The 70,387-nt window shown below is 51.3% G+C and overlaps 2 protein-coding genes across 3 annotated transcripts; one reads left to right on the top strand and one right to left on the bottom strand.

Moving 5' to 3' along the window:
- The first annotated feature begins 23,339 nt into the window (after positions 1–23,339).
- LOC140912304 (uncharacterized) lies at positions 23,340–41,431 on the top strand. Of its 2 annotated transcripts, XM_073346522.1 has the most exons (18): positions 23,340–23,492; positions 24,127–24,393; positions 27,499–27,714; positions 28,128–28,265; positions 28,586–28,690; positions 28,996–29,046; positions 30,117–30,173; positions 30,272–30,358; positions 31,219–31,348; positions 31,503–31,633; positions 31,838–31,891; positions 33,531–33,605; positions 33,901–34,173; positions 34,469–34,741; positions 35,037–35,309; positions 35,605–35,877; positions 36,173–36,445; positions 36,741–37,008. In XM_073346522.1, exons 2-18 carry the CDS (start codon positions 24,145–24,147, stop codon positions 36,930–36,932), a joined length of 2,850 nt encoding a protein of 949 aa, XP_073202623.1. In that variant the 5' UTR covers positions 23,340–23,492; positions 24,127–24,144; the 3' UTR covers positions 36,933–37,008. The 2 variants fall into 2 exon arrangements, with proteins under 2 accessions (XP_073202623.1, XP_073202624.1); XM_073346523.1 differs by lacking the exons at positions 36,173–36,445; positions 36,741–37,008 and adding an exon at positions 38,827–41,431.
- Positions 41,432–62,292: 20,861 nt separating this feature from the next.
- On the bottom strand, positions 62,293–64,084 carry LOC140912227 (uncharacterized). The gene is made up of 4 exons (XM_073346357.1): positions 64,010–64,084; positions 63,429–63,704; positions 62,864–63,139; positions 62,293–62,577 (listed from the first exon to the last, which is right to left on the bottom strand). Exons 1-4 carry the CDS (start codon positions 64,082–64,084, stop codon positions 62,293–62,295), a joined length of 912 nt encoding a protein of 303 aa, XP_073202458.1.
- Positions 64,085–70,387: the final 6,303 nt, after the last annotated feature.

Below are 70,387 nucleotides of genomic sequence, written 5' to 3'. Positions count from 1 at the left end.
TGGGGCTTTAATAGCCGAGGGTTCAACTGCAAGGGCCATAATCCATGCATTTTCAGGGGGTAAGGTAAGGGTTATTTCATCTTGAGTAAAATGCAGGGTGGCACCTAGGCGACACAGCAGGTCCCGTCCCAGCAGCGGTGCTGGGCATTCAGGGAGATAAACCAGCTTGTGGGATATGGTTCTGTTTCCCAAAGCACATTCTGCTGGGGCATACACTAGGCACTTGGTATCTTTGCCTGTGGCTCCTATCACAGTGAGGGAGTCTGCTACTGGCAACTGAAGGGGTTGATTTACAGCAGTTCGCGCTGCTCCAGAGTCCACTAAAAAATCTATTTCTTCATTTCCCACCCGCATTTTTACTCGGGGTTCCAGGGGTAGGATGATCTGTCTCCCCTGACACCCCTATTCCTGTTCTTCTATCGCCATCATACAGATACCCCCCCTTTCCTTCTTGTTTGGGCACTCATTCTTCCAGTGTCCCTCTTGCCGACACAGGGCACACTGACTGCGCCCCAGTCTTCTCTCCCACGGGCCTGGACGTCCACGTCCACGGCCCTTTCCTTCTCGCTTCGTGCCTGCCTGCACCGCCGCTACCATCAATCTCACTTGCTTCTTCTCCTTCTCCACTTCTCTTAAACTATACACTCAATTTGCTGCTTCTCAAATCTGTGCCATGGTCATACCCATCAAATCCTCCTTTTTCTGTAGCTTTCTCTTAATGTCGGGGGCTGCCCTGCTTGTAAATACTCCTTTAATAATTGCCTCAGTTTGCGGATCATTAGGATCTGCATTGGTATACTGTCGGATCATGTCTCGAATGCGCGGTAAAAAGGCTCTAGGGCTTTCCTTTGGGTCCTGCGCTACCTCATATTGTTCAGTCCAATTATTCTGTCTGACAGCTGCATGACGGAGTCCATACAGTAGCAGCTCCTTATAGGAGGTGAGGTGGGTCATAGCCTGATTGTCATTTGGGTCCCACCTAGGATCCTTTATAGGAACCTGATCATCTGGGGTCGGGACATTGTTACAGTCCTGGTCATATCGCCTCTTTGCTTCCTCCCTTGCTTTAGCTATGACCTGTTCTCGTTCAACCTCAGTCAATAATGTTCGCAGAAGGACATTACAATCATCCCAGTCTGGCTTGTAGCTACTAAGACATCCCTCAAAAACTGATCTAAACTTGCTTGGGTTGATAGAAAATTCTCCAGCCTGTGCTTTGAAAGCGGCCAGGTCCATAGGATTAAAAGGTGCATGAGTATAGACCTGCATGGTAAGAGCAGCTTGTTCTTTCTATTGTATTACGGGCGATGTTAGTTTCGGTAAGTAACGGGTATAGCCCAGCAGATGGAGTCCAAACCTCACTATGAGCTTCACTAGGAATCTTACTCTGAGCCTCGCTCTGTGTGGGTGTAGGGGCCGAAGGGGCCTCGCTCTGTGTGGGTGTAGGGGCCGAGGGAGACAATGGATCTGCCATTACATTTGGGGTGGGGGTCCAGGGACCGACATTAATTGCTACCGGGCCAATCGGGGTTAAATTACAGCATTGTAAAATATCAGTACGAGACCACAAGGTCATAAACAAGTAAGCATACAAATGCTCATTCCACTTCCCCATTCGCTGACAGAACAGGAGTAACTGGAGGATTGCATTATGATTAAATGATCCTCTGGGAGGCCACTGTTCCTCGTCCTCTAGTTAGTACTGAGGCCAGTCAACCATACAAAATCACTTCAATTTACCCTTAGTCATTGGGATCTGATCCAAATACCTTCCAATTTATTAAAATACACTCCAGGGGCGTGCACCATACCCTGCCTCCCGTGCTCTGTTCCTGTCCCATACCTACAGGGTAACTCTGGGCATCCCCAGGTTCCAACAGAGCATACAATCCGGATTTCAAAAGGTTCCTACCTTATCCAAGGGACCTGTTCCCCACCGTCGCCTGCAGCTGCTCCTCCACTATGTGAGTGCGTTGCACCGTTGTGCCCTCCGGGGTCGATCCAACTGCGTCTCCTCCGAGGCCCCCGATGAACTCACTGGTGCGCGCTGGGCATCGGTTGTTGCTGCAATCCTCGACCACCAGAAGGGATCCGGGCAAGGCTAGTGCCTCAGACTTTGCCTCAGACAGACTCTCGTGAAGAACGTTGGCTGGTCGCTATGGACACCTTCACAAACTGGCGCCTAAGAAATCCTGAGCCTGTGACAGTAGCCGGGGTCCCAGGGAATGAATCCGTCACCAGGTCTGGGCTCCCAGGTGGGTTACACAGAGATCATGGGTGAAGCTTTGACTCCAAAGTGTTTCAACAAGTTGCTGAGATTCTAGGGATCCACTGTTCACACCTCTCTAAGCAATCAGCTCAGGCTGTCTGCAGACTCAAGCAGCGTTGCTCTCAATCGCACTCAGGGCAGCTCTCCCTTCTCATTTCAATAGGGTCAGGCTCTCTGCAGACTCAGGCATTGCTGATAGGTCTCAGATCCTCTCCCAACTCCATCTCACACCGTCCACAGACAGTGGAGGGTTTCATTGCTGGGTGAACGGAGGAGGGAGAGATGAGACGGGGTGGGGTCACAGTGCCATCAGGAGAGTGGCAAAGAGAAGCATGTAGGTGCTGAAGGAGGGCCTGGCATAATTTATTCCAGAGGTGCTGTTTTCTGTGGTGGTGGCTTGGCCCCCGGAGACCACATGCCCCCATATCCATTCACCGTAGGCCACTGTCTGGACATAGACACTGAGACAATTGGGCTGGCCACAGCCCTCCCGCCAACTCACAACCCCCATCAGGAACCAGGTCCCATTGTGGTCACAGGCCAGTGGCCCTCCAGAGTCACCCTGGAGGAGCAGACAAATTGGGATTAGCGAGGGCTTTCCCTGCCCCTCTCCCCCACCCCCAGCCCTCCACCAGCCCTATCCCCAAGCATCCACAATCCAGCCCCTTGGGACTGCAGGCATATAGGCTATCCCATGGCCCCACCCACAAATTTTGTCCACACCAACATGAGAAGTGAAAGGAGTATGGTGTGCTTTTCCAGCTCACTTTTTCTGAAGGAGGCTTTGGTAGCGGAGGTGAGATTCCCCCAGTACATTCACAGGTGCTGCGGTGGCTGTGTTCTTCTTCTCCTGCCCTAGACAGAGACCACTAGCAGAGCTGCCCAGAGCAGTGGGGCTGGGAGTTGGCACCCTGAATATTGAGGCATGGGGTATTTTCCCATCTCACAGTGACTGGCTCAGGCTCTCTGCAGACTCAGGCAGGCCTCAGTTACCCTCTAGCCACATTCTTCTTCTTTTCTACCCAACCACAAAGATTCAACTATTATTTTAAGAAAATATAAAAGCTGGGGCTCTGCCCTAATCACAGGACTCCAGGAGCTGGGGCCTAGTCACAGGGCTCTGCCTTCACTTAGCTCTAAAAGCCAGAGATGCACCTGCCTGCTGGGAGGAAGCCAAGTCTGGAGCTTTGCAACTGCAGCAGCCGTTCTACCATCTACAGTCCCTAGATGGCGATGGGGAGCTGCGCTGGGGCTCACCTGCATCCAGCCGGCCCGCAGCCCTCTCTCACCTGGCAGGGGTCCCTCTGCCCTTCAGCGTAGCCAGCACAGGTCATGTTGGATTTGACGGGGTCCCTGCCGAGCTTCAGCATCTTTTGGGGTGGGAGAGAAACTGGGAAGAGGGAGAGAGCCGGGACGCCGGATCCATTGCCTCCCGCAACCGGGGCTGGATTAATGCAGGGGCTTTAGGGGTCGCAGCACAGGGCCCTGGGCTAAGGGGACCCCACAGAAAGCTCTCCTGATGCCAACCCCAACCTTCTGTCCTGATCCCGCTCCTGCACTCAAAACCCCTTGGCCCCAGCCTGGAGCCCCCCTCCTGCACCCCAAATGCCACATCAGGAGCCCCACCCCAGAGCCGGCACCCCCAGTTGGAGGTCTCACCCCCTCCTGCACCCAACCCCCTGCCTCAACCCACGGCCCCCTCCCACACTCTGAACCCTGCATTTTTGGCCGTATCCAGAGCTTAGGAGCCCCCACAAAATCTAATATCCTGGGGCCCCCAGAAGAGTTAATATGGCCCTGCCCACAACCCACCCCCATGCCTCACAATTCCCTGTCCCCCTCTACCTCCCCAAACTACTCTCTTGCCAAATAGTTTCAGATGAAAAAAAAAAGTTCAGAAAAGTGGTGCCGTTTCTTTGATATATTCCAGACAAACCATTTGCACATGTCACTTTGAAGCACCACTGTCTTTTGAAATGCAGTTAGATTTGTATTTAAAAAAAATAAGATGTTAATAAAAAGGGGATTGAGAAAGAAAGAAAGAAAGAAAGAAAGAAAGAAAGAAAGAAAGAAAGAAAGAAAGAAAGAAAGAAAGAAAGAAAGAAAGAAAGAAAGAAAGAAAGAAACTAAATGAAAACTGGACAATCACAGACCTGGTTTCAGTTGGGCTCTGTGTAGCACCTCGCACAACAATGATGGCCCTGATCGCACTCAGAGTCTATTCAGCTTTTGTCACGATGTCTCCCCCCCAACCCCAGTCTCAGTTGGTGTTACCCTGTCACAGCTCCTTTGATTAACGAAATCTCTCTTTATAAGTTGTGTCGCACCGTTCCTTTGACCGGTAACCGTTATCCATGAGTGCGGATACTGTAACACCCATGTAATATAGCCTATGCACCGCTCTGAAAAGAGGCCTTTTTCCATCAAAAATTTGGATTTCTCCTCATAAAACAAAAAGCAACGTTTTTGTCAGGAATTCAAAACTTCTTGAGCTTTTGAGTTTTCCAAACAACGAAATACAATGAAATAAAATTTGTCTCCCTGAACAGATGCCTTCTGTGGGGAAATATCTGTTGAGTCCAACACCCGGTTTTCCCATTTAAAAGACAAAAAAAAATAGCCAAGGGTGCTGATAAAAGCGCAGGGGTCTTTTTCCTATGGAAAATGCTGACTTCTCGTTGGAAAAACTAAATCCAAAAATATTGGGGCCGAAAATTGAATCCGCCCCCGTCTCCCCGCAGGAATCAGGTGCTTTTCAGGAAAATTTCCCTTCAACATTTTAATTCCCCATCAAACCCTAGCTCTACTCCAGAATCCCAGTTCCACCTTGAAATCTCAATTTCTCATCATCCTGATTCCAAGGTCTGCTCGGAATGTGGTCTGCTCCAGGAATGCCCTCTTGGGTCTTTGGCCTCCAACCGTCGCTGCTGTCTGGAGACGAACAACCCATGTCCCTCATGAATGACCATCCCCTTGCCTTTCACAGTATTTATCCCGGAAAACTTGACAGAGACCAACACCTTCTCTCCAGCAGATACAGCATAGGAACACCAGCAATTACTAGTATCCAAGCAGCTTTCCAAAGCAGAGGGTACTTATTTAAAGACAAAAGCAGGACAGAGAATATGTAACAAAGAATAGAAAGGGTCTCACACATGTAGAGAGTTTCCCGGTCCAGCTGTTCCTGCCCTTCCATTTCTACACTGCGCATGAAAGTTCGCATCTGTGGGACCCAGGCTTGTCACCTCTGCATTTCCAAGCTAGAGCTTGAGCATGCAGACTGCATTGCAAACCGGGGATTTGCAGTTGGTGGATCCGGGTCTACCAGCTGTGCTAATGCCTCCATACCCGTGTAACTCTCACTCCATCGGTGTACAAAGGAGGCTGCTATCACCCAGGCCATAACCTTCACTCAGTGCTGGGTCCTTCCCCTCCCCTTCCCCTCTCTAACAGCTGCAAGTCTGCCTCACCTTGTGGGAGAGTGTTCCCCCAACCAGTCACCCAGCAGGGCTTCCCAGCGGGCATACGGACAGAGGCGTCGAGCAGACACATGGGGCTGATGGCTGCCGTGAATGCAATTGGCTTCTCCAGCTCCACCAGGGCGATGTCAGCCTAGACTGTGACATTGTCGTAACTGGGATGGAGGACGACCTGCTTCACCACTGAGAACGTCTGGTTGTGGGTCTGATCGAAAATCTGCTTTTCACCCAGCTGCATCCGATACGCTGAATTGACCACAGGCCTGGACGTAAGAAAATCCCACTAGGGAACAGCCACAGATGGATGGCTCACACAACACTCAGTTGCAGCCAGCTCTGGGGCAGGGAAGCTGTGGAAAGGCCATGCAGGAAAGCCAGTGAAAAGGGAGAGAGAATCTATTCAGAGCAGCCACAGTCACTGTCTCTGCCCTGCCTGGGGTACTCACGGATCAAAGCAAAGAGCTGCTGACACCCCTCAGCTCTCGGAGATGAGCGAACCGCCACAGATGTGGGAGCCATATCTCTGCACGCTGACCTGCCAGGGCCAGGCCCTGTCCTGTGCAGCCTGATCACTGAAGATGCGCCCTGAGACCAATCACTTGCCACAGCCTGGGAAGAGAAGAGGGAAGCTGCATTATCCCCGGGCAAGGGAGCTAAAGGGGGAGAGTGTAAATAGTTATGTGTGTTACCTGATGACAGGAGAGCAACTCCCCAAGCCTGGGAAAGAACCCAGGAGGCCCGGCTCCCAGCTGCATTCTTTGCTCATGAATCCAGGGCAGGTAACACTGCCATTTTCTTGTGGGCATCTTACATGGGATTCCAACTCCCACAAACACTGTGACACTTTTCAGGGTGACCTGCCGTGTGTGGGTTGCACCAATGCCTCCTGCCCTGTCTGTGCCCACCAGAGAAACTCTCCCAGCCACCAGCTGCTGGTATCCCAGGCGGGCGGCGAGCCCCGCTCTATCCTTCTGCAGGCAGCAATTTACACACCCGACTCCGTTACACTCCAGTGCCCAGTTCCCTGCCTTCCGCACACCCGCCATGCACAGTGATCCGCTGCCTCCATGGAAACAGTTCTCCACAACTTGCTGTTTTCACCTCAGTTCAATCTTTTCCTTATTACCAGGCACTTAGACGTTGTGACAGAATATATGCCTGGATCCTCTATTGTAATAATCTCTGTACAAAGTTTGCCATGCGAGGTATCCTTTGCAAACACATAATTTGCAGGTCATTACTGTCTTGGTAAAATGTGTGTGGCCACATTGTATGTGAAGTTATCAGATTCCCCTGTATGATGATACTAAAGCATGTTCTATGCCTGGGGACTGGCCGAACCAGCTCCGCAGAGACAAAGGGCAAGCTGAAGCCTCAGCCAGGTGTCAGCAAGGCCAATGGGCCATTGCCTGCTAAATGGCCACTCTTTGGCAGGAAAAGGGGCAGGGGTGAAAAATCTACATCTTAGCAGAGAAACAGCCTGGACTTCCCATCTAAAAGGACTGCCTGTTGCCCTTCTCCCAGTGGGAACTGCTTCTGAAAATGGGGACAGGACTATAAAAAGAAAGGGTAGACACCCCAAGGCATCCCCTCCCCCTGCCTCTCTCTCTCTGTCCATTGATTCACTGCAGATGAAGGGACAAAGGAAGTAGCTGTTAAACAAAAGCAGGGGTCCTCACCTAAGAAAAACTTTCCTTTGAATTTAACATAATCTGTTGCATCCGATGAAGTGAGCTGTAGCTCATGAAAGCTTAGGCTCTAATACACTTGTTAGTCTCTAAGGTGCCACAAGTCCTCCTCTTCTTTTCTGTTCAATTAGGCATTGGTTGTGTTTTATCTTTATTTTTCTTGTAACCATTTCTGACTTTTATGTCTCTTTACTTGTACTCACTTAAAATCTATCCCTTTGTAGGTAATAAACTTGTTTTATCTTATCCAGTGTGTTCACACTGAAGTGTCTGGGTAACTCCATTTAGATAACAAGTTGTGTGCATATCTTTCCCTTAAAGGAATAACGAGACTCAGTGTATTTTCACCATCCAGGAGAGGGCTGGGCAGTACAGGACATACATTTCTGGGGGGAAATCTAGGACTGGGCATGTATGGGGGTCACCATATGGTAGTCGTTGAAGCTGGTAAGAGCCAGCGTCTGGCTGGCTGGCTGCAACACATACAGACATAGCTGGGAGTGACTCACAGGCTGAACGCTGTTTGTGAGCAGTCCAGACTGGAAGCTACAGTGACAAGGCATCGTAATGGGTACCCTAGAGAAGAGGGCAGGGGTGACACAGCTACGCATTGGTCTGGATTGTACCCTGGGTACATCACAGACGTGTCTTAAGTAAACCCAGACTGAAGTTGATTTAACAGAGGCTGAGGGAGAGATTCATAATAAAGGTGAGGAACAGGATGTGGAAACATGAGGTTACCGGAAGAAGAAAAACATAAAATACAGTCTACAGCCTGTACCTGTTAGCAAGGTACTGTGCTGTCTAATAAGGTGTTACATATCCGATGGTTAGCTCTTTCAACGCTTGTCTAGTCCATAAAGCTGGGATCCACTGTTCTTCAGACTCCCCCACCCCATAATGGATAACCACGGGGACCAATCTTTTGCACTCTCCAGGGGTTCATTTGTCTTTGTGAATCTCCAATATGCATCTTTTCCAGGCAGTAATCAGAGGCTGTTTCCACGGGTGCCCAGTTTTCAGACACCCCATCAGATTTGGAACAAAACATCCTATGTCACCTAGCTCTAAAATCATTCCCCACACAAAGCATAAACCGCAATCAGCTGGACCTCAGAGACCCCACACGCCCCTTTCATTGTACACGGTCAGGCACTGAGATAATACCCCACCAGCACATGGCTGGGTGAGTCTGGGCATGTCTACATCACAAGTGCTTAGAGAGTGAAGAAAGAATGGGCAGAGCTGGGATTATTATGGGGTTGAGGCTATCTTGGAAGTTAGCTTAAGGTTCTCATGAAATTAGGGATACAGTTATCATTGGGTTACGATTCAGGTTATCCTGGGGTTAAGGTCATCAGGGCTAATTCTGGGAGGCAGAATACAATGAGGCTGGAAACACCTGGCTTCCTTTGCAATTCATGGGCCCAGCGCAAGGGCACTTAAAGGTAAAAGAGTTATTTACATAGACCAATCAAATTAACACAAGCCGTCTTGTGGAAACTTTAACCCTAACTTCCAGGATAAATTTTGTTATAACCTCAATGATAATCTTCATCCAATAACCTTAACCCAATTATTACCTTAACCCCAAGATAACCTTAACCCTTATCCCTAACTCCAATTTTATCACTTTATCCCTCCCCCTGCCTCCTCTGACATACTAGATGCCACTCAATTCTCAGAGCAGGGAATCGGACCCAGGATTCTACCTTCATTCTCATTCCACATGCCATAGGCAGGTAAAGCTGGCATTTTGCAGTGGGTGTCTTACCTGCCTGATTCTGACTCCCCTGAGCACCTATGGAGTGAAGAAAGAGAAGACAAAGATATTAATAAGGGGGTGTGTCAAGGTTTCTTCCCCACTCTGAACTCTAGGGTACAGAGGTGGGGACCGGCATGAAAACCTCCTAAGCTTACTTTTACCAGCTTCGGTTAAAACTTCCCCAAGGTACAAACTATTTTACCTTTTGCCCTTGGACTTTTGCTGCCACCACCAAACGTCTCACCAGTATTATATTATTAGGAAAGAGTCCATTTGGAAACGTCTTTCCCCCAAAAAATCCTCCCAAACATTACACCCCTTTCCTGGGGAAGGTTTGATAAAAATCCTCACCAATTTGCATAGGTGACCACAGACCCAAACCCTTGGATCTTAAGAACAATGAAAAAGCATTCAGTTTCTTAAAAGAAGAATTTTAATAGAAGAAAAAGTAAAAAGAATCACCTCTGTAAAATCAGGATGGTAAATACCTTACAGGGTAATTAGATTCAAAACATAGAGAATCCCTCTAGGCAAAACCTTAAGTTACAAAAAGACATAAAAACAGGAATATCCATTCCATTCAGCACAGCTTATTTTCTCAGCCATTTAAAGAAATCAGAATCTAACGCATATCTAGTTAGATTACTTACTAAGTTATAAGACTCCATTCCTGTTCTGTCCCTGGCAAAAGCATCACACAGACAGAGAGAGAGGCTTTGTTTCTCTCTCCCCGCAGCTTTTGAAAGTATCTTGTCTCCTCATTGGTCATTTTGGTCAGTTGCCAGCGAGGTTATCTTAGCTTCCTAACCCTTTACAGGTGAAAGGGTTTTTCCTCTGGCCAGGAGGGATTTTAAAGGTGTTTACCCTTCCCTTTATATTTATGACAGGGTGTTCTACACAGTCATTTCCCGGTGTATCTGGGGGATTGGGTGCCAGTAGCTCCAACCACAATTCCCAGGCTCCACCCACTCTCCTGAAACTTCCCTGCTATCCTCAGCCACAGTTAAAAATCTTAGCACAGTTGCTATTCAACTCACCATTTACAGGTTCCAGAGTTAACATTCACCATTGACCTGAGTAGGATGGCTCAGGACTGAATGCAGAAATCAGGGCTAGGTGGGCAGGGGTATCTATGAAGGATGAAGGTTTTGGATCCCCTTGTTATTCACTAGCTCAATTCCCTCCCTCACAAGCCCATATCTCTCTCTCCCTCCCATGGCAGGTCGGGTCCCGTCTCCCATCGCCACTCCTCCCCAAACTCACCCTGCACCAGGCTCGCCGACAGCAGTGCTATGGGCCTCCTGGCCCTATCTTGGCCAAACCCAACTTCCTCCATCGCTCTGACCAAAGACCGGTTGGGGAATGAACACACTGAGGCAGGATTTTATAGACATGGCTCCTGCCTCCACCCTCCCCAGATCGACAGAGAACAGATGTGACTGATCCCACAATGAGACACTTAAGTGCTGTTTGTTTGGCCAGCAAACAGGGTGCCAGCATTCTCATTCTGCTCTGCCTGGAATTTCCCGCTATGGGTGTCCTGTGAAATCAAAAAAAAAAAAAATGAAGAAAAGGGGAGGCGCATGGTGATTTTCACTTCCCTGTTTTGTTAGCAGCTGAATGTGTAAAGGACGACTAGCCAAGGACATAGAGGTATGATGGGATTGAGATTATCAATGTGGTTCGGTGAACGTTATCATGGAGTGAATGTTATAATGAACGTTAGGATGAAGGTGGTTCGTTGATTCTAAGGTGAGAAGGCACCACTGTGATCATCTAGTCTTATCTCCTGTATAACACAGGCCAGAGACCTGCCCCCCAAATAAGTCCTAGAGTAGCACTTTCAGAAACACATCCAGTCTTGAATTAAAAATTGTCAGTGATGGAAAATCCAATCCTTGGTAAATTGTTCCAGTGGTTAGTTACTCTTGCTGTTACAAGGTTACACCTTAATTCCAGTCTGAATTTCTCTAGCTTTCAATTGCAGTGATTGGATCATGTTAGACCTTTCTGTCCTAGACAGAAGAATCCATTATTAAATATTTGTTCCTCATGTAGGAATTTATAGACTGTTATCAAGATACGCCTTAACCGTCTCTTTCTTAAGATACAGACATAGATTGAGCTCCTTGACTCTATCTCTCTAAGGCAGGTTAACTAATAATTTAATCGTTCCCTTAGCTCTTCTCTGACCCCCCTCCGATGTATCAACATCCTTCTTAAATTATTGGTGCCAGCACTGGACACGGGTTTCCAGCAGTGGACACAACATAACCTCTCTGCTCCTGTGATGGGTTCGGTCACAGAGATCCCCTTGGGACTATCACTTGATGTGCTGAAATTATCTTTGAGCCCATTTTCCCTGCCAGCCTGGTCCTCCAGAACCCTGCCTTCTTGAGCCAGACATGCTAGCCAGCTGCAACACAGACCCAGGATCTGGGCCACACCCCCAAAGCTGCAGACTTTAACTAAAACCTGTCTCCAGCACCCAGACACGGAGCTCCAAACCCCAAATCAATCCGTTTTACTCTGTATAAAGCTTATACAAGGTAAATTCAAAAATTGTCCACCCTCTAGATCACTGATAAAGAGATATGCACATCTGTTTGCCCCCACCCCCACCCCGCCAGGAATTAATCACGTACTCTCGGTTTATTAATAAACAAAAGTCATTTTATTAATTATAAAAAGTAGGATTTAAGTGGTTTCAAGTAATAACAGACAGAACAAAGTAAGTCACAAAGCAAAATGAAACAAAACACACAAGTCTAAGCCTAATGCATTAAAAAACTGATTACAGGTAATATCTCACCCTGAAAGATGTTCCAATAAGCTTCTTTCACAAACTAGACTCCTTCCTAGTCTGGGCCCAATCCTTTCCCCTGGTACAGTATTTGTTAGTTCCAGCAGACATCTCAGGTGGTAAGCAGGGGTTTTCTCATGACTGGTAGCCTCCTTTGTCCTGTTCCACCCCCTTTTATAGCTTGGGCACAAGGCGGTAGTCTTTTGTCTGTACTTGGCCCCCACCCCTGCCTCTCAATGGAAAATTACAAGGATTAAGATGAATTCCAGTATCATGTGACATGGTCACATGTCTCTGAGACCTCATTCCCCATTACCCATGGGCTGGCCCACACATAGGCTGAAAGGAAGGATTTCAGGTAAATAAGGCCATTTACAACCAATTGTCTGGGTCAATGGGAGCCATCAAGTTTCTAAACCAGCATTAATGTCCCACACTTTGCATAATTACAATAGGGCCTCAGAGTAATACTTCATATTTCTATCTTCAGATACAAGAATGATACATGAATACAAATAGGATGAATATATTCAGTAGGTTATAACCTTTGTAATGATACCTTACAAGAGACCTTCTGCATAAAGCATATTCTATTTACATTATATTCATATATTTCCATAAAGCATATGGGGTGCAACATCACAGCTCCTACTCAGGTTTCTCCTGCTTATGTATCCCAGGATCACATTAGCTGTTTTGGCCACAGTGTCACACTGGGCATTTATGTTCAGCTGATTATCTACCACGACCCCCAAATCTTTTTCAGAATCTCTGCTTCCCAGGAGCATGTCCCCCACCCTGTAAGTAAGGCTGACATTTGTTGTTCTTTGATGGATACATTTACCTTTAGCCATACTAAAACACACCCAGTTTCTCATGGGATCCACATCACTTGGTGTGAGTGACATGTCCTCTTTCTTATTTACCACGCCCTCAATTTTGGGGTCATTTGCAAACTTTAGGAACAATTTTATGTTTTCTTCCAGGGCATTGACAACAATGTTAATACAAGGTTGATAAATGCAAAATAATGCACATAGGAAAGCATAATCCCAACTATACATGCAAAATGATTGGATCAAAATGAGCTGTTCCTATTCAAGAAAGAGATCACAGTGTCATTGTGGATAGTTCTCTGAAAACATCCACTCAATGGGCAGCAACAGACAAAAATGCTAACAGAATGTTAGGAACCATTAGGAACAGGATAGATAAGACACCAGAAAATTTCAGAATGCCACCATATAAATCCATGGCACGCCCACTCCTTGAATGTTGTGTGCAGCTCTGGTCACCCCCTCTCAAAAAAGATACATTAGAACTGGAAAAGGTACAGAGAAGAGCAACAAAAATTATTAGGGTTACGGAACGGCTTCCATTTGAGGAGAACTTAAAAAGACAGGGACTTTTCAGCATAGAAAAGAAACAACTAAGAGGGCATATGATAGAGGTCTATAAAATCATATATGGTGTGGAGAAAGTGAATGGGGAAGTGTTATTTACTCTGGCATGTAACACAAGATTTGGGGCCACCTGATAAAATTAGTAGGCAGAAAGTTTAAACCAAACAAAGGAAGTACTTCTTCTCACAAAGCACACAACTCGTTTGCAGGGGACGTTGCAAAGGCCAAAAGTATAAATGGGTTCAAAAAGAATTATACTAATTGTTGGCAGATAGATCCATCAATAGCTACTCGCCAGGATAGTCAGAGATGCAATCCTGTGGTCTGGGAGCCCCTAAACCTCTGATTGCCAGGAGCTGAGAGTGGATGACAGGGAATGGATCATGTGATAACTGCCTTGCTCTGTTCATTCCCTCTGAAGGACCTGGCACTGGCCACTGGCAGAAGTCAAGAAATTGGGCTCAGTGGACCATTGGTCTGACCCAAGATGACTGTTACTATGTTCTTGCGTTCTTTGCACAGGGCCAAAAACAGACCCTTGAGGGATCCCACCTGAACCAGATTCAGTCATCTTTAGAGCAGCTCCCCCTTCTAAGAGCAATTGGCTCAGACTCTCTGCAGACTCAGGCATGTGGACATTGCTGGTAGATCTCAGATCCTCTCCTGTAGTCATCTCACACTGCCCCCTGACAATGGAGTTTCATTACTGGATGAATGGAAGAGGGACAGATGGAAGGGGGGTTACAGTGACATATGGAGAGTGATGAAGAGAAGAATGGAGGTGCTGAAGGAGGTTTTTGCATCATGCATCCTAGAAAGACCTTTGAATAGACAGGTTCCCAGGGATGTGATGCTGGACGTGTCAGCCAAGATACGGGGGGACAGGTTCCCGGGGAGGTGAATGACCACGTCACGGGGGATCAGCTGGGATCCACCTGTGCGAAGAGCTAGAGCAAAGGGCCAGGCCCCTCTGCTGAGTGGAAACCCAGAACTGTCCCTCCCAGCCAGTGAAAGGAAGGGCAGGCCGTGTGTCTGTCTGTGCTAATAATGGCCCATGACAGGGTGCACCCAGAGGCAGTGTCAGAGAAGCAGAGAGAGCCCTGTAACCAAGACACAGAGCAAAACAATGTATTTTCTCCTCCTAGCCTTATTCTCAGCTACCGCTGACCCATTTTAGGGAAACTTTCCCGAAAACTTCAGCTGGAGGCAGACACCCGGCCTTGGAAATTTCAGCCCAAATGGTTAGTTGGCAAAGTTATAGGCAACTGAAAACAGGGTCTTAAAATGGAAAGTGTCGGGCAGCCCTGACTGGTAGCCTCTCTACCACCCTCGCTTATAATGCGACAGAGAGAAAAGATATAGAGATCGAGACAGAGCTGATAGGGATAGCTAGAGACAGGGATTATAGATGGGACATGGCTGGATAGCTGGACAGGGCACAGTACATACAAAGATCTAACTAGTTAGCTCGTGGTTTATACCACACCCATCCTCATGCTCTCCAGATAGGGACAGCATCACACAAATATGCCTGTGAGATCATTTTCCTCACTGGGACAATCGTGCAGATGCTGACAAGTCAACTGACACAAAGTCTCACATGGGCAGGATCCTTGCTAGGATGGTTTCCAGCTGTGAATGGCGGCTGGTTTCTTCTTAGCTACGTGGAGGGCAGGATTTTAATTCAAGGTGATTTTGACACATTAGAGAATTGGTCCAAAATGAATGAGAAAAAATTCCATAAAGACAAGAGCCAAGTGCTGCATTTGGAGGGAAAAATCAAATGCACGGCTACAAACTGGGGAGCAACTGGTTAGGGGGTCATACGGCTGGAAAGGATCTGGGGTTCCAGTGGGTCACAAATTGAATTTGAGTCAAGAGTGTGATGCAGTTGCAAAATCCCCTAATGTCATTCTGGGCTGTGTTAATAGGAGAGTCGTATGTGAGACACAGGAGATGTTTGTCCCGCTCTACTCGGCAGTGGGGAGGCCTCAGCTGGAGTGTTGTGTCGAATTCTGACTGCCGCACTTTTAGGAGAAGTGGACGAATTGGAGAGAGTCCAGAGGAGAGCAACAAAAATTATCAGAGCTTTAGAAAACCTGACCTACGAGGAAAGATTGAAAGAACCTAGAGACAAGGAGGCTGAGGCGGGACCTAAGAATAGGCTTCAAATATGTGCTAGGTTGTTATAAAAGGACGGAGATGGAACAGTCTCCATAGGCAGCACAAGAAGGCACCGGCTTAGCTGGCAGTGTGGGAAATTTACGCTGAACATTAGGAAAAGCTTTCTAGCCGTAAGGTTCTCCTCTCCCTGCCCTCCACGTGAAGCATTTTTGTCTGGGGCTAGTGAGCATCAGCTCCCCGAAACCACCTGCTTCTGGTCTGACAAGCACTGCCTGCCCGGGCCCCGCAGGCCGTATCTGGGTTAGGATTCGGCATCCACTGACCCCTGCATCCTCCAAGTGTCCCCCTGGAGCGTCCAGCCCCGATCCACTGGACAGGCACAGAAGTACCAGGTGTGCTGTCCCACAGGGAGGCTACACAGTAGCTGGAACAACTCCAGCTCAGAACCCACGCTGTGCTTCACGGTAGCACAGCACGGAGCTACAGATGTAGAGAAAGCAAGACGATGGCCGTGTCTACACGACCAAATGAAGTCGACCTAACTTATGTTGGCCTAGAGTCACCGCAGTAATTGCTTCGCTTGTGCCTGGATAGACTTTGCTCCTTGTGCCGGCGATGCGCATCCTCATAGCGTCTGTATCGATTGAACTGACAGTGCAGGGCATTGTGGGAAGGCTCACAACAGTGGATCGCAAACAACGCAGCATCTACACTGACAGTGCGTCGGCCTAACTACATCGACCGTGACTCTGTGGAGGAGGGGGAGATTGTGACAGGTTGGGTCACAGAGACCCTCTTGGGACTGTCACCTGAGGTGCTGAGACTGCCTCCGAGCCCGTTTTCCCTGTTACACCTTGGGACTTCTGAACCCTGCCCTGTTGAGCCAGACACGCTAGCGTGCTGCAAACACAGACCCAGGGCTGAACCACATCCCCCAAAACTGCAGGCTTTAACTGAAAACCACTTAGCAGGTACTCCTGTCTCCAGCCCCCAGATACCCAGTTCCCAATGGGATCCTGTCATAAATATAAAGGGAAGGGTAAACACCTTTAAAATCCCTCCTGGCCAGAGGAAAAACCCTTTCACCTGTAAAGGGTTAAGAAGCTAGGATAACCTCGCTGGCAACTGACCAAAATGACCAATGAGGAGACAAGATACTTTCAAAAGCTGGGACGAGGGAGAACATCAAAGTGTCTGTGTCTGTCTGTGTGATGCTTTTGCCGGGGACAGAACAGGAATGGAGTCTTAGAACTTTTAGTAAGTAATCTAGCTAGGTATGTGTTAGATTATGATTTCTTTAAATGGCTGAGAAAATAAGTTGTGCTGAACAGAATGAATATTCCTGTCTATGTGTCTTTTTGTAACCTAAGGTTTTGCCTAGAGGGATTCTTTATGTTTTGAATCTAATTACCCTGTAAGGTATTTACGATCCTGATTTTACAGAGGTGATTCTTTTTACTTTTTCTTCTATTAAAATTCTTCTTCTGAGAAACTGAATGCTTTCTCATAGTTCTTAAGATCCAAGGGTTTGGGTCTGTGTTCACCTGTGCAAATTGGTGAGGATTTTTACCAAACCTTCCCCAGGAAGTAGGCTGCAAGGTTTGGGAGGATTTTGGGGGGAAAGACGTTTCCAAACAACGCTTTCCCAGTAACCCAGATAAACGTTTTTTGGTGGCAGTGGAAGTCCAAGGGCAAAGGTTAAAATAGTTTGTACCCTGGGGAAGTTTTAACCTAAGCTGGTAAAAGTAAGCTTAGGAGGTTTTCATGCAGGTCCCCACATCTGTACCCTAGAGTTCAAAGTGGGGAAGGAACCTTGAGAGATCCAATCCCCAAATAAATCAGTTTTACCCTGTATAAAGATTATACAGGGTAAACTCATAAATTGTCCACCCTCTATAACACTGATAGAGAGATCTGCACAGCTGTTCGCTCCCCCAGGTATTAATTACTTACTCTGGGTTAATTAATAAGCAAAAGTGAATTTATTAAATATAAAAAGTAGGATTTAAGTGGTTCCAAGTAATAACAGACAAAACAAAGTAAGTCATCAAGTAAAATAAAGCAAATACACAAGTCTAAGCCTAATACATTTAAGAAACGGCATCCGATGAAGTGAGCTGTAGCTCACGAAAGCTTATGCTCAAATAAATTTGTTAGTCTCTAAGGTGCCACAAGTACTCCTTTTCTTTTTGATCATAGATGAAATCTCACTCTGCAGATGTTCCAATAAGTTTTTTTCACAGACTGGACTCCTTCCTAGTCTGGGTCCAGCAATCACTCACACCTCCCTGGTTACTGTCCTTTGTTCCAATTTCTTTCAGGCATCTCCTTGGGGTGGAGAGTCTGTCTCTTGAGCCAGCTGCAGACAAAATGGAGGAGCTTCAAAGGCCTTTTATATTCTCTCTCTTGTGCACGGAAAAAGCTTTGTTCTTCTGTGCAAAGTCACAGCAACAAGATGGGGTTTGTAGCCACCTGAGCAAGTCACGTGTCTATGAATGATTCAGCTTTTTGCAGGCCAATGCCATTGTTTACATGTTAGTTTGAATGTTCCCAGGAAAGCTCAGATTTGGATTGGCGTCTCCCAAAGTCCATTGTCATTTAAGTGTTTATTGACTGGGCACTTACTGAGAATAGTCCTTTCTCAAGAAGCTGACCAAATGCTTCCCTGAAGCTACTTAGAATCAAACGCGTTGAGATACAAGTACATCACCAATATTCATAACTTCAAATACAAAAATGGTACACACATACAGACAGCATAATCATAATCAGTAAACTACAACCTTTCCATAGACACCCCACTTGACCTTCTCTGTACAAGACCTGGTGCAACCATAGGACCCTGGTTGCAACAATGATCTGTACGCTCACAGTTCATGTCAATAACATCACAATGGTGTTGGCTGGGGTGGGGTGAGAGGCCCTGGGTGGATCTGGAGGGAAGGGGAAAGAGAATGAAAGTTTGTGGAGGGAATAACTGTTTGGGTGGTAGAGACATGGCTGGTCCTTAAAGCCTCTGATCCCCTTGTATCTTGAAGAGCTGAGCTAAGAGCTGGAATTGCCTTGGGTAGGCAGAGCTCACCAGGGGAGCCAGTTGTGCAGCCCGGGAATAGCCGATGGGCCAGCCCAGCGGCAGTCTGGGTAACTGAGAGGCAGCAGAGCAAAGGAGCAGCTGGATTCAGCCTTAGCTCACAGTGTCTGGTGCGGGAGGAGCCGCGGGAGAGCCGTTGCACGTACTACAGCGGGAGCAGAGGAACTCACAGCAGCCGAGCGACTGGTGACGCCTCCCTGTCCTAGCTGCGGGAACCACTATCACAGGGCAGGGGGTAGAGCCCCAGGGCTGCCAACAGACCAGAGACCCTGACTTTCCTGATCTCCTGGAACCCCAAACTGTGGACAAGGAAGTTGGGGAGACATGAGGGGAGGGGAGGGTGGGGGGCAGAACAAACTGTGTTCAGGGTCCCATTTGTTTGGGACTGTGACTGATGCAGCCTGAGGTACACAGTGGTGGAAGGCCTTAAACCGTAAATATACGTCCCCAGTTCAACCCGGCCCTTCCCTTTTCTTTCCTGCCCCCAGCAAAATTCATCCCTTCAAACCTCAGCACTGGCAAGTGGGTGCAGACTTGCCTGGCAAAGGCCCCCAGAGTGGCTACAGCTTCCCAGACAAGAGTGAGAACAATCGACACCTTCCCGCCTGGCCCGGCCCCGCATTTACAGTCAGGACCAGCCGCAGGCCTGCATATGGACAAAGGAAAAAGCACCCACGGAAAGACTCTGAGTCAGGACCCTTGGGGCTGAGCTGAAGTGAATGCCCTGGACCTGAGCAGTCTGAGGCTTTATAAGAGAAGAAAAAGGGGCCCAAGATGGGATCTGTCATGGTCGCAGGTGATGCTCTGCCCATGGGAGGGTGTCATGAGAGGTGGGTACCAGCCCTGTGCCCTGATCAGCCACTGCACGGACTGGCCACAGGAGGCGGGATCCCTTATTAGACAGGAAAGGAGCTGGGTAATACAGGAGGCTCAGGATTGCAGTTTATGTTTTTCAGTAACCTGGTGTTTCCAGCCCTTCTCTTGGACTCTTTTGAGTCTCTGTCTCCAGCTCTGTGAAATAAACCTCCGTTTGGTTTTACTGTGGCCACATCTAAGTGCTGGGTGTGAAGGAGAGCGTGGAACTGAGGCAACGCCCATCACCTGTGGGGGGCGCCGCTGGGAGTCAGCGGATCGTGGGGCACTGCAGGTGTCCAGAGAATGAGAGATGGGGCACGTTAGTGCAGCAGAGAGGGGTGTGTGGCAGGGGAAAGCGCAGGGCTTGGGGAGCCCAGAGCGGAGAGTAAGTGCTGTCAGTATCTGGGAGTTAACGGTGAATTTCCCCCAACTGGCCCCAGGCTCCTCTCTCCCACACTGTGAGCAGGGGATAGTGGTTCACCCTGGACACCTTGGGTAAACTCGCAGTGTCACAGGCAGATCCCACCTCTCCGAGTGATGGGCTCAGGCTCTCTGCAGACTCAGGCAGTGACGCTGTGTCAGTTACACTGGGTGCAGTTCACACCTCTGAGCTGTGGTTTCGGGCTCTCTGGAGACACAGGCAGACATTGCTGCTCTGATTTCCTTAAAAGGGGAAGAAGGAGCAGGATATTGGTCAAGTGACCAGTGAACTGGAGCAGTTTCATACCCAATGGCAGGGAAAAGCCCGAAAAAGGAAATGCTCCTGGAGCCCTCTACAGCTGTCAGCTTCAGAACAACCTCTCGTGACAGCAAGGTCCTCACTGAGAAAACCGCCGTGTGACTCTGCAGCTGTCACCCAGCCACTGCACGCTAGCATCCGTTCAGTGCTGGTTGTACGTCCCCTGAGAAGCATTGCAACAGGGCAGGGCTTTTTGAGGGCTTTGCTTGCTCTCTTCTTTTGCAGCCAGTATGAATTCTGCTAACCCGCTTGTTTCTCGGAAAGAGCAGTTTCCACACTGCTTTCGGTTTCCTCCTGCGGGAGACAGGAAACAGACCCGGTGGAAGGTGGAGGGTGTCACAGCCAGGTACTGATAAACATCTAAACCTGACAGCTCTCACCGATGGCTCTGCAGCTCTTCCTAGCATGATCGCTGCCCTCTGGCCTCGAAGCCTGGGATCCACAGCGAAGACATTGGGATGTTGAGAAGTGAGATGCCCTTAGCAGGGATCAGAGTTAGCACCACGTTCTGGATTGGGGCCAGCTTGCACCCCTCTCAGAGCTGATGCGCCAGGCTCTCTGCAAACCCAGGGGAGTTTAAGGAGTGGTCCAGCCTGCATTGAAAGCACATTAAACACAGGGAGACACGATTCCCTGGCGTCGCCCTGGGGTAACAGTCCCATGCAGAGCGAGCCAGGGAGCTCAGTGTGGGGCATCCGGACCAGCGGCAGATGAAGCCAGAATGAGTTGTTAGCCCTTCCCTGCCCAGACATCATTGCCAGCGTGTCCCTAAGGAGCGCCAGGTCGGCAGAGCTGCTCTGAGAACCCCACTCTGGGCAGGGACCTTCATTCCTCGGCTCCCCCCACGGGCCCTTTGGCCGGGTCTGGTGGAAACGCATGTGCTGTAATGGGCACTGGAAGTGCTGGAGTTGTGACTCCCCTGGACCTAAACAGTTTGGCCAGAGCCCTAGCGGAGAGAAAGCTCCTCGTCAGCTCGACACCTTCAGGGAGTCACCACTACTTCTCCCTCCGGAGATAACACCCCAGCAGCTGCCTCTTCTCAGAAACGTGGGATTTCTGGAACTGAAACAAAAACCCTCAGCAAATATTCAACTCTCCCAGTGCTGAGTAACAGTCACCCAGCTCCCGGGGTGGAGATACAGCCACTTCTGGGGCAGGGGAGGTGGGGTGCAGCCATGAATAATGTTGCACAGGGATGGCTCACCCAGCACTGAGGTGCAGCCACCTCTGGGATAGAGCAGCTGGGGAACAGCCGCACATAACACCACACCGTGATGGCTCACAACTGTGAAAATTTAAATCAGTAAAAACTGAGGGAAAATATGCTTCAAAATCCATCAGAATTATAAGACAAGTAAAAATTGGATTCTGCCAAACTGTGCCAGGCCTTGCCACGGCGGCGTTTCCTAACAGACACGTGCTGGGACGTTGACTCGTCGTTCCAACCATCACTGTTTTCTGATACGTTCGGGAGGCAAATGTCACAGTCTGGAAAAATCCCAGTTTCCAGTCCAGAAACCGCTGGGATGGGAAATTTCTGCCCCGCACCTCACTGGCTGTTTTGCAGCTTGTCCGAGCTTGGAGCCGGGCAGTGAGGGCAGGTGCAAGGTGCTGTGAGTAGCGCCTTGTTTGGGGGTCTCCAGTGGGTGGTTCCAGCTGTGTAAGGAGTTCTGGGGGTGTCACCAATTTTCCCTTCCCCAGGTTAACCCCCGATACACCAGTGCTGAGGGGAGAGGCCCTGGGCAAGAGTCCAGGGAATGTGCCCAGGCTCGGCCCATGTGCCAAGTGTCAGGGGCTGTTGGCCCCTCACTGAAACTTAGTGGGGGTTTTGGCTGGCCCTGTCCCAAAAGAAAGGGGAAGGACTGAAGAAAAACTACCAATAGGGAGAGGCCAAAGCTCCCAGTCAGCCTGATTGACAGGGCAGGCGGGCCAATGAGGGAGTCAGGAGCCCAGAGGCCTGTTCTCTGTGTGAGCTGGAGCTGCCTGAGCCAGAAGAGGGCAGAGTTAAGGGGAAAGCAGCAGCCTGAGCTGGGCTGGAGACTGAGCTGCGGCCGTGCAGAGCCGGGAGCTGGGACAGCGGAGACCAGGGATACAGGGTCGACCTGCAGGAGGAGCCGTGGGGCCAGAGTCGGGATACCGGATGCTGGCCGTGCCCCATGTAACACTGCAGCTGAGCCTGGGGGGTGGCTGGGGAGAATGGGGGTGGAGGGGCTGGGCAGGGAGATGTTGCCTGATGAGAGACCTCGATGGCCATACTCAGAGGACATGACCCCACTGGGAGGGCCAATGCTGGGGAGAAGGGTCCTCCCACCTAGAGCCTGAGGGCATAGGCGCCAAGTTTCTAATCTGCCAGGGGGTTCTCTCCCCGGCTCCACCCAGGTCGCACCCCCACTCCTCCCCTTCCCCCAATCTCCCACCCCTGCCCTGCTTCTTCCCTCCCCCCCTCCTCTGAGTGCGCTGGGCCCTCTCTCTTCCCCCCTCCCCCCAGCACCTGCTAACACCACGAAACAGCTGATCCGTGGCAGGCGATAGGTGTTGGGAAGGGGGGAGAGGCCCGTGGTGCTAAGCACCCACCATTTCCCCCCGTGTGGGTGCTCCAGCCCCAGAGCACCCACAGAGTCAGCGTAAGTGTCTGACCCATGATATCACTGCAGTGCAACCAGGGCCTGGGCAGGAGGCCTGGGACATGTGAGGAGCAGACTGTGAACTTTCCTTCCAGCCCCATAGATGGTTGTTTCTAGTCTCCCTGGGCCCTTTGGGTGGGGCCCCTTGTTCCTTGAGCTTTTCCCATTTTCCCCTTATTTTTTTACCACTGCTGTTCGCTCAGTGGTATTTGGTTTGAACTGTCTGCAGAGATCAGTGGGTCAGGGAAGCGGCTGGTGCGGAGTGAGCACCCCACAGCGAGGATGCCCTGGTCCCTCTCCTGAGCGACCCACGGCCAGACTGGGGGTGGTCTCCCAGCAACTCTGAGCCCAGACCTGTCAGGGTTACGAGGACTTCGCCCCATAGGCAGTCCTCCAGGACAGGCAGGCTTCTGGGTCAAGGGAACTGGCGCGAGGACTCAGGACTCTGGGGCCCTGCAGAAGCAAACGGCTCCAACCGCGCTCATGGCTCCGGGTTACGGAACAAGAGACTGAAAGTGGAACTGAGAGGGGAGCGCGCAGCCCGTCGGTCAGTGCACAGAGAGACAGGCAGACAGCAAGGGAGGCAGAGCGGAAAAACCAGAGACAAACAGAGAATTAACCACAGGGTCTACGCTGGAGTTTTCTCACCTGGGTGAGCTACAGGAGCAGAGCTGGGAGAAGGGGGAGCCCAGGGCTGGGCTAGCAGGGGGCCGTGGGTCGGGAGTGAGGGGCACTGGCAGAACTGGGTGGGGGAAGCCCAGGGCTGGGCTAGCAGGGGCCTGTGGATCGGAGATCAGGGGCACTGACAGGGTTTGCTCTGGCCAGTTGCTCTTTGTCCAAAAGCCCCAGGGGCCCTGTGAGCTTGGTGGGGGGGGGATTCAAAATGCCCAAGGCAGCCCCACTTTAATAAGAACAGGAGTGACGGCAGCTGCCATTTTCGAGGCTCCTTGGCCAGCTCTGACAGTCTCACCCCACGGCTGAACCCACGTCCTGGCTGGTGGGGTGTTTCTAGCAGACTGAGCTGGGGGCGGGGGTGGCTGTGGCTGTGTCATTCCCTGCACTCCCAGGGCCCCCAGGAATCCCAAAACCCCACGGGCAGAGAGACACTTGCCAGCCCTGCCCCAAAATGGGAGTGGCCAGCGCACAACAGCCGAATGGAAACTTACCCAGCCGAGTGGTGAAAACTAACAATAGAGCCCAGGAGTCCTGGCTCCCAGCCCCTCTGCGGTAGCATCTTAGCCCCGGTGTTCCCATGTGCTAGCTCTTGACCCAGTGGATCTCCCCAGGCCTGCGGGATCAGGGGGATGGAACAACTCTGGGAGGACGTCACCTGCTCCATCTGCTTGAACGTGTTCAGCGACCCCGTCTCCATCGAGTGCGGCCACAACTTCTGCCGGGGCTGCCTCACGGCTCATTGGAGCCAGATCTCAGCCCAGGGGCACCGCTGCCCGGAGTGCCGGGCTTCCTGCTCCAGGAATAGGATGATCCCAGACACACGTGTCAGAAACCTGGTGGAGAAAATCACCGAGCACCTGCAGGAAGAGCCGGAGCCGGTGAGACCAGATGGGTCGGATAAGGGGAAAAGGAGCTTTCTCTTGTAGGGGATGCTGGATCCAATCCAGCCCCAGAGCATGGACTGCCTGCCTCAGGGGAGTGGGGAATGGGACACAGGGCCTGTCCCCTTTAGAGGATGCCAGCCCTGATCTGGCCCCAGAGTGGGGACTGGCTGGCTCAGAAGGGTGAGGAAATGGACTCACAGACTCAGACTGGTAGGCCAGAAGGGACCATCATAATCATCTATTCTGACCTCCTGCACATTGCAGGGCACAGAACCTCACTCACCCTCTCCTGTAATAGACCCAGAACCTCTGGCTAGTCACTGACATCCTCCAGTCGTGGTTAAAGGACTTCAAGTTACAGAGAATCCACATTTACACTAGTTCAAACCTGCAAATGACCCGTGCCCCACGCTGCAGAGGAAGGCAAAAAAACCCCAGGTCTCTGCCAGTCTGAGCTGGGGGAAATTCCTTCCCAACCCCAAATATGACGATCAGTTAGACCCTCAGCATGTGGGCAAGACCCACCAGCCGGACACCTGGGTGTCTCTAGTAACACAGAGCCCTTCCCATCTAGTGTCCCATCACCGCCCGTTGCGGGATATTTGCTACTAGCACTCGCATTTGGGCTACATGCCATGGTAGGCAGTCTCATCAGACCATCCCCTCCATAAACTTATCAAGCTCAGTCGAGAAGCCTCCAGAGCCGGGTGGCTGGAGAGCGGCGGCTGCTGGCCAGGATCCCAGCTCTGAAGGCAGAGCCACCGCCAGCAGCAGCGCAGAATAAGGGTGGCCTGATACGGTATTTCCACCCCTACTTCCACGCTGCTGCTGGCGGGATGCCGCCTTCAGAGCTGGGATCCCAGCCACCAGCCGCCACTCTCCAGCCGCCCGGGTCTGGAGGCAGTGCAGAATTAAGGGTGGCAATACTGTGACCCACCGAAAATAACCTTGCCGCCCCGCTCCTCCCCCTGCAACTCCCTTTTGGGTCAGGACTCCCAATTTGGGAAATGCTGTTTTCCCCATGAAATCTGTAGAGTTTAGGGTAAAAGCACACAAAAAATCAAATTGCACAGGGGGAGAGACCAGATTTCACCAACTGGGAGGCGTTTTTCATGGCCATGAATTTGGCAGGACCCTAGGTACTACCCCTGACTTTTGCAGATTAATTAGAAACGCTTGCTATTGGACTTACAATTTCATGTGCTAATTTCTTTAATATTCGAGGATGGAGATGATCCAGGCCCCCCAGTTTGCACCCATTAAGTTGTTTGACTCTGGTTTCCGTTTCAGCCAATTCAGTGACAATTTCTACTCCCGTATTCTTGTTCTCATTAGCTGTCTGGCCACAAGCTTCTCCTTATGCTTCTTAAAAACTGAGGCCATGCCTATATCTTTAGGTGTTGGCCCATGCAGCCTGAATCTTTTACCTCCACCCCATCCTCAGCGCTTAGTGGTCCCACTTCTTCTTTCCTTGTTTTCTTTTTCTTTATGAGGCTAAAGAACTTTTTCCTGTTGGTTTTAATTTTTTTGCAAGTTCAAATTCTGCTTGGCCTTTGGCAGTTCTCATTTTATCCCTGTATGGATTCCTCCCAGTTTCCATTCCTCAGAGGCTTTCTTCTTTCTCTTAATCATCTCTTTGAAATCCTGGTTCACCCAGTTTGCTCAGCAACCCTTCCCTATGGGCTTTTTCCTGGATGCAGACTCCAGAGAATTCCTGCATCTTTGACAAGCCTCCTCCACATCCAGATCCTTCAGCTTTGCAGGCCAGGTCACTTCCCTGCCTAATTCCCTTAATTTTTTGAAATCCAGGATCCCCAGCTGCTGACCTGTTTTGGTTTATCCTTCCATTTAGTTAAACGGAATTAGCTCATGGCTACTTGAACCAAGGCTGTCCTCTACAGCCAGTTTTTTAGTGTGGTCCTCGCTACTTACCAATACCAAATCTAAACTGGCATCACCTCTTGTTGCTTTGGTCACTGATGAAAAAAATCTCTCAGCTGTCTCATCTCCAGGATTATCTGGGCCCTGCCATGATGAGCAGCACTTCTGCAATCTCTGTCACGAAAATTAAAGCCTCCCATGATCACACAATTCCCGGTGATATTTATTTCATTCAAGCTATGAAAGGGGTCTCCATCCATATCCAAACCAGATCCTGGGGGTCTGTAGCAGACCCAAGACACTCTCCCAGGGGAGCCCCTGGTACCTTTCTTCCCCACAGTGATCTTGACCCAAAAAGATTCTGTTTCACCCATTTCATCCCTTCTCATTTCTTTCCACTCCACCTCTTCATTAACACACAACGCTACTCCGCAACCTCTGCCTTTTGTCTTTCTTCCCTGTACCCCGGTCATGGCTGCTACTGCACCATGTGTCTCGTTTCCTGTCCCACACCCGTAGTTTTTGTTCCTTCCCTTTTGTCACCCGGGCTCATCGCGTTGCTGGGCAGACACCTCACTGCTTCCACTTGGCTTTGCTGCCGGTATCGGCCACCTGACTCTCAGCGTCGGTGCTCTTGGCACTATCGTTCCTCTTCTCATCTCTTCTCCTGCCCTCTGTCGTTCCTTTCTCCGTTGCTCCTACCCTCTCCTCCTGCCTCCTGCTCAGTGTGAGAATCATTCCTGGAGGTTCCATGAGCATCTCCCAGAGTTCCTAGTTTAAAGCCCTTTTCATCAGCTGTGCCAACCTCCACCCCGGAAGTGTATCCCCCACCCTGTTCAGGTGGCGTCCGTCCCATGAGACCAGTCCTCTGTCCGTGAACGCCTCCCCGTGGCCGAACATCCCCACGCCCACCTTAGCCCCATTGCCTGAGCCACCTGTTGATCATCAGCGTCTTGTCTCACCTTTGCTCTTCTCCAGGGACAGGTAGAATCCCACTGAAGATCCCCTCCAGGGAGTGCTGCCCCTGATCCAGCCCCAGGGCAGGGGACTGGCTGGCTCAGGGGGTAGAATGGGGCACAGGGCTCTGATCCAGCAGGGAGCAGGGGACTGGCTGGCTCAGGGGGTAGAATGGGGCACAGGGCTCTGATCCAGCAGGGAGCAGGGGACTGGCTGGCTCAGGGGTGGGGTCCCAGCTCTGACCCTGCTCTCTCCCTGCAGCAGGGGCCGGGGGCTCAGCCGGAGCCGGGCCACCCAGTGCAGCTGGTGCGTCTGGACGAGGAAGAGAACCTGATCCTGGATGAGGAGGCCCTGAGCCGCTGCCTGGAGCAGGGTGGGGCGGGGAACGCCCCCGTCTGCGTAGTGTCCATCGTCGGGGGGCAGCGCCGGGGTAAATCCTTCCTGCTGAACTACCTGCTGCGCCGACTCCAGAGCCTGGTGAGTGTAAACAGGACCAGGAGCAAGCTGGGGTGTGAGCGGCCCCATCCTGCTCCCTGCTGGAGGGCTCAGAGTTGCACACGTGTGTGTGAGTACACACACCTCATTGCATGTCTGTCAGCCTGTCTGCCTGGAACTCTGTCTGGTAATATTGTCTGTCTATCTGTCTGAACCCGAGCAAGTCTGTCTTTCTGTCTGTGTGTCTGTCTGGAATGCAGCGTGTCTGTGTGTCTCTGACTGTTTATCTGTCAGAATCTGAGCACGCCCATCGCCCTGTGTTCCTCCCCGCCCCACCCTTGTACAATTAACCCCCAGCCCCTTCCCAGGGCTTACAGTCTGGAGTGTGCGGGGACCAGTCACTCTTCTCCCCCACCCTGCACTGACCCCTCTCCCTGCATGTTCCTTTCCGGCAGGACGCGAGGGACGGGTCGTGGATGGGCCGGGAGGATGAGCCCCTGGAGGGGTTCGAGTGGCGCGCCGACATGCAGCAAGTCACCAAGGGGGTGTGGGCATGGAGTCAGCCCATCTGGGTCCCCACCCAGGGTGGGAAGGTGAGTGGGGGCATTGGGGGTGCATAGGAAAGGGGGAAGGAGACATGGGGTTGCTAGGAGAAGGGAAAGGGGGAAAGGGCTGGGAACAAAGGGAATGGGGTAATAGGGAAGGATGGAGACATGGGGAAGGAGGCCCCAGGGGAACCTAATGGAGACATAACGGGGGGGAATGGAGAGGAGGGAGCTAACACTGGGGTGGATAGAAATGAGATGCCAGGGGCCATGGGGGCAGAGCAGGGGGCAGGCTCTGGGGGCGGAGGGGCCGTGGGTAGCTGAACAATGCCGGAAGCTGACCTGGCGCTCTCCCTCTTGGCCCCCAGGTGGCCGTGCTGCTGGTCGACACCGAGGGCTCCATGGGCATTGAAAGGAAGAAGGAGACCAGCATCAAACTCTCCGCCTTCTCCATGCTGCTCAGCTCCTACCAGGTTGGGGGGTCCCCGGGGGGGCACTGTGCTGCAGAGCACAGTCTGGGGGCTCCGCAGGGGACATTTCCCCCAGCAGTCCGGGCTGGCCCCAATGTCTCACTGGGGCACTAGGGGGCGCTGTGCTGCAGGGAGCGGGGCAGGGGCTCAGTAGGGGGCGCTCTCCCCTGGCAGGCAGGGCCGGCCCCGATGCCCCCTGCGGCACTAGGGGGCGCTGTGCTCGGGGCGGGTGACGTGGCTGGGAAGGGGCCTGGGGCGGTCGGCCCTGCTCGTTGCTGTAGCTCTGTCTGTCTCCTGGCTATCTGCAGATACTGAATATTTCGAATGAGGTGAACGACGCGGATCTTGAATACCTGGAGGTGAGGCCAGGCAGCCTGACACAGAACGTGGCTGGGCCAGGTTCTCCCATTTGCCCCACAGGGTTATTATCCCTCCCCATAGCTCCTGTGGGGAAACTGAGGCCCAGATAAAGAAACCGACTCTCCCACGGTCACGTGGGATTCTGGATTCAGCACTGTCACCACACAGCCCAGCCCGGGTCTCTGCTCCCAGGTGTCCGGCATGGGCCACTGGGTCAAAGTTAGGACCCCTCCCTCCCCTCCAGCCCAGCTCCGCCGTCGGTGGGAAGTCTGCTGGGGCCAAGGCCTTGGGCGGTTGCTCTGCCCCCTGATCTGCTCTGCTCTTACCCAGCCCCAGCCCCGCCGGGTCGAGCCCCTGGCCGTCACACCCTTAGTGACATCTCTGCCACCTGCGACATACTGCGTGTCCTGCCCCTTTACTGCACCCCAGGGGGGACTCTCTGTGCGGGGGAGGGGTTGGCTCTGGGAGGGTTTTTATCTGTCCACACGGCCCTGGGTCCAGTGGGGGGGCAGAAACCTGGTTAACGTGGAGCTAGAGCAGTCCAGGGAGAGCTCGACTAATCACGATGTGGCCAAGATTGTTTGAGGCGTGAGTAGAGCCGTGGTGTCACCCCCGGGGCTGGGCAAACAGTGCTGGTGGCGTCTGTCAGCCGGAGGCAATGGGGCTCTGTGGGTTGGAGGGTTCATCTCAGGAACCCCACAGGGAAAAGACCTCACATTGGGCTCACTGACCCCCCCCACCGCCACGGGGTGCCCTGGAGTGAAGGAGGGAACCCTGGAACAAGACTGGCTCCTCTGTGGGGCATAGGATCCCACAGCCGCCCCCATCGCCCTCTTGGCTGGGTGCATCCCACTTCTCTTTCCATCCCGTGGAAAATATCTCCATCTCTCTCCAGCTTCGTTTTGCACTCACTGGGCCTCGCTCTCTGCGATGGGCGGAGGGAGCGGCTCAGATGGCGATGGGGGGCAGCGATCAGGCCCCTTTCTGTTCACCTGCAGGATGACCCCGCAGTGTAAATGCCTCCCATGCCCCAGACTCGTCCCCCACCCCCCTTCTCTTTGCTCTACAGATGTTTGTGTGTGTGGCCGAAGAGGTGGGAAAAGCGTACGAATTGGAGCCCATTCAGGTGAGACGGCTTCGGCCATCATCACCCGCCCTGGCCCGTGTATCCCCACACGGCACCCCTCCCCAGAGACCCTCACTGCCCTCCTGTCTCCCCTGCAGCATCTAGACCTGCTGGTGCGGGATTGGAGCAGCTCCCCGGTCCTTGGAACGGATGGTGGGGAGCAGCATCTGAGATACATCCAAGAGGTGACTGTGGGAATCAGAGAATGGAGGAATGGGACATGGGGCCTTTCCCCTCGAAGGGATGATGGCTCCAGTGTTTCCAACATGGGGGAGGTGGGACCGCAGGGAGGTTGTGTGATGCTGTGGGGGGTCACAAGTGCAGGGCTCGAGTTGGGGTGTGGCAAGCAGAATATTTGTCCAGGGCCCCGCACCATAGGGGACCCTGCAAAGCTAAATTACATGCTTCAGCCCTGGATGTCCGGGCCTCAGGCATCGGCTTCAGCCCACGGCGGCCGGAGCTGAAGCTGAAGCCTGAGTTTAAGGTGGAAGTCACCATTTTTTTCAAGTACAGGGGTCCAAATTGTCTTTTAAGGCCAAAGGGGGTCACCAGCACAACAAGGCTGAGAAACACAATGCGTGAATTTAGCCGCTGACGTCTCCAAAGAATCCATCCGCACGGAGCAACCTCCAGCCGGGGGCTGCAGATGCAAAGCTGGACTTTCCCTGCAATTGCTGCTCCAGACCGGGCACCTGTCGCTGCCCTACACTCAATGAGCCCAGACAGCGTGGAGGAGGAAGCAGCTTGAATGCAAAGGGGAGGGGAGAAGAGCCAGGCCGGGGGAGTGAATGGAGCAGGGTGGGACAAGGAGTCTGCAGAGACTGGGACCTGGGGTGGGGAGACAGAGGCTTGGAGCGGGGAGACTGGGACTGAAGGACACTCCTTTTGCTTCCTGCCGTCCCCTGTCTTGTTCACTGCCCCCTTCCAATGTCTACCACAAACGAGGCTGGGCCCCTCCAGACCCTCTCTGACTGCCTGGCAGGTCTGGCTAATGTTAACACAGGTGTTTGTGTGTCAATGTAACCATTGCCCCTGGCTCTGGCAGATGCTGAAGGCGAGGTCCCCTTGCAAACACCCCAAGGCCCTGGAAGTGCTGAGCAGAAGCAGCAGCTGCTGTTACCTGATGCCCTTCCCTGGCGAGCGGATCACGATGGGGAGCGAGGGAAGGCTGAGAGGTAACGGACCCAGGACAGCAGCTCTAAGCCCCCTGCCCTGTGCAGAGCAATGTGACTGGGGCGCTGATCATGCCCGTGCGCGGCAGATAGAGAGAAGGGGGATCAAACAGGCCCTGTATTCCCCCACCATCGTCCATCTCTCTCCCCTTTGCAGACATGGGTGAGAAATTCCGGGAGAGCCTGACGGACTACGTCACTGCCCTGGTGAGCACGGCGGGTCAACATGTCCGGATGGACCAGCATGGGGAGATGCTCACCGGGACACAGCTCGCTGCCAAGATAAAGGTGGGGACCGGCCAGCTGTGCTGGAGGGAGCAGGAAGGGGATGCTCTCTCCTTGCAGTCAGTGATAACCCCAATACCCCCAATTCCCCAGCTGCCCCACCCAGAGGTGGTGCATCTCAGCACCAGGCGAGCCATCCCTGTGTTCCCAGCCTTTCTAAGCCCTGTGGAGTCTATGACTTGATGATTTCTTTTGGTTCCTTTGTAGAATTTATCTGATGTGATGAAGAAACATCGCTCCGGCTTCTCCTCTCCCTGTCAGGTACCATCTCTGTCTCTGACCCGATCATGGGGTGTGTCCCCTCACCCCTCCATGTCAGGGTTGGGTCAATGTTGGGAACTGGGTCCATGCTGTTGGAGGTGACTGGGAAAGAGTTGGGGTGAAATCTTATTTTTTTGGACTCCAGGGTAGAAGAATTTCACTAGCCTGAAGGGCAGCTCCAATCCTTAAGACCCATAGCACCAAACCCTGTTTTTCCCCAGGCAACTCCTGTTCATGTTTAAAAGAGATGAGTTTTTAAGAGCAGGTCTGAAAATGGGGGTGTTTTTCCTGTAGAAAACTTGGAGTGTCCAGAAAAAAAACCCAAATATCTTTTAGTGTGGAAAGGCCACACCACCATTCCTCTCCCCAAGAGATAAGACCCTGCTGCTGTATCATGGGGATTGTAGCTCGGGCTCCTCATTTTCTTCTGTGGGTTGGTCTCGCAGCTTGCACTGCACCTCCCATGAGACCAGCCCACAGAGGAGAATGGGAGGTTAAGGCAACCAAACTACATCTCCCACCAAGCTCCATGGTATCCTTTCCTGGTGAGGGTGCAGTGCATCAAAGCTGTAGGTCAGCAAGGGAGGTTTAGACCGACCTGAGTGCTGGGGGTAGAGAGGAGAATCAGGCATCCCATGAACCACATTTCCCATGATGCACCAGCATCTCCTCTCCTGGCGCATGTATCATGGCCCTGGTGCATCATGGGAGGCACATGCAGTGGCAGGGGAAGGGGGCAGGACAAGTTGGATGCAGGGTCCCCTCTGGGGAGTGGGGCGTAACCACGGCACAGCGTGCTCCAGCCATGTCCCCCAGTCCACCCCCTGTGCTGGGTCCGGCAGCACGGACCTTTCCACCCAGCGTCACGGGGCCTCTGGGGAGCTGGGAATCGGGCCGGCTGAGCAGAACTTCTGCCCTGGCTCCTTCAGTCTGATCTGCCAGCCGGGCAGCGTCCCAGCACAGCCCCCACCAAGCCCTCCACGTCCGAGTCACGCCACCTTCCCCCGCAGCCGGGCAGGACCCAGGGTAGACAGACCCTTTGACATCGTCTGTCAAGTTCTCTTGGGCGTCAGCCTCAGATGGGCTGCGATAGGAGCTACATGAGGAGAATTGGATGCGGGAGCTTCTCTGCCTGGGGGGAGGAGACCGGCCCAGCTAGAACAGAATAACTACTCCAAAATAGCCACTCCACAACAGCTGCACAGCAGAGACTGTTCCAGAGTCCACAAGAAGATTTAACCCAGCCCCCACCCCCAAAGGAGAGCTGAGATTCACCTGGCTCCTGGAAATCAATAAAAAAACCCGAAATCCCACCAGACCTACGAGAGTCGCTGTCACTGATGCTCTCTCGGGCATGAGCCTCAGGCCGAGCCCGGCTGGGACAGGGGTTTCCAAAGTCCTCGGCTCCAGGAAAGTGCCACAAGGGCAAAGTGCAGGTCGGGGCAAGCAAGGGAGCCGAGGCCGGGCTGCTGCGGGGATCGAATTGAAAAGTGGTGGCACCAGCAGCCCCAAGCAGCTTCCACACGGGCTGGCGATCTCGCTTTGTTCCATGAGGTTGCTGCGGTGGAAGGGGCAGCCCCTAGGTGGAGTCGGGGCCCCATAAACTGCGGCTCACCCCAGCCTTGTCCTCCCGGCACAGATGGCCATCACCTTCCACAACCAGAGAGTCCTGGCCAGGGCCCGTGCAGACCACGCTGTGTTTCTGAAGGAGAAGGTGAGTCCAGGGGTGTCGCTGTGCTCCCAGCCAGGGGAACCCCCGGGAAACATCCCAGCCAACCCCGTGGGTTACGGGCTTTGTGGCAGGAGAGGAGACCTCAAATCCGCTTTCAGGGGGCTGCGGAGATGGGGGACTGCAACCCCGGCACAGCAGTGGCCTGGATCTCGGTCATGAGGGTGGAGGAAGTTGCTGTGCTGTAGCCAGAGGGTCTATTGGTGAGACGGGGTCACACACCCGCCCCTTCTAGCCCCTTGCACCCCACTATTGTCCCCTCCTCTCCGGCCCAACGCAGGACGGCCTGTCCCGGCGCATGGTCGACTGTCTGACGGTGGATCCGAGCGCAATGGCGGAGCAGTTGGTGGAGAAGCGCAGGGCACTGCTGGAGAGGTGCCGGGAGGAGCTGCAGGAGCCGGAGGAGACCCTGCTGACGGATCTAGAGGCGGAGCTGACTCGGGAGGACAAGACCTTCCTGGAGACCTACCGAAGGCGCTATCTGTGTCACAGCACCAACCAGAGAGCCCTGGCCAGGGCCCGCGCAGACCACGCTGAGTTTCTGAAGGAGAAGGTGAGTCCAGGGGTGTCGCTGTGCCCCCAGCCAGGGGAACCCCAGGGAAACATCCCAGCCAACCCCGTGGGTTACGGGCTTTGTGGCAGGAGAGGAGACCTCATATCCGCTTTCAGGGGGCTGCGGAGATGGGAGACTGCAACCCCGGCACAGCAGTGGCCTGGATCTCGGTCAGGAGGGTGGAGGAAGTTGCTGTGCTGTAACCAGAGGGTCTGTTGGTGAGACGGGGTCACACACCCGCCCCTTCTAGCCCCTTGCACCCCACTATTGTCCCCTCCTCTCTGGCCCAACGCAGGACGGCCTGTCCCGGCGCATGGTCGACTGTCTGACGGTGGATCCGAGCGCAATGGCGGAGCAGTTCATGGAGCAGCGCAGGGCACTGCTGGAGAGGTGCCAGAAGGAGCTGCAGGAGCCGGAGGAGACCCTGCTGACGGCCCTAGAGGCGGAGCTGACTCGGGAGGACAAGACCTTCCTGGAGACCTACCGAAGGCGCTATCTGTGTCACAGCACCAACCAGAGAGCCCTGGCCAGGGCCCGCGCAGACCACGCTGAGTTTCTGAAGGAGAAGGTGAGTCCAGGGGTGTCGCTGTGCCCCCAGCCAGGGGAACCCCAGGGAAACATCCCAGCCAACCCCGTGGGTTACGGGCTTTGTGGCAGGAGAGGAGACCTCATATCCGCTTTCAGGGGGCTGCGGAGATGGGAGACTGCAACCCCGGCACAGCAGTGGCCTGGATCTCAGTCAGGAGGGTGGAGGAAGTTGCTGTGCTGTAGCCAGAGGGTCTATTGGTGAGACGGGGTCACACACCCGCCCCTTCTAGCCCCTTGCACCCCACTATTGTCCCCTCCTCTCCGGCCCAACGCAGGACGGCCTGTCCCGGCGCATGGTCGACTGTCTGACGGTGGATCCGAGCGCAATGGCGGAGCAGTTCATGGAGCAGCGCAGGGCACTGCTGGAGAGGTGCCAGAAGGAGCTGCAGGAGCCGGAGGAGACCCTGCTGACGGCCCTAGAGGCGGAGCTGACTCGGGAGGCCAAGACCTTCCTGGAGACCTACCGAAGGCGCTATCAGCTTCACACCACCAACCAGAGAGTCCTGGACAGGGCCCGCGCAGCCCACGCTGAGTTTCTGAAGGAGAAGGTGAGTCCAGGGGTGTCGCTGTGCCCCCAGCCAGGGGAACCCCCGGGAAACATCCCAGCCAACCCCGTGGGTTACGGGCTTTGTGGCAGGAGAGGAGACCTCATATCCGCTTTCAGGGGGCTGCGGAGATGGGAGACTGCAACCCCGGCACAGCAGTGGCCTGGATCTCGGTCAGGAGGGTGGAGGAAGTTGCTGTGCTGTAACCAGAGGGTCTGTTGGTGAGACGGGGTCACACACCCGCCCCTTCTAGCCCCTTGCACCCCACTATTGTCCCCTCCTCTCTGGCCCAACGCAGGACGGCCTGTCCCTGCGCATGGTCGACTGTCTGACGGTGGATCCGAGCGCAATGGCGGAGCAGTTCATGGAGCAGCGCAGGGCACTGCTGGAGAGGTGCCGGGAGGAGCTGCAGGAGCCGGAGGAGACCCTGCTGACGGCCCTAGAGGCGGAGCTGACTCGGGAGGACAAGACCTTCCTGGAGACCTACCGAAGGCGCTATCTGTGTCACAGCACCAACCAGAGAGCCCTGGCCAGGGCCCGCGCAGACCACGCTGAGTTTCTGAAGGAGAAGGTGAGTCCAGGGGTGTCGCTGTGCCCCCAGCCAGGGGAACCCCAGGGAAACATCCCAGCCAACCCCGTGGGTTACGGGCTTTGTGGCAGGAGAGGAGACCTCATATCCGCTTTCAGGGGGCTGCGGAGATGGGAGACTGCAACCCCGGCACAGCAGTGGCCTGGATCTCAGTCAGGAGGGTGGAGGAAGTTGCTGTGCTGTAGCCAGAGGGTCTATTGGTGAGACGGGGTCACACACCCGCCCCTTCTAGCCCCTTGCACCCCACTATTGTCCCCTCCTCTCCGGCCCAACGCAGGACGGCCTGTCCCGGCGCATGGTCGACTGTCTGACGGTGGATCCGAGCGCAATGGCGGAGCAGTTCATGGAGCAGCGCAGGGCACTGCTGGAGAGGTGCCAGAAGGAGCTGCAGGAGCCGGAGGAGACCCTGCTGACGGCCCTAGAGGCGGAGCTGACTCGGGAGGCCAAGACCTTCCTGGAGACCTACCGAAGGCGCTATCAGCTTCACACCACCAACCAGAGAGTCCTGGACAGGGCCCGCGCAGCCCACGCTGAGTTTCTGAAGGAGAAGGTGAGTCCAGGGGTGTCGCTGTGCCCCCAGCCAGGGGAACCCCCGGGAAACATCCCAGCCAACCCCGTGGGTTACGGGCTTTGTGGCAGGAGAGGAGACCTCATATCCGCTTTCAGGGGGCTGCGGAGATGGGAGACTGCAACCCCGGCACAGCAGTGGCCTGGATCTCGGTCAGGAGGGTGGAGGAAGGTGCTGTGCTGTAACCAGAGGGTCTATTGGTGAGATGGGGTCGCACACCCGCCCCTTCTAGCCCCTTGCACCCCACTATTGTCCCCTCCTCTCTGGCCCAACGCAGGACGGCCTGTCCCTGCGCATGGTCGACTGTCTGACGGTGGATCCGAGCGCAATGGCGGAGCAGTTCATGGAGCAGCGCAGGGCACTGCTGGAGAGGTGCCAGAAGGAGCTGCAGGAGCCGGAGGAGACCCTGCTGACGGCCCTAGAGGCGGAGCTGACTCGGGAGGACAAGACCTTCCTGGAGACCTACTGAAGGCGCTATCTGTGTCACAGCACCAACCAGAGAGCCCTGGCCAGGGCCCGCGCAGACCACGCTGTGTTTCTGAAGGAGAAGGTGAGTCCAGGGGTGTCGCTGTGCCCCCAGCCAGGGGAACCCCAGGGAAACATCCCAGCCAACCCGTGGGTTACGGGCTTTGTGGCAGGAGAGGAGACCTCATATCCGCTTTCAGGGGGCTGCGGAGATGGGAGACTGCAACCCCAGCACAGCAGTGGCCTGGATCTTGGTCAGGAGGGTGGAGGAAGTTGCTGTGCTGTAGCCAGAGGGTCTATTGATGAGACGGGGTCGCACACCCGCCCCTTCTAGCCCCTTTCACCTCACTATTCTCCCCTCCTCTCCGGCCCAACGCAGGACGGCCTGTCCCTGCGCATGGTCGACTGTCTGAAGGTGGATCCGAGTGCAATGGCGCATCAGTTCATGGAGCAGCGCAGGTCACTGCTGGAGCGGTGCCGGAAGAAGCTGAAGGAGCTGAAGGAGCTGAAGGAGGAGACCCTGCTGACGGAGCTAGAGGCGGAGCTGACTCGGGAGGCCAAGACCTTCCTGGAGACCTACCGAAAGCTCTATCTGTGTCACACCATTCAGAGAGCCCTGGACATGGCCCGCGCAGCCCACGCTGAGTTTCTGAAGGAGAAGGTGAATCTGGGGCAGGAGGGCTCTGCCTCCCACCAGGGGAACCTCAGGGAACCATCCTGGGCAGCCCCCCGGGCTCTGGGCTTTGGGTATGAGGTGGGAGTTCACATTTCCAGCTCCCAGGGTGGCTGAAGAGATGAGAGACTCCAATCCCAAACCCTGCGGGGGGAGGAAACTCAGTTTTGGGGGCTCTGAGCAGCACCTGGCATGATGGCAGCCCCGATTTCTGTCCAGAGAACTGTGACTCACCCGGCAAAATGGGGGCCCAGTCTCAGTCATGGGGTGAGGGGTGTGCAGCACCTCGCACACCTGGGGCCCCGATCTCACTTGGGGGGTTGGTCTGTGTAGCAGCTGGCATGACGGGGGGTCCAATTTGAGTTGTGGGATCCTGGCATGATGGCAGCCCTGATCTCAGTTGGAGGGTGTTTGTACAACAAGGGCCCCATCTTGGTCGGGGTCTGTCACGGAGTCCCTGGGCGATGCTCGGGAACTGCTCCCTATGCAGCCAGGCAAGACTCTGGGGAAGTCTCCTGTCTGGGACCAGACTGTCTGCAGGACACACAGCTCACCCGGCTTCCACCTTCCTGGGTCTGACCTCGGAGCATTCAGCATCCTCTGCCCCTCCGTGTGCTTCCCAAAGCGAGTCCACCCAGGCGGGGTCCTGGGGAAGCCAGAGGATCCTGCACCCCCAGTTCCACAGTCAGATGTGACTCTCAGCCAGCCAGTAAAAGAGAGGTTTATTAGATGACAGAAACATGGTCTAACACACAGCTTGTAGGTGCAGAGAACCAGACCCCTCAGCTGGGTCTATTTTGGGGCGCAGTGAGCCAGACAACCACGTCTGCACTTCACTCCATGTCTCCAGCCAGCCTCAAACTGACTCCCCCTCCTCCTCTGGGCTTTGCCCCTTTCCCAGGCCAGGAGGTCACCTGATTCCTTTGTTCTCCAACCCTTTAGCTCTCACCTTGCAGCGGGGAAGGGCCAGGCCATCAGTGGCCAGGAAACAGGGTGTCGGCTATTCTCTGTGTCCAGACCCCTGCACACACCTGCCCTCTAGGGCTCTGCAAGGATCACGCACCCTTATCCCACCACCTAGAGACTTAAGAACTGCCTAGGGGAAACTGAGGCACCCCCACACTATTCAGAGGAAACATTAAGAACAGTCCCACTTCATCACAGGGTCTAAGCAGCACTTGCCACGTCTAATACTCTTGGCTGTCTCCTCTCCCTGCTACTGCAGGACACCGATTCCAGGAACCCACTTAAATGCCTGAAGATGACGCCGGAGAAGATGGCCAAGCAGTTCGCAGAGCGGCGTGGGGACTTGCTGTGGCAGTGCCAGACAGACATGCTGCCGAAGAAAGAGGCCCTGGAGACGGAGATGGAGAAGGAGCTGAGGCAGAAGAAAGAGGCCCTGGAGACGGAGATGGAGAAGGAGCTGAGGCAGAAGAAAGAGGCCCTGGAGACAGAGATGGAGAAGAAGCTGATGCAGAAGAAAGAGGCCCTGCTGCAGGAGCTGGAGGAGGGGCTGATGTTGGAGGCCAAGACCTTCCTGGAGACCTACAGGAAGCGCTTCAAGAAATTTGCCATTGCAGCGGGCGTTGGGGTGGGGGGGCTGGTCCTGGCACCGGTGGGTGGAGGTGCTGCGGCGGGAATTGCTGCTGCTGCCATTGCTGCTGAAGCTGCGGCGCTCGGCATCGCTGGGGCGGTGGGCATTGGTGCTGGGGCGGGTGCTGTGGCTGGGGGGTGCGTGGGTGGGGGCGTGGGATGGGGAGTTGGTAAGAAGATCGCCCAGAAGGATAATAACCGGGCCGAGGGCACTGCCAGCCAAGGGGAGGAGGAGGACGGCACTGAGGAGCAGTCTGATACGGCCCACCTGATCTGAACAGCGCCCCCCGACCCAATCTGGGGGTGACGAATGACATGACAGGGCTGTAGCGTGGCCCAGACATGTCAACCACAAACCACTCCACAGTGGGGCAGCCGTCGCCCACAGATTCTAAGAAGGGACATTGGTCCAACCCGCTCCTGAAAACCTCCAATGACTGTGTGACACCCAGGCCCATCGGTACCTGCTGGCAGCGGGTTCAGTGCCCTGTGTCAGCAACTCCTAACAGGCCGGACAAACTCGCTGCACCTAACACACCGCTGTCATGGTATTTATCCACAAATAGTGTCTTGTAATGCTTCAAATGCATCCCAGGAGCATACGGTATTGATATCTGTGTGAAATGTAGGCCCTGTCATGAGGTGAGGAGCTACGCGTATATGTGCATATGGAAAACACGTTTTCAAGTCTGAATAAAGGCAGGGTCAGCAGACAAGTTTCTGCCAGATGTAGGACGTACATTTGTCAGTCCACCTCCGTTGACGTCAATTAAACTTTGTAAGCCAGCCTCATGCATGCCCCATGGACATAGGAAGGTAACACAAAGCTATGGGGTCATCATGCTGGAGAATAAACCACGGCGGGAGGGGAACGTGCTCCTGACTTTCAGGCCAAACAAACTTTCGGCGGGTAGAAGGAGAAGGTAAACGGATGCCCTTGTATCCTTCACCGCTGAAGCAAAGGGGCAGCGATTCGGCAAGAGGGGGCCCAGCGGTGCTGGTCCGAGATGCAAGGAGCTTGGTTTAGGTGGGGTAACCTGCTTTAGCCTGTTCCATTTGGACTCAAGGAAGCACGTTACAATTTTGCTGTATGTGCCACCCTTCTGCCAGCGGCATCGGCAGCTACCAGGGCCAGGTCGAGGTCGAGCCCTTCCTCTCTCTGCCCCCAGTCATCTAGGAACCTGTAACCACGGCAGGGACCTTTGCCAGGCAAGTCTCCACCCACTCTCCATTGCAGAGGTTTGAAGAAATGAACTTTGCTGGGGGCAGCAAAGGGAAGGGAAGGGCCGGGTTGAACTGGGGACGTATATTTACAGTTTAACGCCATCCACCATTGTGTACCTCAGGGCACATCACTCACAGTCCCAGCAGTTGGACCCTGAACGCAGTTTGTTCTGCCCCCACCCTCAGCTCATGGCTCCCCAACTTCTTCATTCACAGTTTGAGTTTCTGGGAGTTCAGGAAAATCAGGGCCTCTGGCCCATGAGCAGCTGTGGGGGTCTATCACCTGCCCAGCAATCGCGGTTCCAGCAGCTAGGACAGGGAGGCCTCACGGGAGTCGCTAGGCTGCCATGGATGGCTGCCGTCAACTCCTCTGCTCCCGCTGTAGTACGCTTTCCCATGGCGGTTCCCCCACCGAACCCTGTTGGGCTATGGCTGAATCCAGCTGCTGCTTTGCTCTGCCGTTCAGTCTACTTGTCCCGGGCCGGAAAACTGGCCTTTGTGGTGAGCTCTGCCTAGCCAAGGCAATTCCAGCTCTTCACTCAACTCTTCTAGATGCAAGGGGGTTGCGGGTTTTTATGTACCAGCCATGTCTCTACCACCCAAAGAGTTATTCCCGCCACGGCTGTGAAGTCCCTCCATCTTTGCCCCCCATCTCCGTCCAGGGCTCTCACCCCGCCTTGGCCAACATCCACGTCATCAGAGTGACCCCACACCTGGTTCTTGTCCAGGCGGGTTGCCCGCAGGGTAAGCTCAAAAATATGGACCCCAAGTACAAACCTTAGTCCCAGTATACCCCAATGTCCCTCACCAGTGCTGAGGGTCCAGGCCCCAGCCAAGGGTCCAGGGAACCTGCCCAGGGCTCCACCCTTGCTCCAACTGTCCCCTCCAAAAATATTTCAAGGGAGACGAACCAAGATTCCTCAGCCACGTCCAGGGCATCCAGGGACCAAAGCCAGAGCCTGAAATAAAAACTGAGGCGGGAGCATCCAGCCCGTTACTCTGTGCAGAGAGAGACGCAGAGAGCGAGGGAGGCAGGGAAAACATCAGAGACAAACGGGTCTGCGCTCAAGTCTGTTCTCCAGGGTGAGCTACAGCAGCAGAGCTGTGGTGGGGAAAGGAGGAGCCCAGGGCTCGGCTAGCAGGGGGCTGGGGGTTGGGTTTGAGGGGCACTGGCAGAGCTAAGATCCATGGCTGAGGTTATCTCAGCAGCAGGACAGTCCGAGACCTGCCAGGAGGCGGAGCAGAGCTGGCTCTGGCCATCAGAACTGCCAGGCTCGGTGCCCAGGTCTGCTCCAGTGACGTTCCGTCAATCCCCTCTCCCTTCCTGTGGCTAATGCCTGGCCGGGGCGGTGAGCTCTGGCCGGCTGCGCTTTGTCCAGGAGCCCTGGAGCCCTGTGAGCTGGGGGAGAGATTCAGGATGCCCAAGGCAGGCCGCCTGCAATAAGAACAGGAGCAATGGCAGCTGGCGTTTCTGAGACTCCCCGGCGGATCGGGTGTTTCCAGTGGGCTGAGCTCAGTAACCGCTGTATCATTCCCATTAGAGTTTGGGGTGCTGCCCTCCCGGGCCCCCAGGCAACCCAAACCCCACCAGCAGAGGGTACAGCAGGAAGTGCCTTCTCCTTGGCACTCACCAGAGAATTGAGTTGCCAACTCACAGCAGCCCAATGGAAACTTACCCAGCCATGGGGGGCTCGGTCTGAGAGCAGGCCAAGGGCACGACTCCAGCCCATGAGAGGTAATGGGGATGATGCCTGCAGGGCTGCACTGAGGGTGCACCCAGCCCTGTAGCCCACATGTCCAGGGGAGGTTACCAGGTGGGGAACCCCATGGGGAAATCCCTCTTCCGCCTTCTTCTGACGGTTGCCTACCATGTCCCTGGCTGAGCAGCTGGCACCAGCAGCTCCCCTCGCTCCATAAAGGGCTTTGGGATCTTCCAGGGCAAAAGGTTCCAGAAAGGCCATGAAATGTACAAGTTCCCAAGGATATGATGCTGGACATGTCAGCCAGGATACTGGGGGGCAGGTTCCTGTGAGGTGAATGACCAGGCCATGAGAGATCGGCTGGGATCCACCTTGGGGAAGAGCTAGAGCAAAGTGCCAGGCCCCTCTGGTGAGTGGAAACCCAGAGCTGTCCCTCCCACTCCCAGCCAGTGAAAGGAAGGGCAGACTGTGTGTGTCTGCTAATGGCACATAATGGGACACACCCAGAGACAGTGTCAGAGGAGCAGTGAGAGCCCTGTAACCATGACACATGGCAAAACAAAGTTGTTCCCCCTCCTAGCCTCATTCTCAGCAACTGTTGACCCATTTTAGAGAAACTTTCCCCAAAACTTTGGATGGAGGCAGACACCTGGCCTGGGAAATTTCAGCCCCAGCGGTTACAGTTCAGCAAAGTTACAGGCAACTGAAACCAAGGTCTTAAAATAGAAAGTGTTGGGCAGCCTTGGCTAGTGGCATCTCTACCATCCTCACCTATAAAGAGATAGAGATAAAGCATATAGAGCTCGAGATAGAGCTTATAGGGTAACCGGAGACAGGGATTGTAGAGAGGGGACATGATTGGATAGCTGGACAGAGCATAGTCCATAGGTAGCTCTAACTAGTTAGCTAGGTGTTTATACCACACCCATCCTCATGCTGCCTTGCTAGGCCATTCCAGCTCTCAGTGGTGGCTGGTTTCTTCTTAGCTATGTGGAGGGCAGGATTTGAATTCAAGGTGATCTTGACACATTGGAGAATTGGTCTGAAATGAACGACTTGAAATTCCGTAAAGATGCGGGCCAAGTGCCGCACTTAGGACGGAAAAATCAAAGGCAGGGCGACAGACTGGGGTATAACTGGCTAGGTGATCATACGGCTGGAAAGGATCAGGAGGTACAGTGGATGACAAATTGAATATGAGTCAAGAATGTGATTCAGTTGCCAAAAAATCCCCGTATTGTCCTTCTGTCAGTTTTTCCTAACTTTCTCATGCTAACATCTCCCACTAACTAAGCATTTTTGTCGGGGGCTAGTGTGGATCAGCTCCTCAAAACCACCAGCCTCCACCCTCACAAGCACTGCCTGCCTGGGCCCCGCAGGCCTCAGCCTGTGTGGGCCAGTTAGTGAGAGGTAGCCCCGGACCCCCTGTGTTCTCTGAGTGTCCCCCTGGAGCATCCAGCCCCGATCCACTGGACACACACAGAACTACCAGGTGTGCTGTCCCACAGGGACTGTCATAAATATCAAGGGAAGGGTAAACACCTTTAAAATCCCTCCTGGCCTGAGGAAAGACCCTTTCACCTGTAAAGGGTTAAGAAGCTAGGATAACCTTGCTGGCAACTGATCACAATGACCAATGAGGAGACAAGATACTTTCAAAGCTGGAGCAGGGGAGAAACAAAGGCTCTCTCTGTCTGTGTGATGGTTTTTCTGGGGACAGAACAGGAATGGAGTCTTAGAACTTAGTAAGTAATCTAGCTAGAGATGCGTTAGATTCTGATTTCTTTAAATGGCTGAGAAAATAAGCTGTGCTGAATGGATTGGATATTCCTGTTTTTGTGTCTTTTTGTAACTTAAGGTTTTGCCTAGAGGGATTCTCTATCTTTTGAATCTGATTACACTGTAAGGTATTTACCATCCTGATTTTACAGAGGTGATTCTTTTACTTTTTCTTCAATTAAAATTCTTCTTTTAAGAACCTGATTGCTTTTTTTCATTGTTCTTAAGATCCAAGGGTTTGGGTCTGTGTTCCCCTATGTAAATTGGTGAGGATTTTTATCAAGCCTTCCCCAGGAAAGGGGGTGTAGGGTTTGGGGAGGATTTTGGGGGGAAAAGACATTTCCAAGCGGGCTCTTTCCCTGTTATATATTTGTTAGACGCTTGGTGGTGGCAGCAAAAAACGTCCAAGAGCAAAAGGTAAAATAGTTTGTACCATGGGGAAATTTTAACCTAAGCTGGTAAACATAAACTTAGGGGGTTTTCATGCAGGTCCCCACATCTGTACCCTAGAGTTCAGAGTGGGGAAGGAACCTTGACATGGTGGCAGAGCGGTGGGATTAACTTGAAATCATTTTGAGATCAATTTGAGATTTTTTGAACCAGAAGCACAGATTTTAAAAGGAATTTTTTTTTCCTTTGGGCTGCTGGAACCCAGGTTTTAAACTGAAAACAGTTAGAGTTGTTGGGGTTTTTTGTTTTTTGTTTGTTTGTTTTTTGTCTCTGCTTGGGGGCCAGAGCAGAGACAAAAGGGAATTGTCTTTTGTGAGCTGGAGTTTTCTCTACCTAAAAGCAGGGTAGTTAACCTCCTGCAGGGAAATTCATTAGTCTTCACAGATCTGAAGACGTTTTTTTTTACCTAAGAGCAACTAGAGGGGTTTTCTGTCTATTTGCCTGGAGACAAAGGTGTTAGGACTTTTCTGCAGGCTGACAAACACTATCAGAGAATATAGGTATCATATTACAGCACAGCAAAATTTTACAAGCCAAGGTTTTTGTGTTTGTTTGTTTTATTTCTCTCTCTTGGGTGTAAAGTTAGTTAAAAACAGAGAGGCAAAGATGGCAGAAATCAAGACACAACACAAATTGGAGTTAATCAGACTAGAGGCAGTGAAAGAGGCGGAAAAAGCCCTAGAAGCTGCCCACAGGAGAGCTATGGAGGCAAGGGACAAAGAACTGGAGAAGGAAAAAGAGAGGAAGCATGTGGAGGAGGAGAAGGAAAAAGAGACGAAGCATGCACTGGAGATGGAGAAGGCAAAGGCTCAGCAGAATATACCAACAAACCCTAGCAATCCTTCTCCAGGTACCACTTCCCATCCCAGAAAGTTCCCCACTTACAAGGCAGGCAATGATACAGAGGCCTTCTTAGAAAACATCAAAAGGGCCTGCCTTGGGTACAGCATCTCTACCGACCAATACATGGTAGAGCTGAGGCCGCAGCTCAGTGGACCCTTAGCTGAGGTGGCGGCTGAAATGCCTAAGGAACACATGAACAAGTATGAACTGTTTAAAACCAAGGCAAGAGTCAGAATGGGGCTAACACCCAAGCATTCCCGTCGATGGTTCAGAGCTCTAAGGTGGAAACCAGATGTTTCATTTACCCGACATGCCTACCACATTGTGAAACATTGGGATGCCTGGATATCAGGAGCAAGTGTTAAATCTCCAGTAGATTTGCCCTTCCTAATGCAAATGGTGCAGTTCTTAGAGCATGTTCCTGAGGAAATAGAAAGATACATCCTAGATGGGAAGCCCAGAAATGTAATTGAGGCAGGGGAGATTGGAGCTGTCAAGGTTCCTTCCCCACTCTGAACTCTAGGGTACAGATGTGGGGACGTGCATGAAAGCCTCCTAAGCTTATTTTTACCAGCTTAGGTTAAAACTTCCCCAAGGTACAAATTAATTTTACCCTTTCCCCTTGGATTTCCACTGCCACCACCAAACTTTATCTGGGTTTACTGGGAAACGTAGTTTGGACTCGTCTTTCCCCCCAAAATCCTCCCAACCCTTGCACCCCACTTCCTGGGGAAGCTTTGGTAAAAATCCCCAGCAATTTGCATAGGTGACTACAGACCCAAACCCTTGGATCTTAGAACAATGAAAAAGCATTCAGTTTCCTTACAAGAAAACTTTTAATAGAAGTAAAGGAATCACCTCTGTAAAATCAGGATGGTAGATACCTGACAGGGGAATTAGATTCAAAACATAGAGAATCTCTCTAGGCAAAACCTTAAGTTACAAAAAAGACACACAGACAGGAATAGTCATTCTATTTAGTACAGTTCTTTTCTCAGCCATTTAAAGAAATCATAATCTAACACATACCTAGCTAGATTACTTACTAAAAGTTCTAAGACTCCATTCCAGTTCTGTCCCCGGCAAAAGCAGCATATAGACAGACACAGACCCTTTGTTTTTCTCCCTCCTCCCAGCTTTTGAAAGTATCTTGTCTCCTCATTGGTCATTTTGGTCAGATGCCAGTGAGGTTACCTTTAGCTTCTTAACCCTTTACAGATAAGAGGATTTTTCCTCTGGCCACGAGGGATTTTAAAGGGGTTTACCCTTCCATTTATATTTATGACACACCCCCCAAATCTCAGCTAGGGTGAAACGCTGGCTGGGATTTCTTTCTGGAGCTCTACGAAAAAACAGATTTAATAAGACACATGCACCTCTAAATATACTACCAAGTACATAAAGACTAACAATATTTTCCACATCTCAAGGATGATTTTAACCAGTTGATTCTGGGAAACTTTCATGGGAGAGTGCATCAGCCACTTTGTTAGAAGCTCCTGAGATGCGTTGGATGTCGAAATCAAAATGTTGGAGAGCTAAACTCCACCGAATAAGTTTTTTGTTATTTCCCATGGCAGTATGAAGCCACTGTAGAGCAGCATGGTCGGTTTGCAGGTGGAAACGCCATCCCCAAACATATGGGCGTAGCTTTTCCAGGGCATAGACAATGGCGCAACATTCTTTTTCACTGACTGACCAGTGACCTTGCTTTCCCTCTCAGACAGTTTTTTGCTGAGAAACACTACAGGGTGGAATTCTTGATCAGGTCCTTTCTGCATTAAAACTGCTCCCACACCACAGTCAGATGAATCTGTGGTTACTAGGAACGGTTTGTCAAAGTCTGGGGCCCTTAGTACAGGGTCAGACATGAGTGTTGCTTTAAGGTGGTTAAAGGCCTTCTGACACTTTTTGGTCCACTGAACGGCATTTGGCTGTTTCTTTTTGGTTAGGTCTGTCAGTGGGGCGGCAATTTGGCTGTATTGCGGTACAAATCGTCTGTAGTAACCGACCAAGCCTAAGAAGGATTGAACCTGTTTCTTTGACTTTGGGACAGGCCACTTTTGGATAGCATCCACTTTGGCCTGTAGGGGGCTGATAGTTCCTTGAGCCACCTGGTGTCCAAGGTAAGTCACTCTGTTTAGGTCTATTTGACACTTCTTAGCCTTAACAGTTAGTCCTGCCTCCCTTATGTGCACAAGGACTTTTTGTAGTTGTTCCAGGTGTTCTGCCCAGGAATCCGAAAATATGGCCACATTGTCAAGGTAGGCCACTGCATATTCTCCTAAACCCACTAGGAGACCACCTACAAGTCTTTGGAAGGTGGCGGGTGCATTTTGCAGCCCGAAAGGGAGGACATTAAATTCATACAGCCCGACATGTGTGGTGAAGGCTGACTTTCCTTGGCGGATTCATCTAGTGGTACCTGCCAGTACCCCTTGGTTAAGTCCAAGGTAGAGATGAACTGGGCCCGTCCCAGTTTCTCTAATAGTTCATCTGTGCGTGGCATTGGATAATTGTCTGGGTGAGTTAAAGCATTTAGCTTACGGTAGTCCATGCAAAAACGTATTTCCCCATCTGGTTTGGGAACTAGAACCACTGGAGATGCCCATGCACTTCCAGAGGGGCGGATTACACCCATCTGTAACATATCCTGGATCTCCCGTTCTATAGCAGTTTTAGCTTGAGGAGACACCCGGTAAGGTTGGACTTTAATTGGGTGAGCATTACCTGTGTCAATGGAGTGGTATGCCCGTTCAGTCAGTCCTGGGGTGGCTGAGAAAGTTAGCGTGTAGCTAGTGCACAGCTCCTCGATCTGCTGTCACTGCATACGCCCAAGGGTCATGGAGAGGTTCACCTCTTCCACACCACCAGCACTTTTCCCTTCGTAGTAGACACCTTCAGGCCACTCAGCGTCCTCTCCTCCCTGGGCTGTAAACTGACAAACCTTGAATTCTCTGGAATAAAAGGGCTTTAGAGAATTAATATGGTACACTTTAGGCTTGAGGTGGGGGATGCTATGAGATAATTAACAGCTCCCAGGCGCTCCTGGACCGTGAATGGCCCTTCCCACGATGCTTCCATTTTATGGGCCTGGAGCGCCTTTAAGACCATGACCTGGTCTCCTACTTTGAAGGAAACTCTCTGGCATGTTTATCATATGAAGCTTTTTGCTCTTTTTGAGCATCCTGTAAGTTTTCTTTAACAAGGGCTAAAGAGGTTCGGAGGGTGTTTTGTAGGTTGGTTACAAAGTCCAGAATGTTAGTTCCTGGAGAAGGTGTAAATCCCTCCCATTGCTGCTTCACCAACTGTAATGACCCCTTAACGTCACGGCCATAAACAAGTTCAAATGGGGAAAACCCTAAACTGGGATGTGGTACAGCTCTGTAGGCAAAGAGCAACTGCTGCAACACTAGGTCCCAATCATTGGAGTGCTTATTTACGAATTTATGTATCTTAGCCCCCAAAGTTCCATTAAACTTCTCCACCATGCCATTTGTTTGATGGTGATAAGGAGTGTCAACCAAATGATTTACCCCATGAGCTTCCCAAAGATTTTCCATAGTTCCTGCCAGGAAATTAGTCCCTGCATCTGTGAGGATGTCGGAGGGCCAACCTACTGTGGCAAAAATGTCTGCTAGTGCCTGGCACACACTTTTAGCCCTGGTGTTGATTAGAGCTACTGCTTCCGGCCATCGGGTGGCAAAATCCATGAAAGTCAGTATGTACTGCTTTCCTCTGGCTGTCTTTTTCAGGAAAGGACCCAGAATATCCACAGCTACTCGCTGAAATGGAACTTCAATGATGGGGAGTGCCTGGAGAGGGGCTTTGACCTGGTCTTGGGTTTTTCCCACTCTTTGGTATACTTCACAATACCGGACATAGGTAGAAACATCCTTGCCCATTCCCTCCCAGTGGAATGACCCCCCCGAAACGGTCTTTGGTCCTGTTCACCCCAGCATGGCCACTAGGGTGATCATGGGCTAAGCTCAAAAGCTTGGCCCAGTATTTAGTTGGAACTACCAACTGTCACTGAGGATGCCAGTCTTCCTGGTGTCCACCAGAAAGAATTTCCTTGTATAAAAGTCCTCTTTCTACAACAAACCTGGATCGATTAGAAGAGCTGAGAGGCGGTGGATTGCTCCCTGCTGCCGTCCAAGCTCTCTGGAGGCTTTCATCTGCTTCCGGTTCGATCTGGAACTGTTCCCTTGATGCTGGAGACATCAGTTCCTCATTGGATTGTGGACCTAGGCTTGGTCCCTCTGGAAGCGATGTAGGGGATGGGGCTGTTTCCATTGACTGTGAACCGCTCTTCGCTGGGACATTATGTTGGGGTTATGTTGGGGCTGCTGCCGGTTCAGGTTTGGTGGGGTCCTCGGGTGTTGAGGTTGCAAGTACTGGATCCAGTGCTGGCAATGGGTCTGGTGCTGGTCGTTCCGCTGGTTCCGGTTCTGGGACTGGTTCCATCTGGGTCTCTGAGACTGGATCCTCTACTGATGTTGCAGATATTGGCCTGGGGTTATGTGCCTCCAGCTGAAATTTTGGAGAAAGTTTCCACTAAAATAAGCCAGGAGTTGCCGACAATAAGGCTAGGAGGGGGAAAAACTTTGTTTTCCCAAGTGTCATGGTTTCGCTTTCGCTGCTGCTCTGACACCATCTCTGGGTGCACCCTGGCACCTGCCATTCATAGCACAGACAGACACACAGCCTGCCCTTCCTTTCACTGCCTGGGAGGGACAGCTCTGGGTTTCCACTCACCAGAGGGGCCTGGGACTTCGCTCTAGCAATTTGCACAGGTGGATCTCAGCTAATCCCTCATGGCCTGGTCATACACCTCCCTGGGAACATATCCCCAGTATCCTGGCTGTCACACCCAGCATCACATCCCTGGGAACCTGCCCATTCTAAGGTCTTTCTGAGACCTTTTGTCATGGAAGATTCATGGAGCGAGGGGAGCTACTGATGCCAGCAGGTCAGGCATGGACATGGTGGGCAACCATCAGGAGAAGAAGGAAGAAGGATTCCCCCATGGGGTTCCCCACCTGGTAGCCTCCCTTGGACATATGGGGTACAGGGCTAGCTGCACCCCAGTGCATCCCTGCAGGCTTTGTCCCCATTATCTCTGGGGTGGAGTCAGGCCCTTGGCCTGCTCTCAGACCGAGCCCCCCATGGATATACAGTTGTATCCTAGCGGAACCAATGGGGTTAGCATGTGCTGTCTTGCCCTTCAGGAGTCTGTAACCAGCAGTATCCAGTGACCAAACAACTGAAGCATTTTTTATTTAGCAGCAGAAATGTAGCCTAAGAGAAAATGTTGTTAAAACAACAGCCTATTGCATGTCTGTCTACCTAGAGTCCTACCATCCCCTGATGTTAGCCCAGGAACATCTGGCTTCTCCAGCAGCCTCCTGTGCATGAATCCAGTTGCCTCCCATTGCTCCCCCACCCGCCCCAAGAGTGGGGCCCCATTTAACCCCTTCTGGGGTCCTTTCTTCTTCTGAATTCACAGGCATTGGCCTTTTCCAATGAAAACAATTTTGTAGGTTGGAGGGAGACCAGAATGAGAACCAAAGCCAATAATTCTGGCTTTGATAACCAAAGCTAATAACTCTCCCTTTAACATTGGAGCTGGCAGAAGCTTTTGGGCCCAAACTCCCCTTCTTACCCCCCTCCCCCCACCCCCAGTGAAAAAGTAGATCGAGAGACAACAAAACAGGTTGAAATTTTTTTGTCAGTTTTGCCAACTTGTTCATTTTGGGAACAAACAAATAACAGCCAAAATTCCAAAAATCCCATGTTGACATTTTAAAAATGGAACAGTACAATTTTTCCAGTTCCAAATGATGTTCAGTTTTGAAATTTACTTCCATTTTTTAAAATTAAAAATTAAAGAAAAAAATAAAAACAAAAAAACCCTGCTTGAAACTGAAAAAAAAAAAAAACACCTTTAATTTCAGCTCAAACAAAATGTTTCATTTGATCCTAAATGGAATTTTTTTGACTTCTCAATCTGCCATTTTTTTCCAATTTTTCAGAATAGCCAGATGACACAGAGCGTGGGGGAGTCAGGGCCCTGCACCCCCAACTTCCTGTGATTCACTGTGACGCTCAGCCAGCCAGGAAAACAAATGGTTTATTAGACGACAGGAACACAGTCTAAAACAGAGCTTGTAGGTCCAGAAAACAGGACCCCACAGTCAGGTCCATCTTGGGGAGGGGGTGTGTGGGAAGCCCAGACCCAGGTTCTGGGCCTTCTCCCATCTCCCCAGACAGCTCCAAACTGAAACTGCCTCCAGCAGTCTCCCCCAGCCACACACCCTAGCTGCCCCTCCAGCCTTTGTCCAGTTTTCAGGCAGAAGGTGTCACCTGGCCCCAACCCCCTCCTGGGCTCAGGTTACATGCTGGCCATCAAGTATCAGCCCTCAGTGAAGTCACACCCTTATATCCCACGAACATCTAGTATTAATGCAGACAGTAAACTAGTAAAAAGAACAGGAGGACTTGTGGCACCTTAGAGACTAACAAATTTATTAGAGCATAAGCTTTTGTGAGCTACAGCCCACTTCGTCGGATGCATAGAATGGAACATATAGTAAGAAGATAGATATATACATACAGAGAATCATGGAAAGGTCCGAGTTGCCATACAAACTGTAAGAGGCTAATTAATTAAGATGAGCTATTATCAGCAGGAGAAAAAAACTTTTGGAGTGATAATCAAGATGACCCATTTAGACAGTTGACAAGAAGGTGGGAGGATGCTTAATATAGGGAAATAGATTCAATATGTGTAATGACCCAGCCACTCCCAGTCTCTATTCAAACCCAAGTTAATGGTATCTAGTTTGCATATTAATTCAAGCTCAGCAGTTTCTCATTGGAGTCTGTTTCTGAAGCTTTTCTGTTATAAAATTGCCACCCTTAAGTCTGTTACTGAGTGGCCAGAGAGGTTGAAGTGCTCTCCTACCGGTTTTTGATTGTTATGATTCCTGATATCAGATTTGTGTCCATTTATTCTTTTGCATAGGGACTGTCTGGTTTGGCCAATGTACATGGCAGAGGGGCATTGCTGGCACATGATGGCATAGATCACATTGGTAGATGTGCTGGTGAACGAGCCCCTGATGGTGTGGGTAATGTGATTAGGTCCTATGATGGTGTCACTTGAATAAATATGTGGACAGAGTTGGCTTTGTTGCAAGGATAGGTTCCTGGGTTAGTGTTTTTGTTGTGTAGTGTGTGGTTGCTGGAGAGTATTTGCTTCAGGTTGGGGGGCTGCCTGTAAGCGAGGACTGGTCTGTCTCCCAAGATCTGTGAGAGTGAGGGTTCATTTTTCAGGATAGGTTGTAGATCTCTGATGATGCGCTGGAGAGGTTTTAGTTGGGGGCTGAAGGTGATGGCTAGTGGCGTTCTGTTATTTTCTTTGTTGGGCCTGTCCTTTAGTAGGTGACTTCTGGGTACTCTTCTGGCTCTGTCAATCTGTTTTTTTCACTTCAGCAGGTGGGTATTGTAGTTCTAACAACGCTTGATAGAAATCTTGTAGGTGTTTGTCTCTGTCTGAGGGGTTGGAGCGAATGCGGTTTTATCGTAGAGCTTGGCTGTAGATGATGGATCGTGTGGTGTGGTCTGGATGAAAGCTGGAGGCATGTAGGTAGGCATAGCAGTCAGTAGGTTTCCGGTATAGGGTGGTGTTTATGTGACCATCCCTTAATAGCACAGTAGTGTCCAGGAAGTGGATCTCTTGTGTGGACTGGTCCAGGCTGAGGTTGATGGTGGGATGGAAATTGTTGAAATCATGGTGGAATTCCTCAAGAGCTTCTTTTCCATGGGTCCAGATGATGAAGAGGTGTAGCCAGACAGCCAGCCCCCCACCCCTCAGACCAGCATTGCTGGAAACACAGGAGGAAGCAGGAACAGGGCACTTAACATATATTCCAGCACAGCCTTTGAAGCTGTGAAAGCACAGGTGTGCTGCTACAATGTGCCTCTGGGAAGAGATACAACGATTAAGCTCACAGCAGGCAGAGGCCCTGTGACAGACATGGCTCTTAGCCCCAACTAAATAGCGTGATGCACACACACCAACATCCTAGGTGGGAAAATATTTACCCTGATAAAAGAAATGTCCAGTAGTCGAAACTTATTGTTTCTCTCCTTTGCAAGTGTAAACTACTCTTGTGAAAGCTGGCGTCACCCCGACAGACCAGCCTCAATTTGGCATAAGAAAGGAGAAAGAGAATAAAGGAGTACAGAGGTATAAGTAGGGGACCTACAGCACCATGATTTTTGAGTGCTTTTCACTATCTATCTGCTGGTCAGATAAGTGACAGCCTCCCAAGGCTTCTGCAGCTAAGAGGGTCCCTACGCCTTGTCCCTTATTCGTCTTTCCGCGGAATTGAGTGACCGATCCTGGCTTGGCACCGCTGGAATCGAGAGATGCAAGGAGGGTAAGAAGCATCCACACCTGATCTCCTATCTTTAGTGTACACATATTTTGAAATAGAGCTCTATACTTTGTTTTCTTTGGGATTGTGGCTTCAGTTTTGTAACTTGTTTGTGTGTGTAACATCTCTACATTTAAATAAGTAGGCACTAGCAATTTTGTAACCGCATGATTAGAATCTAGCTTAATAAATTTTGGTAACCATTTATGCATAAGCCTGACTTGTTTTCTCTGGTTTACTGTAAAGCAGCCAACACAATTAAAGAACCTCAGCCGTTTTGGCTCTAAAGCCTGGCCATTAGGTGAGAGTACTAAGAGCCTAGCGTTGAGTTGTGCCGCCTCCACGGGGCAAACTCTTGGGGCACCTGTCAGTCAATCCTGGCTGCCCGCTGCGAAGGAGCTCTGAGCTCTAGCAGTTAAAGTCACGGGTGTAGAGAGGCTCTTAGTGCTGCCATTGGGGCACCTGTCAGTCAGTATTGACTGCCCGCTGCGAAGGAGCTCTGAGCTCTAGCAGTTAAAGTCACGGGTGGTTAGGACCTTGGGGCATCCGTCAGCCTAGCCCGGGCTGCCCGCCGCGAAGGGACAGTGCGTCCTAGCGGTTAAAGTCACGGATGGTATAAACGGGCATAGCTGGCACCTCACCAAACATCCTTGGCCGTCGGCTAACAGAAATTGGCGTCACGAACAGGATTGTGATATAGGCTGCACTACAGTAACACAATGAAACCAGTCATGATAAATACCACAGAATTCCCTGAGCTAGAGAAAAGTTTGACCCAAGAGGGATGGGGAAATCCTCTGTGGAGCAAAGAACTGCTGGAGAAATATTGGGGAAAACCAGCAGAGATCTGGCAGCATTTCTGTAACTGGAGAACTGCCTGCAAGATGAAGAAAGGGAAAGGAAAAGGTGCTTGTATATGGCTGCTTACTAACATTTGGCAAGCTGCCTGTAAGGATTATCATAGTCTGGCAATAGAATTTAATAGGCTACAACAGGAAAGGGACACACTGCGCCAGGAATGCCAGAATTTAGATACCAGAGTAAGAACACTGAATAGGGATATGGAACATCTTCAGAAAAGATTACTTCCCTTAATTGAGAAAGAAGGGATAGAACGAAGGGAAAAGCTGGAGACTAAAACACGCAGAATCAACCGGGCTAAAGTTGAGACTGCTCTCTGGCTAGACCCTGAGGAATGGGATGGAGACATTTGGGATTCAGCAAATGAGTCCCCCTCCTCTGAGGAGGAAGGTCCCTCTGTAAAATTAAGACCAGCTATCACACATCATAAATCAGAAGAACATGAGGAAAATTTGAGTGGGGCAGAGCTGGATGAAGAAGGGGATGACAATTATCCATCCACCTCTTCAAAAACAAAGAAGGGAGGTAAAAAGGGAAAAGGGAGTAAAGCTCCAACACACTTTACCAAAATTACCACCCGCCAATATACTCCCATGGAGTTAAAAACAATCCAGGGAGATTTTGCTAAAAAGCCTGAGGAAGGTATAATAGAGTGGCTGGTCCGCCTCTGGGACACTGGGGGTGGATATATACGCCTGACAGCCCAAGAAACTGAGCGCCTTAACTTAGGTGCAGGAATATTCCTGGAACACTCAGAGGGGAACACCCCTAAAACACTTTGGTCTCTGGCTTGTCGATGGGCAAGAGGAATTTACCCAGCAGACCGAGATGAACCCACAGTAATGCACTGGACCAACATAGATGAGGTAAAAACAGCTCTATTAACTGTGGCTGTCATTAGCATGCTTGGTCAAAACCCTCAAGAGTTAGCCTATGAAAGCCCATGGGAGGGTCAGGTAGATGTAGATGATCTCAGACCCCTGCTTAAGGGAGTTCCGAGTAACCACAGGGCTATGGCACTGTCCCTTAGATCAGAAGCTGCAGCACGTAACAGTACCTTTCGGGCACTGCTAAACCTTCTGGTGTCATACTTTAGAGAATTCGGAGACATCAGAGCACTGACAGGCAAAGCTAAGATGCGTTCCCTTCAGGGAAACAAGGGGGCACCATCTAAAGGACATAAAAACAAGCGAGAGCCAACCCAGGAGGAAAAGGAGCTTAGAGCCAAGTTGTGGAGACAATGTCTGGCTTTAGGTTATCCCAGAGATGTGATAAATGGACTACCCACAGAGCGGCTAAAATTATTCACCACCTTTAAAAGAGCTGACTGGGAGACAACTCATGCTACTCCCAGTGCACCTCTGCAGCTCTCTCCTCTTTCCCCACCTGCAGACACCCGGTATACTCCATTGCTGCGGCAACTGCAAGAGTTACCAGAGCAGGGAAACTAGCTTGCGGGGGTCAATCTCCTCTCCTAATAAACCAGCTTAAATCCAAAGAGGAGAAAACAACAGCAAAAGACCCCCGGATACATGTAACTGTAAATGACAAACACATTATTCCTTTCTTAATGGACACAGGGGCTCAAAGGTCCATGATTAAGCGAGAAAGTTTTCAGGGCTCGCCACCTACTGGCGGAAAGCAGGTACTTGTTACAGGGGTAAATGGCAGTACCATAACTTACCCATTAGTTAAGATAAAACTGGATATCCCCTTGCAACCCCACCATCAGCCCCGAAGATATGAGGTGATTTTGGGCAATGCCAACATACTGGGCATGGACGTTTTAAGAGGAAAGAAGGGAAGGATGAATGGGGAAAGATGGGCTTTTGGAGTCAGTTCTGTTCCTCATGCCACCCACCTGGAAGAGGAAAGCCCTCCCCACTATTCTGTAAACTTACTTAGCAGCGCGCCTGCTCCCCCGCCCTCAACAGTAACAAACACAAAGCAGTATAATGTCCCAGCGAGGCCATAAGCCCTGTTACTGACCTGATCAAAGATTTGGAACAGCGAGGAATTTTAATTCGTACCCACTCTCGTTTAATTCTCCTGTGTGGCCCATCAAGAAACCAAATGGCAAATGGAGACTCACTATAGACTATAGGAAGCTAAACAGTAACACTGGACCATTAACTGCAGCAGTCCCTAGCATAACAGATATTGTAAACACCATACAAACCTGGGATAAACCCTGGCTAGCAGTATTAGATGTAAAGGACATGTTCTTCATGGTCCCTTTGCAACCAGCTGACCAGGAAAGATTTGCTTTTACTTGGAAAGGTGTACAATACACTTTTACCCGAATGCCACAAGGGTTTAAACACTCACCCACTATTTGCCATGGGGCACTGGCAAAGGTCCTAGATGACCTTATACTGCCACCCAATGTACAAACTGTGCAATACATTGATGACATCTTAATAGGTGGGAAAACCTCAGAAGAGGTACAGAAGGCTGTGAATCAAATCAAAGGAGCACTAGAAGCCCTTAATTTAGAGTTACCAGCTGAGAAATGCCAAGGTCCCTCCCAAGAGATAAAATTCTTAGGTACTGTATGGATGGGAGGTCGGAGGTCTGTGCCTAATGACACTGTGCAAGAGCTAAATCAGGCACCCTCCCCTGAAAGTAAAGATCAATTGAGACAGATTTTGGGAACCCTGGGGTTTTGGAGAAAACATGTACCTGGCTTTGCCATTATCGCCAGACCATTGTACAATTTGTTAAAGAAAAGTGCTGCCTGGGAATGGGCTCCTGCCCATGAGGAAGCCCTCAGGCAACTGATAGGGGAGATACACACCTATCAGGCTCTGGGTCCCATACATCCTGAAGCCCCACTCCATTTGTACCTAACTGTGGGAGCCACTGGAATGTCTTATGCTCTCTGGCAAGACAGTGACTCTGCTCCCAGACGACCAATTCAGTTTGGTTCCAAGTCATGGCAAGGGTCACAGGCTAACTACACGCCTTATGAGAAGGTGCTTCTGGCAGCTTACACAGCCTTGAGAGAAACTGAGGAATTAACTCAGGATAAGGACATCACAATTCACACTCCTCTTCCAATCATTAAACCTATATTGGAAGGGAAAGAGTTACCACCTGGTGTAGCACAAAAGATGACTATCCAAAGATGGGCACTTTACATACACCACAGGGTAGGGAGTGCAGACACTGCACAAAACCCCACTATGATTCAGGAATCCCTATGGAAAGTAGGAATGCCTGATGAATACCGCCTGCCTCCACAGCAGTCTCCCATTAAGGATGCTGCCCCATTTGATCCTTCTAAGCCTGAGGGAGTATGGTTCACTGATGGCAGTGCCAGGCTGGTAAAAGGAAAATGGAAGGGAAAAGCTGCAGCAGTGCCTGCAGACCCCTCTGCAGCACCCCTAACTGCTGAAATTGATGGGTCAGCACAACTTGCAGAATTGGCTGCAATTAAACTGGCCTGTGAAGCAGGAGCCACCGCAGTATATACGGACTCCTATGCGGTATGGGCAGGTGCCACTCAGTGGATCACTAACTGGAAAAATAACCACTGGGAAATAGGAGGTAAACCAGTCTGGGGACTGGAATACTGGCAGTGGTTATATCAGCATGGCCTGCAAGAACCCCTGTCTATAGGACATGTCTCAGCTCATCAGAGGAATAATACCCCAGCTGCACAGTTAAACAATTTAGCCGATGCAGCTGCCCAGCTCTTTACCACACAAGTAGAATGGGAACGCTTATATTCATGGTTACATGATAATTTAGGACACACAGGAAGTGATGAGTTAGTGCGGCAAGCACATATCAGGGGGTGGCCTATCACCCACAGACAGGCTAGAGACCTGGTGCAAGCCTGCACTATTTGTGCTGAGACTAGAAAACATATAGCAGAAGGACAAAGGTTTGCCAGGCTAAGAGATGGAAAAACACTATGGGCAACCTGGCAGGTCGACTATGTCGGACCACTGCCCACTACAAGGCAGAGGTGGAAATACATCTTGACTGGAGTAGAAATTGTTTCAGGGATTGGTTTTGCATATCCAACCCGATTGGCAACAGGGTTGTCCACAGTTATGGGACTAAACCGCTTAACAGCAATTGTCCCAATGCCTCAAGAAATCCAATCAGATAATGGTTCGCATTTTAAGAATAAACTTGTAAGGGAATGGACCCTTAACCATGGAGTCCAATGGACCTTCCACCTTCCATATCGACCTCAATCTAATGGCATGGTCGAGCGCTGGAATGGGTTGCTAAAGAATCACTTGAAGCCTACTGATGGCACATGGGGAGACAGACTGGACGAAGTGGTGCAGAGATTAAACAACAGACAGACTCCTACAGGAAGTCCAATCAGCAGGGGATTCTTCCCTACAGGGAAAGCTATCTCCCCTGCCAGAACACCACTGCACAGTTCCAAGTATGCCCCCGGAGACACTGTTGTGATTAAACACCCAGCCTTGGGAACCTTTACCTGCGTTTTGCACGCCTATAAAGAGAAAGGTGTATGGAGTGCCTTAAATGCTGATAAAAGGCTAATAACCATTACAGAGGCTTGGATCGCATCCAAGACCGGCTGACCATGTGATTTATTGCAGGAATGGTCCCATGGTTCCGAGCAACCTGCCAGCTAACCTGTCAGCAAAATGGATCATGCAGCAGACCTGTGTGATCACTAGAGACTACTAGGGACTGTTGATATATTTGCCATTACTTATAATAGCAGGTGTAATTTTTGCTTTTGGTTTTAAAATAAGTTTTTTAGCTAGAACACGACCCACCAGAGATATGTTCCTGCAAGCCCTCATGATCCTTCTGTTGGCTCCAGTCACCTTGGCAATACCAGAACATCCTCTTCGGGGAGCAATCCAAACCATCGCCTCAGCTGCTGGTGCTACAAATGGCTGGATGTGCACCTTGCTGGATTCAACCAATGCACTGGGAATTGAATTGGTACCAGTACATGCAGTGGCTGAGAATGGACAAACCTCATGGATGCGATGGTTAGCTCAACACTTGGGATTCTCCCTCTCCCCGTTTTTACATTCGGTTGTGAAAACTGTTTTAACCATTTTAATTATTGTAATTGTTTTTTGTGTAACTTTATGTATTATGAAGCGTTTGATTCAAACTGCTCTGTCCTCCACACAAATCAGATACCTAGAGCTAAAAAGGGATCCTACCCAATTCCGCGAACCCTCATCCTCTAATTTGGTTGTTGGGTATTTCTAGATTTCCCCAAGGAGGGCAAGAGGTGCTGGCATCACCGTCACCTTGCAATCTGGGATGTAGTGTGGTGCATCAGGGGGTGGAATGTAGCCAGACAGACAGCCCCCCCCCCCCACCCCAGACCAGCATTGCTGGAAACACAGGAGGAAGCAGGAACAGGGCACTTAACATATATTCCAGCACAGCCTTTGAAGCTGTGAAAGCACAGGTGTGCTGCTACAATGTGCCTCTGGGAAGAGATACGACGATTAAGCTCACAGCAGGCAGAGGCCCTGTGACAGACATGGCTCTTAGCCCCAACTAAATAGCGTGATGCACACACACCAACATCCTAGGTGGGAAAATATTTACCCTGATAAAAGAAATGTCCAGTCGTCGACACTTATTGTTTCTCTCCCTTGCAAGTGTAAACTACTCTTGCGAAAGCTGGCGTCACCCCGACAGACCAGCCTCAATTTGGCATAAGAAAGGAGAAAGAGAATAAAGGAGTACAGAGGTATAAGTAGGGGACCTACAGCACCATGATTTTTGAGTGCTTTTCACTATCTATCTGCTGGTCAGATAAGTGACAGCCTCCCAAGGCTTCTGCAGCTAAGAGGGTCCCTACGCCTTGTCCCTTATTCGTCTTTCCGCGGAATTGAGTGACCGATCCTGGCTTGGCACCGCTGGAATCGAGAGATGCAAGGAGGGTAAGAAGCACCCACACCTGATCTCCTATCTTTAGTGTACACATATTTTGAAATAGAGCTCTATACTTTGTTTTCTTTGGGATTGTGGCTTCAGTTTTGTAACTTGTTTGTGTGTGTAACATCTCTACATTTAAATAAGTAGGCACTAGCAATTTTGTAACCACATGATTAGAATCTAGCTTAATAAATTTTGGTAACCATTTATGCATAAGCCTGACTTGTTTTCTCTGGTTTACTGTAAAGCAGCCAACACAATTAAAGAACCTCAGCCGTTTTGGCTCTAAAGCCTGGCCATTAGGTGAGAGTACTAAGAGCCTAGCGTTGAGTTGTGCCGCCTCCACGGGGCAAACTCTTGGGGCACCTGTCAGTCAATCCTGGCTGCCCGCTGCGAAGGAGCTCTGAGCTCTAGCAGTTAAAGTCACGGGTGTGGAGAGGCTCTTAGTGCTGCCATTGGGGCACCTGTCAGTCAGTATTGACTGCCCGCTGCGAAGGAGCTCTGAGCTCTAGCAGTTAAAGTCACGGGTGGTTAGGACCTTGGGGCATCCGTCAGCCTAGCCCGGGCTGCCCGCCGCGAAGGGACAGTGCGTCCTAGCGGTTAAAGTCACGGATGGTATAAACGGGCATAGCTGGCACCTCACCAAACATCCTTGGCCGTCGGCTAACAAGAGGTCATCAATATAGCGCAAGTAGAGTAGGGGCATTAGGGGACGAGAGCTGAGGAAGCGTTGTTCTAAGTCAGCCATTAAAATGTTGGCATCCTGTGGGGCCATGCCGGTACCCATAGCAGTGCCGCTGATTTGAAGGTATACATTGTCCCGAAATGTGAAATAGTTATTGGTGAGGACAAAGTCACAAAGTTCAGCCACCAGGTTTGCCGTGACATTATGAGGGATACTGTTTTTTTTATTTAATTTTATTTTATTTTTATTTACATGAGGAGTTGAAACGAACTTTAGGGGGTTACTAAACAGGGACTGTTCAAGTCGAACAAACTACAGTTAGCAGGTGATTGGGGGAGGCCCAGCAATCCTGGGGAAGGCAGAGATGGAGGGGGGCAGAGGCTGATGTCTTTTTACAGCATGTGCACACACTATACCTGTGCATGAATTTGCCTCTCCTCCCGACAGGCTCACCAACCACTGAGCTATTCGCTAAACCTCTTCAGAACATTGTAAATGTAAAGCTGAAGGTAAATGAAACCACGACTTTCCTCAGCCAGCACAGGAGGAATTTGCTTTTTTGTTTTAGAAAAAGATTAATAAAAATATTGAAAAAATTCTTCTCCTTTTATATATTTTAACCTAGTTGAATTCAGAAGTTCTGTAGAAAACTATGGTACCCTGGAAAGAACATTCAAGTTCACAACCAGCTGCAAAGAGGATACACACAATGCCTACAAGCAGCTAGTAAAATGCCTACAAGTAGACTAGTAAAACTCCCATGCAACATTAAAAGGTTAATGATCCCTACTCCCTCATACCAGAGAACAAAAATCCCCATAGTTCGCCCAGCTCAACTAAGCTCTGAAGTGATAGCTGACAGGTGTGTCTTAAGCCATTCTTTTCCTTCCCACTGTAATCCAGACTGTGGGAGGATAACTACTGGGACTAACTTCTGAGGGCAGATGTGAATTTTCTGTGCCTTGATGGCTTCCCATCCCGGCTGGAGGCCTCCCTGGAAGGTGTTTTAGTGAAAATCACAGAGCAGGGGCTCACGGTCCAACTGTTGTGTCGATGGTGATGCCCTGTCGATGTGGGCAGCTGCAGCTCTCGCCGTTTCCTGCTGCCCGATGTTGCTACCCACCTCCCTGCACATGTACATCCTGGCTGTAGTGTCCACCCCACTCCCACCCCCAGCCCCACCCTAACAGCTGCTGCTTAGCTCTGCAGCCTCAGTGACGAAAACTTGACTTCGCTGCCAACAACAATATCAGCCCCTGCCCCAACTTCTGGCCCAGATTGGTTAAGTGACACAGATAGCGCTCTCTGGAGGTCTCCAGGAAGATGTCGGCCTCTCGAGTCAGCTCCGCTTCCACCGCCGTCAGCAGGGTCTCCTCCGGCTCCTTCATCTCCTCCCGGCACCGCCCCAGCAGCGACCTGCGCTTCTCCACGAACTGCTCCGCCATTGCACTCGGCGTCACCGTCAGACACTCGCCCATGCGCTGGGACAGGCCGTCCTGTGTGGAGCCGGAGAGGAGGGGGCCCAAGGCTGTTAGAAGGTGGGGGTTGAACCCCGTCTCACCCGTGGACCCTCTGGCTACAGCACAGCAACTTCTCTCCACCCCCCTGACCGAGATCAGAGCCCCATCCCGTGCATGGGTTGGAGTCTCCCATCTCTGCAGCCACCCTGGGAGCTGGAGATATGAACTCCTGTCTCCTGCCCCACAACCCACAACCCATGGGGCTGGCCGGGATGTTTCCCTGGGGTTCCCCGGGCTGGAGCACAGTTTCACCCTGTCTCACCTTCTCCCTCAGAAAGTCAGCGTGGTCTTGGCGGGCTCTATCCATGACTCTCTGGTTGATGTTGTGACTCTGATAGTGTCTTCGGTAGGTCCCAAGGAAGGTCTCGGCCTCCCGAGTCAACTCCGCCTTTAGCGCCGTCATCAGGGTCTCCTCCGGCTCCTTCATCTCCTTCTGACACCGCTCCAGGAGCGACCTGCGCTGCTCCATAAACTGCTCCGCCATTGCGCTCGGATCCACCGTCAGACAGTCGGCCATGCGCTGGGACAGGCCGTCCTGCTTTGAGCGGGAGAGAAGTGGGAGAGGGGGGACACAAGGCTGTTACAAGGTGTGCGTGTGCGGCCCCATCTCACCCATGGACCCTCTGGCTACAGGAGAGCCACTTCCCCCGAACTCCGTGCCTGAGATCAGGATGCCTGTTGTACTGGGGTTGGGGTCTCCCATCTCTGCAGCCACCTCAGAAGCTGATACGAGGTCCCATCTCCTTCCAAAAAAACATAGGCCATGGGGATGGCTGGGATGGTTCGCTGGGGTTCCCCTGCATGGGGCCACAACCCCTCTCACTCACCTTCTCCCTCAGAAAGTCAGCGTGGTCTCTGCGGGCTCTGTCCATGGCTCTCTGGTTGGTGGTGTGATGCTGATAGCGCCTTCGGTAGGTCTCCAGGAAAGTCTCGGCCTCCTGATTCATCTCCGCCTCTAGGGCCATCAGCAGGGTCTCCTTCTCTGGCTCCCTCATCTCCTCCCGGCACCGCCCCAGCAGCCACCTGCGCTGCTCCTCGAACTGCTCTGCCATTGCGTTCGGATCCATCGTCAGACAGTCGACCATGCGCCGGGACAGGCCGTCCTGCGTTGAGCGGGAGAGGAGGGGGAGAGGAGGGGCCCAGGCTGTTAGAAGGGGCGGGTGTGTGACCCTGTCTCACCCATGGACCCTCCGGCTACAGCACAGAAACTTCCCCTCACTCCTGTGACTGAGATCAGGGCCTCCACTGTACATGGGTTGGATTCACCAATCTCCATAAGTACCCTAGGAGCTGGAGATATGAGCTCCCATCACCTCCCCAAAGCCTAAAGCCCACGGGGTTGGCCGGGATGTTTCCCTCTGGGGTTCCCCTGGCTGGGGGTGCAGACCCTTCCGCCCCCTGGACTCACGTTCTCCCTCAGAAACACAGCGTGGTCTGTGAGGGCGCTGTCCACGACTCTCTGGTTGTGGAAGGTGATGGCCATCTGTGCCGGGAGGACAAGATAAAGGTGAGGACTGGCCAGCTGTGCTGCAGGAAGCAGGAAGGGGATGCTCTCCCCTTGCAGTCAGTAATGGCCCCAATACCCCCAATTCCCCAGCTGCCCCACCCCAGAGGTGGCTGCATCTCAGCGCCAGGTGAGCCATCTCCATGTTCCCAGCCTTTCTAAGCCCTGTGGAGTCTGTGACGTGATGATTTCTTTTGGTTTCTTTGCAGAATTTATCTGATGTGATGAAGAAACATCGCTCCGGCTTCTCCTCTCCCTGTCAGATACCATCTTTGCCTCTGACCTGATCACAGGGTGTCTCCCCTATTTGTCCATGCCAGGGCTGGTGAGGTGCTTGGAGCTGGGGCCATCCTACTGGAGGTGACTGGGAAAGGGTCTTGGGTTCTTGGACTCCAAGGTAGAAGAATTTGACTAGACTAGAAGGTGGCTGATGCTGATGCTGGTGGGTGATGCTGGAGGGTGTGACTGGTTCGGTCTCAGAGACCCCCTTGGGACTGTCACCTGACGTGCTGGAATTACCTCTGAGCCCATTTTACACTGCCAGCCTGGGCCTCCAGAACCCTGCCTTCTTGAGCTAGACACACTAGCCTGCTGCAACACAGACCCAGGTCTGGGTCCATGCCCCCAAAGCTGCAGACTTTAACCAAAAACTGCTCAGCAAGTCACCTATCTCCAGCATCCAGACACCCAGCTCCCAAAGGGATCCAAACCCCAAATAAACCTGTTTTATTCTGTATAAAGCTTATACAGGGTAAACTCATGAATTGTCTGCCCTCTATAACACTGATAGAGAGGTATGCACAGCTGTTTGCTCCCCCAGGTATTAATCACTTACTCTGGGTTCATTAATAAAGAAAAGTGATTTTATTAAGTATAAAAAGTAGAATTTAAGTGGTTTTAAGTGATAACAGACAGAACAAAGTAAGTTACCAACCAAAATAAAACAAAACACACACGTCTAAGCCTAATACATGAAGAAACTGAATAAAGGTAAATCTCACCCTCAGAGATGTTCCAATAAGCTTCTTTCACAGACTAGACTCCTTCCTAGTCTGACACCAATCCTTTTCCCTGGTACAGTTCTCGTTAGTTCCAGCTCAGGTGGTAACTAGGGATTTCTCATGACTGGCAGCCCCCTTTGTTCTATTCCACCCCCTTTTATATCTTTGGCACAAGGTGGGAATCCTTTGTCTCTCTGGGTTCCCACCGTTCCTTCTAAATGGAAAAGCACCAGGTTTAAGATGGATTCCAGTGTCATGTGACATGTTCACATGTCCTGTGAGACTTCAAGCCTCCATTCTTCCCGGCCTGACTTATAGGAACACAGGAAGGCTTTCAAGTAAACAGAGCCATTTACAACCAATTGTCCTAGTTAATGGAAGCCATCAAGATTCCAAACCACCATTAATGGCCTGCCCTTTGCATAGTTACAATAGGACTTCAGAGTAAAACTTCATAATTATAACTTCAGATACAAGAACGATACGTTCATACAAATAGGATGACCACACTCAGTAGATTATAAGCTTTGTAATGATACCTTACAAGAGACCTTTTTGCATGAAGCATATTCCAGTTACATCATATTCACTCATAAGCATATTTCCATAAACATATGGGGTGCAATGTCACTAATACTGGAGGGGTTGCCCAGTCTATGGATATATCTCCAGTTCATGAGGCCTGTAACATCAACACGCCTGTCCCCAGGTGTCATAAATATAAAGGGAAGGGTAAACCCCTTTGAAATCCTTCCTGGCCAGGGGAAAGCTCCTCTCACCTGTAAAGGGTTAAGAAGCTAAAGGTAACCTCGCTGGCACCTGACCAAAATGACCAATGAGGAGACAAGATACTTTCAAAAGCTGGGAGGAGGGAGAGAAACAAAGGGTCTGTGTCTGTCTATATGCTGGTTTCTGCCAGGGATAGACCAGGAATGGAGTCTTAGAACTTTTAGTAAGTAATCTAGCTAGGTATGTGTTAGATTATGATTTCTTTAAATGGCTGAGAAAAGACTTGTGCTGAATAGAATAACTATTTCTGTCTGTGTATCTTTTTTGTAACTTAAGGTTTTGCCTAGAGGGGTTCTCTATGTTTTTGAATCTAATTACCCTGTAAGATATCTACCATCCTGATTTTACAGGGGGGATTTCTTCATTTCTATTTACTTCTATTTTTATTAAAAGTCTTCTTGTAAGAAACTGAATGCTTTTTCATTGTTCTCAGATCCAAGGGTTTGGGTCTGTGGTCACCTATGCAAATTGGTGAGGCTTTTTATCCAACTTTTCCCAGGAAAGGGGGGGGTGCAAGTGTTGGGAGGATTGTTCATTGTTCTTAAGATCCAAGGGTCTGGGTCTGTAGTCACCTAGGCAAATTGGTGAGTCTTTTTACCAAACCTTGTCCAGGAAGTGGGGTGCAAGGTTTTGGGAAGTATTTTGGGGGGAAGGATGTGTCCAAACAGCTCTTCCCCAGTAACCAGTAGTAGTTTGGTGGTGGTAGCGACCAGTCCAAGGACAACGGGTGGAATATTTTGTACCTTGGGGAAGTTTTGACCTAAGCTGGTAAAGATAAGCTTAGGAGGTTTTTCATGCAGGTCCCCACATCTGTACCCTAGAGTTCAGAGTGGGGGAGGAACCTTGACATGGTGGCATAGTGGTGGGATTAACCTGAAATCATTTTGAGATCCAGTTGAGATTTTTTGAACTAGAAATACAGATTTTAAAAAGGAAATTTTTTTTCCTTTGGAAAGGAAGTCCAGAAAGCAGCTGAAACTGAAAGCAGCTTGTTTTTTCTCTGCTTTGTGGCCAAGCAGAGACAAAAGGGGATTATCTTTGTGAATTGCAGGTTTTCTTTGCCTGGAGGAAGGGTACTTAACTCCTGCAGGGAAATTCACAGTCTTCCAACCCAGAGTTTTTTTTTCTTTTCTTCCTAAAAGTAAATAGGGGGTGTGTGTTCTACCCATTTGCTTTTTCTTTGGGCTGGGTAAGCAGGTTTCCAAGTAGTTGGAGGTTTTTTGCTTTAATTTGGGCCCAGAGCAGAGACAAGGGAATTGTCTTTTTCTGTAGGCTGACAATCACTATCAGAGAATAGGTATTCTATTCCAGCACAGCAAAATTTTACAGCCAAGTTATGTTTGTTTATTTCTAAACCTCGGGTGTAAAGTTAGTTAAAAACAGAGAGGTTAGAATGACAAAATCCGCGGCTCGACTACAGCTCGAATTAGCCAAATTTCAGGCTGAGGAAAGACAAAGGGAACATGAAAGACAGATAGAACTCATGCGGCTGAAGAAGGAACAAGAAAGGGAGGCAGCGAGAGAAGCAGAACAACACCAAGCGGCTGCTCACAGGAGAGCTATGGAAGCAAGGGACAAAGAACTGGAGGAGAAGGAAAAAGAGAGGAAGTATGTGGAGGAGATGGAGAAGATAAAGGCTCAGCAGAATATCCCAACAAACCCTAGCAATCCTTCTCCAAGTACCACTTCCCATCCCAGAAAGTTCCCCACCTACAAGGCAGGCGATGATACTGAGGCCTTCCTAGAAAACTTCGAAAGGGCCTGCCTTGGGTACAACATCTCTACTGACCAATACATGGTAGAGCTGAGGCCACAGCTCAGTGGACCCTTAGCTGAGGTGGCAGCTGAAATGCCTAAGGAACACATGAACAAGTATGAACTGTTTAAAACCAAGGCAAGAGTCAGAATGGGGCTAACACCCGAGCATTCCCGTCGATGGTTCAGAGCCCTAAGGTGGAAACCAGATGTTTCATTTACCCGACATGCCTACCACATTGTGAAACATTGGGATGCCTGGATATCAGGAGCAAGTGTTGAATCTCCAGAAAATTTGCCCTTCCTAATGCAAATGGAACAATTCTTAGAGGCTGTTCCTGAGGAAATAGAAAGATACATCCCAGATGGGAAACCCAAAACTGTAATCGAGGCAGGAGAGATTGGAGCCAGATGGGTGGAGGTGGCAGAGAAGAAGAAAACTGGTCGCAGTTGGAGCGGAGACCAGAAGGGACCACCCCAGACCACACCCTATTACTGGGGGCCGCCCAAGGCCCCACCTACCTCCCAAAGAACCCTCCAGACCCCTTATCGTCCCACCACCCCGTTCTCCAGCAACCCTGCTCGCCCCAGTGACCTGTCAGCTGGACGATGTTTTAAATGTAACGAGCTGGGGCATCTAAAGGCCAACTGCCCCAAGAACCCCAACAGATTACAGTTCATTGCACCGGAATCACACCAGAGGTCCACAGGCCCAGATACCTCCCAGATACCCTTGGAGCGGAGGGAAACTGTGAGTGTAGGCGGGAAAAGGTCACCGCGTGGAGGGACACCGGAGCACAAGTGTCAGCTATCCATGCTTCCTTAGTGGACCCCAATTTAATCAACCCAGAGATCCAAGTGACGATTCAACCCTTCAAGTCCAACTCTTTCAATTTGCCTACAGCCAAGTTGCCTGTCCAGTACAAGGGCTGGTCAGGAATGTGGACTTTTGCAGTCTATGATGATTATCCCATCCCCATGCTGTTGGGGGAAGACTTGGCCAATCATGTGAAGCGGGCCAAGAGGGTGGGAACGGTCACCCGCAGCCAGGCTAAACAAGCCGTGAGGCCTAGCTCTGTTCCGGAAACTTCTATCAGGACCCAGTCAGAGGTGATGGACCCGGACCCCAGGCCAATGTCTGCAACAGCAGTAGTGGATCCAGTTCCAGAGACCCAGACGGAACCAGTCCCAGAACCGGAACCAGCCGAACAACCAACACCAGACCCCGTGTCAGCACTGAATCCAATACTTGCAACCTCAACACCAGAGGGCCCCACCGACCCTGAACTGGCAGCAGCCGATAACCCGACCCAAGAGGCTCAGCCGGAGCCTGAATCCCAACATAGTGCACCAGCGGAGAGCGGTTCACAGTCAACAGAAACAGCTCCATCCCCTATATCGCTTCCAGAGGGACCAAGCCTAGGTCCACAATCCAATGACGAACTGATGTCTCCAGCATCAAGGGAACAGTTCCAGACCGAACAGGAAGCAGATGAAAGCCTCCAGAGAGCTTGGACGGCGGCACGGAGCAACCCACCGCCTCTCAGCTCTTCTAATCGATCCAGGTTTGTTGTAGAAAGAGGACTTTTATACAAGGAAACTCTTTCTGGGGGACACCAGGAAGACTGGCATCCTCAGAGACAGTTGGTAGTTACAACTAAATACCGGGCCAAGCTCTTGAGCTTAACCCATGATCACCCTAGTGGCCATGCTGGGGTGAACAGGACCAAAGACCGTTTGGGGGGGTCATTCCACTGGGAGGGAATGGGCAAGGATGTTTCTACCTATGTCCGGTATTGTGAGGTGTGCCAAAGAGTGGGAAAAACCCAAGACCAGGTCAAAGCCCCTCTCCAGCCACTCCCCATCATTGAAGTTCCATTTCAGCGAGTAGCTGTGGATATTCTGGGTCCTTTTCCGAAAAAGACAGCCAGAGGAAAGCAGTACATACTGACTTGCATGGATTTTGCCACCCGATGGCCGGAAGCAGTAGCTCTAAGCAACACCAGGGCTAAAAGTGTGTGCCAGGCACAAGCAGATATTTTTGCCAGGGTAGGTTGGCCCTCCGACATCCTCACAGATGCAGGGACTAATTTCCTGGCAGGAACTATGAAAAACCTTTGGGAAGCTCATGGGGTAAATCACTTGGTTGCCACTCCTTACCACCATCAAACAAATGGCATGGTGGAGAAGTTTATTGGAACTTTGGGGGCCATGATACGTAAATTCGTAAATGAGCACTCCAACGATTGGGACCTAGTGTTGCAGCAGTTGCTCTTTGCCTACAGAGCTGTACCACATCCCAGTTTAGGGTTTTCCCCATTTGAACTTGTATATGGCCGTGAGGTTAAGGGGCCATTGCAGTTGGTGAAGCAGCAATGGGAGGGATTTACACCTTCTCCAGGAACTAACATTCTGGACTTTGTAACCAACCTACAAAACACCCTCCGAACCTCTTTAGCCCTTGCTAGAGAAAACTTACAGGATGCTCAAAAAGAGCAAAAAGCCTGGTATGATAAACATGCCAGAGAGTGTTCCTTCAAAGTAGGAGACCAGGTCATGGTCTTACAGGCGCTCCAGGCCCATAAAATGGAAGCATCGTGAGAAGGGCCATTCACGGTCCAGGAGCGCCTGGGAACTGTTAATTATCTCATAGCATTCCCCACCTCCAACCGAAATCCTAAGGTGTACCATATTAATTCTCTTAAGCCCTTTTATTCCAGAGAATTAAAGGTTTGTC

Source organism: Lepidochelys kempii, chromosome 6, assembly GCF_965140265.1.
Source record: "Lepidochelys kempii isolate rLepKem1 chromosome 6, rLepKem1.hap2, whole genome shotgun sequence".
NCBI lineage: Eukaryota > Metazoa > Chordata > Testudines > Cheloniidae > Lepidochelys > Lepidochelys kempii.
This window is presented reverse-complemented; position numbering and strand designations above follow the sequence as displayed.

Excerpts from the sequence above, each read along its gene's own strand:
- LOC140912304 (XM_073346523.1), top strand. The coding sequence starts at position 24,145 with ATGGAACAACTCTGGGAGGACGTCACCTGCTCCATCTGCTTGAACGTG. Across the intron at positions 33,606-33,900 it reads CTGTGTTTCTGAAGGAGAAG|GACGGCCTGTCCCGGCGCAT; the intron begins GTGAGTCCAGGG and ends GGCCCAACGCAG. Across the intron at positions 35,878-38,826 it reads CTGAGTTTCTGAAGGAGAAG|GACACCGATTCCAGGAACCC; the intron begins GTGAGTCCAGGG and ends CTGCTACTGCAG.
- LOC140912227 (XM_073346357.1), bottom strand. The coding sequence starts at position 64,084 with ATGGCCATCACCTTCCACAACCAGAGAGTCGTGGACAGCGCCCTCACA. Across the intron at positions 63,705-64,009 it reads CTGTGTTTCTGAGGGAGAAC|GACGGCCTGTCCCGGCGCAT; the intron begins GTGAGTCCAGGG and ends CGCTCAACGCAG. Across the intron at positions 62,578-62,863 it reads CTGACTTTCTGAGGGAGAAG|GACGGCCTGTCCCAGCGCAT; the intron begins GTGAGACAGGGT and ends GGCTCCACACAG.